Below are 72,089 nucleotides of genomic sequence, written 5' to 3'. Positions count from 1 at the left end.
ATATGTTTGTATGTATCTGTCTCGTAAATAATATTGGGTGATTTTCATGATACAAATTTGTGATTTGTGTGATATAAATCAGTGACTGTCGTCATACAAATTTAAACTCACATTCTTATTTTTATGCGGCTTTATTTAAAAATGTACAATTCACACTATTGTTTTAAAACTTAATACATATTTTAATATATAAAATACATAGTTTATACAATGTGACACTTTCTTAACAACCATACATTTTAAACATATTATATTTTCTATAATAAGTAAAATCATACAAATAAATTATAATTTATTTATTAAATAATGTTTTAAGTCAAAATTTTAACATACTCTAATACAGTATCTACTATTTATTTTTAGAATTCAGATCTAATTTTATGTTTTTTTTACAAAATTCCATTTTTACAAAACCAAATTAATTTTAATATGATACATGTACACAGTTGTCAAAAAACTTTATTATGTCAAATTTCATACACCTTTTTTGGCATTTTATATTTAATGTACAAGATAATATAAATATTATATTATTCAAAAGCCTTCAAAAGTTAAATTAAAAGGAAATAATAAAACAAGTATAACTACTCGCTATTTAATATTTTCAGTTTTTTGTTAAGTAAATAATATTACTTTATAAGGTATGAGTTTGTATTTGGTAAAAAGTCATGCATGCCAAGTTTCTATGACTTACATTTTTGGAATAATTTAAACGGCATATTTTTATATTTTCCTATTTTTGTTATCATAAATTAAGCAAATTAATATTTATTTTACCATGAATACACATCATGTTATACATATACGCATATGAGTCGGTGTCATACTTGTAACAATTTAAGATACACTAAAAGTTATGTATATTATATACTAATATTTTATATAAAACTAAGCAATGTAAAGTAAAAAACATTATTGTGAAACTTGAGTACGGTAAATATGCATGCATTAAAATTAACATTATTTGTGAAATATTGAAATTACATGGAAAAGTACTTTATTCAGGAACTCGATTACAATAAACAAGCATGCATGATATTGCCATTTTTATTCTTCTCACTCACTTACATCCCCTTTCCCTTTTGCCATCATCGTCTTATTTTTCAGATTGAAACTCAACCGATTGATCATCACGAATCTTATAGACGCTATTTCCAGCTTCATCAACTGTCATCTCAACATCTGAATTCCTGATTATACCTATATCCCTCATCAAAAGATGATAATGAAGTACAATGGCTTTCATGGTTTTCCAAGGCATCACACGAGCAACTTGTTGGAAGAATGCAGGAGGTGGAGGTGTTCCAGAATCAAATTCACTCCAAAGTGTTTCAAATTTCTTAACCTCTTCGAAGGTCCAACCATCTTCGGTGGTCCAACCATCTTCTATGTATGAAGTTTTCTTACTTTTAGATGATGCCATTGTGAAATGTGTATGAATGTATTTCTCATAAGTTTGATTGCTTATTTATAGTTGGTGTGGTGCAGATAAAGATACATGTCCATAAAGACTAAGTTTGTGCCAACTAAAAATAATATCTAGTCTGATGTAACAGATTAAATGTATCCAACATCTATATCTCGAAGGTACTTTAGTAGTTAGACTTATCCATAAAATTGACTATTACTCCACACGATTCGATCTATAAATATCTTTATCTAGATGTATATGACGATACGTATGTTCATATAAAGATCCAAACTATAGATAACGTAATCTAGAAGTTGTGGTGATAAATAGATACATATATAATACCAATAATTAATGTCAAATATGCTAAGGAATAATATAATTCCCGAACTTTAATATAATATCATTTTTCTGTATCACTAAAAAATAATTTCAAAATTACGAATTTCAATTATAATAATTTTCCTCCTACCGACTGATAGGATATAAATAATCTAAACCCGCCAAATAAACCAGTCCTGCTAGGGTTTAATCCTAACTCAGGCCAGTGGACCAGTCCCCACGTGGAGCACAAGTCATTACCAAGGTCCCCACGTGACAGTGAAAACTCTGGATTACTCTCTCATACGCTCTTATATACACACTAACAGCCTCCTTATAATTTTATCTTCATCATACAAAAGCGAGTTCTTACTCTCATGCAGGAAGCACCGCGGGGATCAAACGCCATTTCAGTGTTATTTTGCAGACATCCAATGATAGCCAAACCGCAAGACAAGTCCAGGTACGGTGTCGGAAGAAACATATTACGGATAAGAGTTATCATTGAACACAACCAATATGCATTAATTATTGATATTTTTGTTGGCCCTATGTATTGGTTTTACCTCTAAAAAAATATAGGTACGAATTTCATAGCACTACTTATGAAAAATGCATATGAATTAGAAAATATAAACTTGTGGTAGCCTGATTCAAATCCCGAGTTTTTCAAAAATTGTGTCTATCCCTAAATAGAAAACTTGGGTTATCTATAAGCTCGTCAAAAATCATAAATAAATCATGTCTTGCCCAGTAAAGTAATTGTTTAAGGGGGTTGGATATAATTACTAAAAAAATCGATGTATTATGAAAGTAAAGTAAAAACATATGAATCAAATAACAGTTTATATTGATCTTTAGTAAACTATTACAAAACTCTCTCAAGAACAATATTCTTAAGAGCTTCTAGGTTATACGAATACTCGAGTTGTGTTCAGCACATATTATGATAACCTATTATGTGTTTATATACTACATAACTACGAATCAGTCCTCTATCAATTATAAGATATGTTACAATATAATTCTAACACTTTACATATCTAAATCAACTACAATCCTATAAATCAGCACCTTCTGATTTATCTCACAGTCTTGACTTATCATCCAGGTCATTCTCAACGGATAGGTTTGAACAATGGATAAATGCTTAAGCTTCAATGGATATTCATTTTTATATATCAACGGATGACTAACGTTCGTCAATGGATGATATCAAAGCTCTCAATGGATAATCATATCACAGCAGTTGATCATATCCTGATTGTTAGACGTATCCTGATCTTTGACTTAGCCAATTCTCAACAATCTCCCCAATTTATGCTTTGCAGAATAAGCATGAATTCTAATAGAATTATCTAGTACAAAAAATAGATAGATAAAATAAGTAGTGTAAAGCTTACTTTGTTTCAGACTTTGTTCATCATATTTCTTGATAAATTCTGCAATATCTCCGAACAAAAGCTTTAACTCTGTCATCAATCTTTTTTAATAGAATATCTTCTAACTTAATCTTCAAATTCTTCTCATACTCTGTTTTTTCAGATATTTGATAGATAGAATCTCTCAAATTTCTGATTTGAGCTCTTTCTGTCATCATGTCTTCCAATGAAACACAACAAGTTTTTCTTCCATCAGGATTCATAGTTATATGTATCTGAGTAAGAACATTTTCAATGACAGCTTCACCTTTCTTCATGTTGACTTATTTCCCTCTCAAATTTATGTACTTAGGAACATATGATCTAAAATAATATAGACCATCATCCAGTATCCTTCTCCCGATATTGGCAAGAATCATGTTCGACCATATCCTAGAAATTTCATCTTAAACTCTTAGAAAATAGTGAATGTACTTCAATTCCTTTATAGACATGATCATCAGTTCATCAAGTGAAAGAACTTGAACTTGATCATTTTGCAATAAGAGTAAGATCTTCTGTTTAGATTCAGAATCATCATTTTTGTCAAGAATGATCTTCACAGCTTCAAGTCTATCCAGATGATCAGCAGTTATTTCTTGATCAGGATTATCAGCAAGTGTGAAGTTTAACAACTTTAAGTTGACAAGTTTAGCTTCATGATATCATATTCCAGCTCTTGTGAATGGTTCAATCAACTTAAGATTCTTAGCTTGTACTAACCAAGACTTCTTATCTCCCATAGTATAAGAACCAAGTAAACCATCCATCCTTATTCCTCTAGGAATAAAACTCAATTTATCAATACAATTAAGATCATCAACCTTTCTCCACTTGTAATTGTTCTTGATCTTTGGAAATACTTGAGCTCTCCTTTATGCTCTTTTCTGCACCATCTTCACATTTGTACTCCTCCATCTATTCCTCTCAGATCTTTTTAGCATATTCTTGTATTCTTGATCTGCTTTATCAATAGTTATTCTGATTTTTCCTTCATGTGCCTTTTCTTCTCTGTCAAATACCATTTCTTCTTCCTCAAAGTATTCAGTATAATATCCGGGATATATCGTGTAATTATTTTTGCTATTAAATAATTATTATATGTGTTCAGTATCTATTCTGTGAATTAATTGTTAAGTGTTATCTGTGTTTGGATATTTAAAAATAATATTAATTGAGTATTTTAATTTTTATATGTCTAAAATAAAATATAGATAATTGTCATATCTTCCTAATCATTTTTATTTTGATTTATGGATTTATAAGGATCATATGAAATTTATAAAATCTTTTTCCGAGTATTTAAAATCTATTTTATAAAAACGGGAACCAACCGACGTCATCTGTTGTTACGTTTTTGGAACCCGAAACTCTTCCGAGAACTCCTTCCTAACCTAATTGTAATATTCCGAGCATATTCCATGTTTCGACTTTTTCGATCCGGCGCGGTATGTTCTGCGTGGGTCCCGGCGCAACATTTTCGATACAATATTCGTTTCGATAAATCAATAAAACTCGTATTTTCGATAAACGGGAGCTTTTTATTAAACTATCCCAATTATCACCTCGTAGTACGTGTAACTAGGCGCTGAGACCAAGACCGCAGTACAAATTGTACTGGTTTGGATAATTATCCCGAAAACCGATACCGTTTGGATCAGTTTTTATAAATAAACGTACCGTTTTATATCCGGAATGATCCAACGGGACACTAATTTTCCGTAATTATAAATAGCCTTTTCCCGTATTTTATTTCGTATCAAAATCATTTGCAGATAGTTAATTTTATAATTTTCAGAGAAAAACCCTAATTTTATAAACTGTTCTAAGAATCAAACAGCAAAACGAAGGCGTTACCGATCTCTGTTTTCAAAGCTTGAGTAACCAAAACGAAGGATTTGAAGTGTTCTACCAGATTCTGAGCTTCGTTTTACTGCAGAAATCAAGGTTATTTTTCTATATTTTTATTTATTTTCGAATTAATTTTATTAAAAATATGATTTTTTGTTCGGATGATTGTTTGTATGATTTGATGATTGCATGTTGTAGAGCTTGTTTTCCTGATGATTTTCATATGTCATACATCTGATTTGGAGTTCAATAACATGTTCAAATTTGAGTTTGATTTTCAAATTTTAAAATTAGGGTTTATAACCCGTATGAATGTTCTTAATTGAAATTTGGGGGTTTTTGTTTAGGGGTTATTAGCTGTTGATTTATAGTGGGTTGTGTTCCTTATGAAATTTGCAATCGATTGGTATATAGCTCGTTAACAGAGGATGTTTGAATCGTAGGGAGTTGTCTTTTTAAGTTTTCGTCGTTTCACCGGAATCCGGCGATGTTCTTGGCCATTTTCCGGCCAGGACAGGGGTTATTGTTGTGTTTTGATTGCATAAACAGATTCCTGATGTTGTGTAGAGTGTATCTGGAGAAGATGGAGGTGTGACGGTGCCGGAGACGAATTCTCCGGCGAGCCCGTCGTTTTCCGGCGACTGAACTGCAAAATTGCAGTTTAGTCCCTGTACTTTTGAAGATGGTGAAGTTCAGTCCCTGAACTTTCCAGAATTTGCAAAAATAGGATTCCTGTTTTAAAAGTATTCAAAAATCATATTTCCTATTTATTTTTATTATAAAAATTCGTTTTTAATTTCTGAAAATTCTAAAAATTATTATTTTAATTCCGAAAATTATTTTTAATTCAAAAATAAATCTGAATTAATTAGTTAATTAATTTTAGTTAATTTTTAATTGATTAATTGGTCAATTAATTCAAAAATTAATTTATTAATTGATTTAATTAATTATTAATTGATTTTAATTAATTATTTAATTAGATTTAATTATTTAAAAATGATTTAAAAATTTCGAAAAATAGTTTCGAGCTTTAAAATATTATTCTAAATTATTTCCAAGGCTCGATAATTATTATAAAATTGTTTCGGAGCTAGAATTGGCCAACCGAACCCTGTTTATTACCCCGAAATTGATCCAACGACCCGTTTTAATTCCGAAAAATGTTTTAAAAAATCATTTTAAATAGCTAAAAGCCTGTCTATGACCCGAGACTCATTTATAAATGATATATCATTGATTATGTGACGTGTTATGTGTTATATATGACTTGTTGGTTGACTGTCGGTCTGTATATTCGATGTTTACTGGTTTATTGCGTAACTTTCAATCCGTTAATCGGATCTGGGTAAAACGAAGGGTAGATAAAAGTATGTGTTGAATAGAATCCTATGAGTTAAATATTGATAGATGCTTATAATATGTGAGCAGACGCGGCAAGGCGTAGGAAAGGGAAACAGGTAGTTGAGGGGTAAGACGGTTGAGATTGGAAGCGAGTGCAGTGTAGTAAGCTAATACCAGGCAAGTGTTCTGAACTTTCTCGAGATATTGTCGTGATTGATATTCTTGTTTTATATTGCAAGTGCTTTGAAGCACTGAACCCTAAACCTTGATTCCAGTTATTGATCTTGAGCCGTAACCTGATTCTTTCTAGACCATTGATTGTTGTATACCCAAACACGAACCTCAAATATATGATACTACTCCACAAAGATATACAAACTAAATATTAAACACAGAACCAGATTGCTTACATATTCAAACCTTTGTATTTTACGCTTTTAAATACCAAATCCTTGAAACCCTGAAACATTGATTCATTGTTAGCCAATTCTTTCATTACCTAGCATCCAACCTTTGAAAAGGTTCTTTTGATCCTTATGCAGATTAAAACCATTTCATTATTGAACGTCAAATGTTGTTAATGATTCTGGTTATTGTTTATTATTGCTTATTCTGTTATTATGTTAGAATTGGATTGTTTTTATAAAATTGTGGGCCAGATTCATGGTCAGGCCATATAATGGTCAAGTTAGGCAAATGTGTGCCTTGGATCCAGTTGTTAGAGCAGTGCTGTGTGCTTTGCTCGGGGTTAGTGCGTGACTGATCAGCAGCCTAACCTTGGTTTTTAACATGAAAATATAATATCCAATTCTAAATCATAATCCATTGTTCACTTGATATCATTATCATATTTACCTGATGATCATTATTCTCAGTTTTGTCATTGTGACTTGCTGAGCTAGTTAGCTCATTTATGCGATATTGTTTATGTTCTTTTCCAGTTAAGAAGGAACCGGTTGGTACCAAAGATCCCCAGTCCAGCGCGAGAGCTAGGGGTTCAGGTTGATCGAGTTAAGCTAGTAGGCTTCTTTTCGGATAATTTGAGTTTGTAAAAGTTTGTAATAATGTTTAATACTCGTTTCTGAATTTGGAATAGTTGGGATTTGAACGGTTCGTAATATAAGTAGATGTGTTTGGCTTGTGTGCATACTTTAACCTGTTGCGGTCCGTGGTAGTTGGTAAGTAGGGTCACTGCATATTATTATTATCTTTATTATTGTTATAAGCAGGTTATAAATAAGGTGTGTGTGGACCCCAAACTTCTGACCCGGGTTTGGAGTGCGCCACATTCAGCATTAACAACTTCAACATAAGCAGATAGAATCTGTAAGTCTATTCGAAATAGAATTTCTTCTTCTTCAGTCTTCACAAAATCAGGAATGACTATCACTCTTTCAATGTCAGGAAAATCATCAGAACTTGTAACTTTCATTAGGAATTAAACTAGGAGTAATAAGAGCAGCTTCCATATTAGATATATGTGATCTATCCTTAGAGACTTGAGTTGATTGTGTCTTCTTTTGACTTTGAATTTTAGTTCCAGTTTGAACTTTTACAGTATCAACTTTCACAGCATCAGAGGTCTCCTTTTCTTGTTCATCACCATCATCATCATTAGAATAGGTATTTCTCCTCAAAACTGATTCAGGTTGACATTTTGTCTTTGATATTATCTCCCCTTTTTTGGCATCTAGACTCTATAGAAGAGAGAAAATAACATCCAACTTGGGATTTGTAGCATTATGACCAGCCTCCAAAGCTGTCAGCTTTTCAGATATATGATCTTGTTTTGCTTCCAAGCTAAACATTCTCTTTAGCAAACCACTTTGTTTGTTTGTAACTTTAATAGTCACAGAAAGATCAGCAAACTCTTCACTGATTTTAACAGTATCTTCTTTGAGTGCAAAGAAAGAAGAATGTTGTTGTGTATATATTGTGTACTTGATGATTTCATGAACAAAATACCTTGGTAGATTTTACTTAGTGAAATTATGTAGCACTCGACAGATAAGGTTTATAGTCCCGACGTATGACTCAATATAGTCCCGACGGATGATGACTTATTATCCATCTAGTGAGTAGCTTATGTAATAATAAGTCTGTAACACATTTCTGCATACATATTGTTTAGAATCTGTAGTAGTACTTAAGTCATGTTGACTTTAATTAGATATGCTAAATAGGTCAATTAATTGTATATAGATGATGTCTAGTAATTCTGCATAAGTGAAATGAAGTCATGTGCCTGATTGCTACCCGACGGATAAACAACAATGAATTCGACGGATGATCAGCAACCCGACGGATGATCAATAACTCGATGGATGAACATGAACCCGACAGATAAAGAATTCAAATATCTGTTAACAGTGACAACACAGTCACATGCGTCGAGTGGATGCAAATGGAATGTGGTAGCTTATTCAACTGGGTTTTCGAGAACAAAGAAGCATTTCCATTTCCATGCTATTATGAAGATATTCAAAGATACTGGAATAGAGTAATGAAGTAGCATTGTAATAGACTAGATAATTTTTATTTTATTATCCTGTCTCATTACTTTGTAATCTTGGTGATATATAAACCAAGAAGTAGAATCTAAGAAAATATCTAAGAAAAACAAGCAGAGAAACATTTTTAAGCAGAATTCTTAGCATTTCTCTGTATTCTTAGTTGTTCAATATTTGTAAGCAGCTGTGAGCATTTTGCACACAGGGTTCTCTTGATTTATATTATTTATCTCTGGTGGAATCATTCAAATCCACCAGAAAGTTTTTAAAGACTCTTGTTTTTAATTACTTGTATTTTGATTTATTTAAGTAACTATTCCGCATTGTGCTAATCAATTCACACTTATATATATATTCGAGTTAGAATATTTTTTATCAAGAAAAAGGTTCAAGAATTCCATTCAACCCCCCTTCTGTAATTCTTGTCATATTGTTAAGGGACTAACAATTGGTATCAGAGCAAGCTCTTAACAAACAAAGAGTTTAAAGATCAAAACAATACAACAAGATGAACAAGAAGGATGTTGGAGTCAAGTTCCCATTTCTGGATAAAAATAATTACCATCATTGGAAGGTAAAGATGCATCTTCATTTGCTTTCTCAAGATGAGGCCTATGTGGACTGTATAGAAAGAGGCCCTCATATTGCAGTGAGAGCTGCAACTGGAAATGAGCCATCTATCCCCAAGCCAAGGCATGAATGGTCTGATCCTGACATTAAACAAGTCAGGAAGGATAAAAAGACCATGAATATCTTGTTTAATGGAGTTGATGGTGATATGTTTGACAACATTATCAACTGCAAAACTGCCAAGGATGTTTGGGATACAATACAGATCATCTGTGATGGCACTGAGCAAGTTAGAGAAAACAAGATGCAGCTACTGATTCAGCAATATGAGCATTTTCATAGTGAAGAAAGTGAGTCTCTCACTGACATTTTTAGTAGGTTTCAAAAACTGCTAAATGCTCTAAAGCTGCATGGAAGGGTCTATCAGACAAAAGACTCAAATCTGAAATTCCTTAGATCTCTTCCAAAGGAATGGAAACCAAAGACAGTCTCATTAAGAAACTCACAAGATTATAAGGAGTTTACTTTGGAGAGACTGTTTGGAATCCTGAAAACATATGAGCTTGAAATAGAGCAAGATGAGAGGATGGAGAGAGGAAAGAAGAAAGGAGGATCCATTGCACTAGTTGCTGAGTTGGAAAAAGAGAAGGAAGTGAAAATGGAAGCTGTTGAGTCAACTTCAAGGGTCTGTGAAAGTAAGGGCAAGGGGCTTGCAGTAGAAAGTGAAGATTCTTTGAGCCAAGATGACATGGAAGACATTGATGAACATTTAGCATTTCTTTCCAGAAGATTTACCAAGCTCAAGTTCAAAAAGAACTTTGGAGCAGCCAAGCCAAATAGAAACATGGTGGATAAATCAAAATTCAAATGTTTCAAATGTGGCTTGGCAGGGCACTTTGCCAGTGAGTATGGGAAGTCAGATTCCAGCAAGAAAAAGTTTGAGCCTGTGGATTAGAAGAAAAAATACTTTGAACTGCTCAAACAAAAGGAAAGGGCTTTCATAACACAAGAAAATGACTGGGCAGCAGATGGTCTGGATGAAGATGAAGATGTTAGCTATGTTAATCTAGCCCTAATGGCCAAGTCTGATGAGACACAAACAAGTTCTTCAAGTAATCAGGTAATTACTACAAACCTTGCACATTTACCTAAAGCTGAGTTTAATGATGCCATAAATGACATGTCTACAGAGTTATATCATTTGCGTGTTACACTTAAGTCTCTTACTAAAGAAAATGCTAAAATCAAAGAAAATAATTTTTTTTTGAGTGAGAGAAATAATGTGCTTGAATCTCAGTTCATTGATTTTGAAAAGTTAAGAATTGAGGGTAAAATTGCCAAGGAGGAATTAACTGAGTCCTTGAAGAAAGAAGAAATTTTGAAGAAGCAACTCGAGCGTGAAGAGGAGGTGATTAAGGCATGGAAAACATCTAGGGATGTCCATGCTCAAATCACCAAAGTTCAAGGAATTGAGTCTTTCTGTGATGCAGCCTGGAAAAAGAACAAAGAGAAACTAGAACCAAATTTGGTAGATGGAGTGCTAACAGATGTAGACTTGACGGATGATGAGGATCATCCGTCGGATAACAAAAAAGGTTATCCGTCGAATGATGAAAATCCTCATCCATTGGTTGTTAGCAAGCCTATCAGTAAAGCTAAACTTGTTAAGCTGAATGAAAAGTATGGATCTGTTTCCAAGAACTTTGTTTTAGGAGAATCGAGTCAGGTTAAGAAAGGGAAAAAAGGCTAATGTTGGTCACATGACTGTCAAACAGTTAAGTGACATACTTGAAAAGATTGAGGTAAAAACAGAGGCTAGAAAGAAAAATAATAAAAATGGTAAAGTAGGGATTAACAAACACAATAACTACACAACTGATAAATATGCTCCTACAAAAATCTGTATCAAGTGTGGTAGTGTAAATGATTTGTCTGTTAATTGCAAATCTTCCATGCCTACTTCCATGTCTGTGCCACCTCACTTTCCTAACATGAATGCTATGCCTCCTATGCCTATGAATGTTATGTCTACACAGAATATGGATGCATAGTTTACTAATATGCCATTTTCACCTAATCCTTATTATGCTGCATTTAGTATGCCACAAATGCCATTTAGCATACCTTACTGGAATAACATGTTTACTAATAGCATGCCATTCCCTGTTGATTATAATATGCATGATAATTATGTTACAATGAATGGTTTCAAAGGCCCAACTCAAATGACCAAGGATGAATCTGATATTCCCAAGTCAAATGAGATAAAGTCAAATGACAGCAAGGGTTATACTGTGGGATATGGCTTGATTTCAAATGACAATGTTATCATTGAGGAGGTTGCCTTAGTGGATGGTCTCAAACATAATCTGTTGAGTATCAGCCAGCTTTGTGATAAAGGCAACTCAGTAACCTTCAACTCAGAAGCCTGTGTTGTGACTAATAAAAGAAGAAACAAAGTGGTTCTCACTGGTGTGAGAAAAGGAAATGTGTACCTAGCTAATTTCAACTCATCTAATGCAGAATCTATTACTTGTCTTCTCAGTAAAGCAAGTCAGGATGAAAGTTGGCTATGGCACAAGAAGCTATCCCATTTAAACTTCAAGACCATGAATGAGCTAGTAAAGAAAGAACTGGTTAAAGGCATTCCTCTAGTGGAGTTTTCTAAGGATGGACTGTGTGATGCCTGCCAAAAAGGGAAGCGGATTAAAGCATCATTCAGGAAGAAACTTGATTCAACAATTGAAGAACCTTTGCAACTGCTACACATGGATTTGTTTGGACCAGTCAATGTGTTGTCTATCTCAAGGAAAAGATTTTGCCTAGTAATTGTAGATGATTTCTCAAAGTTCTCTTGGACATATTTCCTAAAGTCTAAAGATGAGGCTAGTGAAATCATCATCAATCACATAAGGCAAGTCAATAATCATCCTGATTTCAAGGTTAGAAGAATCAGGAGTGACAATGGAACTGAGTTGAAGAATTCTGTCATGAGAGCATTTTGTGAGGAAAATGGGATTCTGCATGAATTTTCAGCAGCAAGAACTCCACAACATAATGGAGTAGTGGAAAGGAAGAACAAATCACTTATTGAAGCTGCAAGGACAATGCTTGAAGAATCCAAACTGCTAACATATTTCTTGGCTGAAGCAGTTAATACTGCATGCTACACTCAAAATATTTCTCTGATTAATCAAGCAAGATGCATGACTCCCTATCAATTGTTCAAGAATAAGAAACCAACTCTAAATTTTCTTCATGTCTTTGGCTGCAAATGCTATATTATGAGAAATCAAACTGATCAAAATGGGAAGTTTGATGCTAAAGCAGATGAAGGAATTTTTGTTGGATATGCTGTTGGTAAAGCATATAGAGTCTACAATCTAAGAACCAACATTGTTTTGGAATCAATACATGTTGTGTTTGATGATAAAAAGATTGAAGGACTACAAGATGGAGATAACCATGAGAGCCTCAAATTTGACAACGTGGAGATGGTTAGTGATGATAGTGATGATGAAAGTGATCAAGAAACAGTATCTAAGGATAATGCAGAAAAATATGCTACCAATAAAGCATAAAACTCAACATCTGTCGAGTTGCATAATGCTTCATCCGTCGGGAGGAAATCTGCGTTATCCGTCGGGAGACAACCAGCTTCATCCATCGGTACTCAAAATTCACCATCCGTTGGGTTATCAAAAGGAGCAGGAAGTCAAGATAGATCACTTACAAAAAGATCCCCTTTCTCAAATCAAAGATCCACAAACTCAGGGGGAGTTTCTAACAATCAAAACTCAATCACACATCAAGACAACAATGAGGCCTCTTCATCTAGAGCTAATCTACCTCAACAAAGGAAATGGAAAAGGATCACCCCTTTGAGCTAATAATTGGTGATGTTTCTTCCAGAGTTCAAACAAGGAGAGCAACTCAAGAAGAATGTCTGTACATCAACTTTCTTTCCATGGAAGAACCAAAAAAGGTAGAAGAAGCTTTGTTGGATCCTGATTTGATTTTAGCTATGCAGGAGGAGCTAAACCAATTTGAAAGGAATAATGTATGGAAGTTGGTGCCCAAGCCTAAAGGAAAGAATCCAATAGACACCGAATGGGTATTCAGAAACAAGATGGATGAAAATGGCATAGTAGTCAGGAACAAAGCTAGATTGGTTGCTTAGGGCTATTGTCAACAAGAAGGAATAGATTTTGATGAAACATTTGCTCCCGTTGCAAGACTTGAAGCCATCAGAATTTTCTTAGCCTATGCAGCTCATGCCAATTTCAAGGTCTATCAAATGGATGTCAAAAGTGCCTTTCTGAATGGAGATTTGGAGGAGGAATTCTATGTCAGTCAACCTCCTGGTTTTGAAGATCCAAATTTTCCAGAACATGTCTATTATCTTTTGAAAGCACTCTATGGACTGAAACAAGCACCTAGAGCCTGATATGACACTTTATCAAAGTTCCTTTTGGAAAATCACTTCACAAAAGGTATTGTAGATAAAACTTTATTTTTCAGAAATGTTAATGGCTCTAGTATACTTATTTAAATTTATGTAGATGATATTATTTTTGGCTCTACAGATGAGAAACTTTGCAAAAAGTTTTCCAAATTGATGCAAAGTAAGTATGAAATGAGTATGATGGGAGAAATGACTTACTTTATTGGTTTACAAGTTAAGCAAGTTAGTGATGGAATATTCATTAGTCAAACTAAATACATTTTTGATCTTTTAAAGAAGTTTGATCTAGTGAATTGCACATCTGCAAAAACTCCCATGGCCACTGCAACTAAGCTTGAATTAAACACTACTGAAAAGTCTGTGGATATTTCAAGTTATAGGGGTATGGTTGGCTCACTTCTGTACTTAACAGCTAGTAGGCCAGATATAATGTTTGCTACATGTTTATATGCTAGATTTCAGGCTGATCCTAGAGAATCTCACTTAATAGCTATTAAGAGAATTTTTAAGTATCTCAAGGGAACACCAAAACTTGGCATTTGGTACCCTAGAGATTCTGGTTTTGATCTAACTGGTTATTCAGATGCATATTATGCAGGTTGAAGAATTGACAAAAAAAGTACAATAGGAACCTGTCAATTTCTAGAAAACAAGCTTGTGTCCTGGTTCAGTAAAAAGTAAAATTCAGTTTCTACCTCTACAGTTGAAGCTGAATATATTGCTGCTGGTAGTTGCTGTGCACAGATATTATCGATGAAAAATCAATTGCTAGACAATGGTTTGCAAGTTGAGAGGATTCCTAGTTTCTGTGATAACACAAGTGTAATTGCCATCACTAAAAATCCAGTACAACATTCAAGGACAAACACATAGATATCAAGTACCACTTCATAAGGGAACATGTAATGAATGGTACTATAGAACTACATTTTGTTCCAAGTGAGAAGCAGCTTGCAGATATCTTTACCAAGCCACTGGATGAATCCACCTTTTCAAGGTTGGTAAATGAGTTAGGTATGCTCAATTATTCCTAAATCCTTATGAGATTGTTTGCAAGTTGAAATGCAGCCAGAAATTTAATTGATTTTTCAGTCTGGGATGAAATTTTGGCTAAGTCAAAATTTACATCTCGACGGATGATCTTTATCCATCGAGTTTGATCATCCGTCGGAATACTATTCGCTAATAAAAGTCAATTATTTTTCTGGAATATTTTATGACTCGACGGATAACAGCTTATCCTCATCCGTCGAATTGTCTTAATCTTAGCCGTTAATTTCCTGAACATTATCCATCGAGTATACTTACAGTTTGTAAGCATAACAAGACGGATAATGGGTGGAATTTTTACAGTTTATCTTTAAACGGCTATTTTAGGCAATTTTTATTGGTTACTTTATTTTACTTTATTATTTTTAACAGTTTTTTTTGAGATAGTATAAAAGCTTATTTCATTTCAGTCGCTTTTCTTTTATCATTCTCAAATCAACTGCTCAAATTTCATTCTCTCTCAAAGCACTTATACCCTTTCTCTTCAAGCTCTTATTCTCTAACAATGGCACATGTTGTAAAGATTATTTCTGAAACTGGGTTCATTTATGAGAAGAACAATTTTACTGCATTAGTAAACAAGGGTATTCAGCATTCTTGTGACAATCACAAGATGATGGACTTTGTGAAGAATTGCAAGCTCAACTATGCCATGCTGGAATCACCCACAATCTTCTGTGAAGTTGTTGAAGAGATGTGGACCACTGCTAGATACAACTCAACAGATAAGACAATCACACTCACCATTAAAGGTAAAGAGTTCTGTATCAATAGTGATGTTATTAAAGCATGTTTCAAGATTCCTGATAACTCTGTGACCTCACCACACACTGACACTGATATAATCAATATGCTTAATTTCATGAACTATGCTCTTTCTACTTCTAAGTTAAGTGACATTAGGAGAATGGGTCTTAGGAAAGAATGGAGTTTTATGTGTGATGTTGTGACAAAGGTCTATTCAGGTAAAGTCAGTAATTTTGATTCAGTCAGTATCTCCATGCTTAACATGCTCTACATGCTATTTACAGATAAATTCTATAATTTCAGTGACCTTGTCTTGTTTGAGTTAGGCTTTAAATTATGAGAGTTAAATAAAAAAGGTAAAAATGTGTATTATGCTAGATTCTTTATGATGTTAGCTAACCACCTCTGTGAAGAGATTGGGCTTGAGAAGCCTAACAACAAACTAGATTGTTGGGTTCAAGAGAGAAGGCTCAATGTAGATTTGTACAGGGCCAATCATCACAAGGATATGCCATTGTTCTATTTTCCTGTAATGCAAGCACCTCAGGTAAGTGAGGTAAGTTTATCTATCCCTACCACTATTCCAACCTCACTAATTTCTTTGAGTTCTAGTGTGGCTATGGAAACTGTGTCAATGACCAAACAGTTGCCTACCCAAGCCACCAAACCTGCAATTATTTCAAAATTCAAATCCAAGAAAGCCCCCTCTGGTATCTCTCAAAAGATGCCAGTTGCAAAATCCACTAAAACCAAAGAGGGGAGTGTGAAGGAGGGAAAGATAGGTGAGGGAATGGGTGAACATAAAAGAAACCATAAGGATAAGGATGGAGAGTTAAGTGGATCCCAGCCTAGCCACACTGCAGTTTTCCAACAAACTACAGTGCTTAAAAAGGATAAAAGCTCATTTCTAGATGATCCTCCCAAAAGGACGTAGTTATTGAACAAAGCTCTCGACCAAGAGCACAGGTCAAGAGGGTTAGGGACACAAGCTCACCCCAAACTTATTCCTGAAAGAAGAATTCTAAAACAATTGGGGATGCACAGGGTACACACACTGTGCAAACTGGTGCTAAAGACACAGTCACTGCACCTTCACAAATTCAGTTTGATGTGGCTCCAATAAATGTGGAGTCACAGCCAAAATCTCTAGTCATAGAAGCACCTCAAACACCAAACTCACCAACAAATTCTCTGGATGTGGATATGATAAACACATCAACTCCTGATTCCCCTTCTTTAACTCTGTTGGGGAAGCCAAAATCTAGTACAAGTGAGCATCATCTTTTAGATGATTTGTTGGCTCACTTGCCAATTCTTTCAGGAACTGTTGTATAATCTGTGCCCAAAATATCTTCAATCAGCACAGAGTCAACAATAATTTCTTTTCCCAGTTCATTCATTTCTACTCTCTAGATGGATATTGATCATCCTTCGAGTAGTGATTGTATCCTGACGGATAAGCTTAACAGCAGTTATCCGTCGGATAGCAAAACCACTCACTCGATGGATATCACTCATCCGTCGAGTATCTCTGCACAGCTTCAAACTTCATTTATTTCAAGTGCAGAAGATTTAGTGGTTGTACAGTCACTATTAGGATTGAGAGAGAAGAGTGTTTTGAGTGAGAGTCTGGGTTGCTCCCAAGAAAAAGGAGAGGAAATGAGTGAAACTATGCAATCCATTTCTTCAAGATTGGAAAAAGAAAGTGAGAGGAGTCCCACCTTAGTAGGTGAAGGTGAGGGTGTGAGGGTGGGGAGCCAGGGTGAGACCCTGATGCAACAAAAGAGAGAAAATGAGAGAAATGCAGGTACTAGAGCTATAAGGATGGATGTCATTTCTAGTGAGTCAATGAATGTCCAGTATGCAGACAGGGAGGGACTATCTCAGCATCCTGAAGCTGTTATAGATTCCACCTCCCTTGATGTTGAGGCATTTACTCACCCTGTTCCAGCTTATCAACTTCTAGCTGAACAGGGCAATGACAATGCAGAAAGAATGCTGAATTTGGTGCATACCACACAGTCTATGATGAGAGCTAAGGATGCCATCACAGCTTTGCCTTCTACAGCTGGTGATGTGGACTATGAGACTGGTGGCTCAGCTGATTTCTTTGGTGATGAAAGTGGGAATAGTGAAGATGAGGAAATGGATATAGGGGGAGAAGTAGGTTCAAGTTCAAGATCAGGTATACCATCATGGGCATTTTCAAAGCACTGTGATGAGCACTACTTCAAGACAACCCTGATCCAACTAATCAATCAGAAAAATAATGCTCTTCAAACCACTACTAATGCCAGCACCAAGAAGCTCCTTCAGGCACATCTAGCCTCCCTGCAACTTCAATAAATCCAGGGCTTCCAACATGCTAGGGATATCAACACCATGAAGAATGATATTGAGGTGATGAAGAAGGCCATTTCAGACAAGATGGATTCTAAACTTCCAGAAGCTACAATGCTTGACATCAAGAGGCAATTAAGAAAAAATTCTGATCTGTCAACCAAGATAGATGCCTTGGACACAAGAATGTCAGCCATGGAAGCATCTTTAACAGGCATTCATCTTCATGAAGCTCAACAGACAGATTTACTTCAAAAATTGGTGGCTGCTCAAACCTCCTCCTCTACTCAACTTAATCATAACAAAAAGGGGGAGAAAGGACCAATTGAGGGGGAGAGGCTTCAGATTCAAATCAGTAAAGTAATTGTGCCTTCAATTACTATCTCAAAGCCACCAGTTACAGATAATATAGATCTGATCAATGCAGCAGCAGCCAACATAAGAGCAGCTGATAAGGAGAAGTTGAGTTTAGTTAACTAGGAGAAGATTGATGAGGAAATATAAAAGAAGTTTGAACTTGTCAAGGAGCCAGTTAAGTCAGCCATCCATCACTCTCAAGTCAAGCAAATTAGTGTGGATGAGATGAGCATGAACTATCTGGAAAGGGGACAGTCATCCTGCATCAAATCTCCAAAGGCTGAAACAATTCTAAAACCATGGGTAAACTACTCAAAGTCTTCATTGAAGAACCCCTTGGATACTGTGTATGAGACACTTAAGCCTGATGAAAAGAAGCTTCTGTCAAGATCAATTGCTTTCTACAAAGATCCAGCTGATTTAACTTCAAAAAGGAGAATTGCTAAAATTTTCAGGAATGGGAAAGAAATTTGTGTGGTGGCTGGACATCCTCAATTTGCTCAAGCAAAGAGAGAAGAAAAGGCTAGATTGAAGCAGGAAAAGAAGCAAGCTGCTCTAGATGCTAAAAAGACTAAACAAAAGAAAGAGTAAATTGCTATCTTGGTCAAGCTACATGCTGTAAATTCATCACAACAAATTCCTTCTCAGCCATCTGAAGTTATTGAATCAAAGAAGCAAGTTGAACAACAGAAGAAATCTCCAAGAATCAAGGAATTGGCTAAAAGAACTAAAATGAAACTGTACATTGTTGATAAGGAATTGGAGAATCAGTTTCCCAAGGAATCCACTCCAACTACAACTCAAACATCAAAACCCTATGTGGTATTTGAAGATATCAAGGCGGTGGATCCTTACAGGAACATCCATGGTGAACCTATTGTGCCTAAGGATGAACCAGTAGAATAGGAGAACATACCGATTCCTGACTTTTATTTTCCAATCCTTAACAAGCCAAAGAGAACAAAGTCAAGAGCAGTCAAGAAAGTGAAGCTGTCACCTCTCAAATCCAAATCAGTAGTCAAAGAGAGTATAGCTTATGTAATAATAAGACTTGTAGCACATGTCTGCAAATAACAAGGTATTAGTTGAGCAGGGTCTGTAGGATTTTTTAAGTCATGTTGACTACTAGATTGATATACATAATAGGATGGCTCCCGACGGATGATCTACAAAGGCTCCCGACAGATAATCAACAAGGAATCCGATGTATGACCATTATAGTCCCGACGAATGATCATATTCAAAAGAGCAGTTGAAAGTGACAACACAGTCACATGCGTCGGGTGTTTGCAAATGGAATGTGGCAGCCTAATTGCAGGATTTAGAGAACAAAGAAGTATTACCATTTCCATGCAATTATGAAGATATTCAAATATACTGGACATTATAATGAAGTAGCATGAAATTAGACTTGAAACAACTTTTGTTTTGCTTGTTTGTCTTTTTATCATGTAACTTGGTAGTATATAAACCAAGTGTAACAAGTAGAAAAAAGAACTAAGTAAGCAAGCATTATTTTAATAGAGACAGAAAAGGCTGTATATGTTAAGAATCTCTTTGTAATTCTACAAGTTCACTTGTAAGCAACTGTGTGTTATTCAAGCATCACAGAGTTCTCATCTTAATATATATATACATCTCTGGTGGCTAAGTTCAAATCCACCAGAAAGTTTTAAAGCCTTGTGTTTTATTTCTTTGTGTTTGATTTTTATATCTTTATCATTATGCAACATAGAAAAATCTGCACAGTTATATTATTAAGTAAAAACATTTTCAAATCAGAAAAAGAAACTAGAATTACATTCAACCCCCCCTTCTGTAATTCTTGTTTGATTGTTTGGGAATAACAATTGGTATAAGAGCAAGATCTTGAAGTACAAAGAGTGTAAAGATCACCACAATCAACAAGCTGAACAGAAAAGATGTTGGAGTAAAGATTCCATTTCTGGACAAAGACAATTATCACCATTGGAAGGTGAAGATGCACCTGCATCTCCTATCTCAAGATGAAGCATATGTGGACTGCATTGAGAAAGGTCCACATGTCCCTATGAGAGCTGCTACAGGAAATGAAGCATCGGTCCCAAAGCCACAAGCCGAATGGTCAGATCTAGATAAAGAACAAGTTCAAAAGGATAAAAAGGCCATTAACATTCTGTTCAATGGTGTTGACAGTGACATGTTTGACAACATCATAAACTGCAAGACTGCTAAGGATGTTTGGGATACAATTCAAGTTATATGTGGAACTGAGCAAGTAAGGGAGAACAAGATGCAACTCTTGATTCAGCAATATGAGCATTTTCATAGTGAAGAATGTGAGTCACTCACTGACATTTTCAGTAGATTCCAAAATTGAATGCTCTAAAACTGCATGGAAGGGTCTATGAAACAAAAGACTCAAACCTCAAATTCCTTAGATCTCTACCAAAGGAATGGAAGCCTATGACAGTCTCATTGATAAATTCTCAAAATTATAAGGAGTTCACCTTGGATAGACTTTATGGTATCTTAAAAACCTATGAGCCTGAAATAGAGAAAGATGAGAAGATGGAGAAAGGAAGAAAGAAGGGAGGGTCCATTGCACTAGTTTCTGAGCAAGAAAAGGAGAAGGAGATAAAGGTTGAAGCTGTTGAATCTGCACCAAACTTAAGAGTTTGTGAAGGCAAAGGAAAAGGACTAGTAGCTGAGCATGAAGACCAGCTTAGTCAAGATGACATGGATGACATAGATGAGCATCTTGCTGTCCAGGAGATTTGCTAAGCTTAAATTTAAGAAGAACTTTGGAGCATTCAAGTCAAACAGAAACATGGTTGATAAGTCTAAATTCAAATATTTCAAGTGTGGCTTGGCAGGTCATTTTTCTAGTAAGTGTAGAAAGCCTGATTCTGGTAAAAAGAAGTTTGAGGCTGTTGATTATAAGCAGAAATACTTTAAGTTGCTCAAGCAAAAGGAAAGGGCTTTCATTATACAAGAAAATGACCGGGCTACAGATGGATTGGAAGAGGATGAAGATACAAGCTATGTCAATCTAGCACTTATGGCCAAATTAGATGAAACACAGACCAGTTTATCAAGAAATCAGGTATTCATAACAAACCTAGCACATTTATCTAAAGCTGAGTGTAATGATATCATAAATGACATATCTACTGAACTATATCACCTGCGTGTTACACTCAAGTCTCTCACTAAAGAAAACAATAAAATTAAAGAGAACAATATATTTTTAAGTGAAAAAAACAATGTGCTAGAGACTCAATTTGTTGAGTTTGAAGAATTGAAAATAGAATGCAAGATTGCTAAGGATGAACTAACTGAATCCTTAAAGAAAGAGGAGATTTTAAGAAAGCAACTTGAACGAGAACAGGAAGTAATTAAGGCAAGGAAATCATCTAGAGATGTTCATGCTTAAATTACTAAAGTTCAAGGTATAGAATCTTTTTGTGATGCATCCTGGAAAAAGAATAAGGAGAAGCTTGATTCCAATCTGGTTGAAGGACTTTCAACAGATAGGGATTCGACGGATGATGAAAATCATCCATCGAATAATCAAAAGGATTACATGTCGAAAGACAATGAGCCACATCCCTTGAGTGTAAGCAATCCAGTTAGCAAAGCTAAGCTAGCTAAGTTGAATGAAAAATATGGATCAGTATCTAAGAACTTTATTCCAGGAGAAACAAGTCAAGTGAAACAGAACAAAAGAGTCAATGCAGGTCATCGGTCTATCAAGCAATTGAATGACAGATTGGAGAAATTGAAGTGAAAACAGAGTTAAAAAGGAAAAACAATAGAAATGGGAAAGCACGAATTAACAAACATAACAACTACACACCTGATAAATATGCACCAAGAAAAATCTGTGTTAAGTGTGGTGGTGTTAATCATTTTTCTGTTAATTGCAAACTTGTTATGCCTACTCCTATGGCTGCACCACTTTCATTTCCCAACATGCCTACAGTGCCTATCAATGTTATGCCTGCACACAATTTGAATGCACAGTATGCTAACATGCTATTTGCGCAAAATCCATATTATGCTGTATTTAGTATGCCACAAATTCCATTTAACATGCCTTACTGGAATAACATGTTTGCACAAAGTATGCCTTTTTCATGTTAACCAACCTATGCATGATAATTTTACAATGATGAATGGTTTCAAAGGTCCAACTCAAATGACAAAGGATGAATTTGAAATACCGAAGTCAAATGAGGTCAAACATAAGAAACCAAAGAAAAAGGCTAACAAGGCAGGACCCAAGGAAACTTGGGTACCAAAATTAACTTGAATTGATTTTGATGTGTGTAGGGAAACATAAAGAATCTTTAGTATCTGGATAGTGGTTGCTCAAGGCACATGACTGGAGATTCTACCCTGCTCACTGGTTTTAGAGAAAGAGCTGGCCCAAGTATTACTTTTGGAGATGACAGAAAGGGTTATACTGTGGGATATGGATTGATTTCAAAGGATAATGTCATCATTGAGGAAGTTGCCCTAGTGGATGGTCTCAAGCACAATCTGTTGAGTATCATCCAGCTTTGTGATAGGGGCAACTCATTTACTTTTAATGCAGAAGCATGTGTTGTGACTAACAAAAAGAACAACAAAGTGGTTCTCACTGGTGTGAGAAAAGGCAATTTCTATCTAGCTGACTTCAACTCAACAAATGCAGAATCTGTAACTTATCTTCTCAATAAAGCAAGTCAAGATGAAAGTTAGTATAGCACAAGAAGCTGTCCCATCTAAACTTCAAGACCATGAATGAGCTAGTCAAGAAAGAATTGGTTAGAGGTATTCCTTAAGTGGAGTTTTCAAAGGATGGATTGTGTGATGCCTGCTAGAAAGGAAAGAAGATTAAAGCATCATTCAAAAAGAAGCTTAATTCAACAATTGAAGAACCTTTGCAACTATTGCACATGGAATTGTTTGGACCAGTCAATGTGTTGTCCATCTCAAGAAAAAGATATTGCCTAGTAATTGTAGATGATTTCTCAAAGTTCTCTTGGACATATTTTCTAAAATCAAAAGATGAAGCTAGTAAAATCATCATCAATCACATAAGGCAAGTCAACAATCATCCTGACCTCAAAGTAAGAAGAATCAGGAGTGATAATGGAACTGAGTTCAAGAATTCTGTGATGAGATTATTTTGTGAAGAGAATGGGATTATGCATGAGTTTTCTGCAGCTAGAACTCCGCAACAAAATGGTGTGGTGGAAAGAAAAACATATCTCTTATTGAAGTTGGAAGGACAATGCTAGAAGAATCAAAGTTACCAACATATTTTTGGGCTGAAGCTGTGAATACTGCATGCTACACTCAAAATATTTCTTTGGTCAATCAAGAAAAATACATGACACCCTACCAATTTCTCAAGAATAGGAAGCCAACTCTAAATTTTCTTCATGTCCTTGGATGCAAATGCTACATTCTAAGGAATCAAACTGATCAGCATGAAAAGTTTGACGCTAAAGCAGATGAATGAATTTTTTTTGGATATGTTGTTGGAAAAGCATATAGAGTCTACAATCTTAGAACAAACATTGTTATGGAATCTGTGAAAGAGATGTGTCCTAAGTCCAATCATATATGATGATTTAGGAATAACTTTTATGTAATCTGTTTTGATTTCATTGATATTAATAAAAGACTTATTTTGGTTTTATTGCGGGCTTTATTTATTTAAGTGTTTAAATAAGATATACCATAGTTTAGAGTAAAGCTTTTTATGGATTATGATGAGATTATAATAATGAGACCTAAAAGATGATAACTCTAAACTTAAATATTTCCTGGTTGTAGGATTACTAACTGGTAATTAGTAATCCGTAAAGATCGGTACATACTATGCTTGCTTCATTATTATAATAACCCCAAAAATTTTGAACTTTTTGTAACCCATATGAATAGTGTTTTTGCTGAATGAGAAAACTTTTCATGCCACACTATGTAGGGGTTCTGTTATGGATATTCTGAGATTTTATTAGTACTCTATATGGTATATAAGTGTATGTAAAGATCGTCAGAATCCAATTCCGAACACTTTGATTTTTCCCGGAAATCCACTAGATACGGAAAGAATTGAGTATAAGGTAACAGGATAAAAATGATTTAAATTAAAGGATTATAAGAGAGGATCATAAAAGGAATATAATGTATTGAGAAAGGTTAAGGAAACCCAAGTAATAAGATCCCGGGTATGATCCCTCAAACGAGAAACGAGAACGAAAGTTAAGCGAACCGTATAACAGATCAGCGGTCATTAGGCAAACAATTAGGAAGTTAATCAAGGAGGTTAGGGATGATGAGGTCATCCAACCAATAAGAAGAGGGCAAGTAAGGGATGATGACATCACAAAGTGACATAAGCATGACATAAGGGGAAGGAGGTGTGGTTGATTTAAAACCACACAAAGTTCAAGGTTAGAAAGGTAATTAACCAAAAACAAAACAAAAACAACCAAGCTAGGCAAAACAAATAAAAAACACAAAATCATTTCATTCTTCAACATTGCTCTCGGCTTTTCCTCATTTCAAGAAGAAGAATTTTCAAAATTCAAGTTCCAAGCTTCCTTAATTGGTAAGATAATTATCTAGTACTCCTTATGCATAGATATGGCTATCCTATAAGTTTAAGCCTCCAATTCATTCTCAATCTCTTCCAAGAAATCAATGAAGAAGATAATGAATAGTGATTTCAAGATTTTTAACTTGATTTTTCTTGTTTTTCCTTTAAGATCCAAGCATCCCTAAGACATCTCAAGGCTTCTTAAGGCTTCCTAGCTACTCCAATCACTTCAAGGAAGGTATAACATCTCCAAACCCTAGCTTTACTTTTATATTAGGATGATTTTGATTGTTATGGTAAAAGAGTAGCTTGATGCTTGTTGGTTTAGAGTTTGGGATGGAATGGTAGTGAATTGAATGTTGAAATCTTATTGATTGGTTAAAGGACTTAAGTATAGTTTAAATTCAAGTTTAAGAATAAGTATAAATTGTTAATGTTGAGTTGATTGGGGCTGTTATGATGTAGTGTGGATGGATGTTGGTTGTATGAATGAATTGGGATTGATTGGTGGTTGAATTGGAATGGTATAAAATTGGGAAATCGCGTAAACATAGCCGTCGTAATGTCCGATTTACTTTAGACTGCTTTTGTTCATAACATTAGGACCCGAGAACTCCCTGCTAGGTTTTGACCATTGCGATGTTTAGATAGTTCATGTTACGAGCTTTGTTTTGATATGTGGTTCGTTTGATTCCGATGTACGGTTTAGGAGAAACGGTCGTTTTAAGTAACGACATTTCGCGAACGAATCATTACCCCTCGCCTTACTTTGAAACATATGTTAAAGACCAAAAAGGGCTAATTGGAGTATGAAACATTTATCTAAAGTGTGTTAGGAAGTTGGTAAGACACTCGCGAAAGAATCACCTTAAAACTCGTAATGGTTAATTTATTAAAAATGGTGGAGCCGAGGGTACTCGAGCGACTTAAGAGAATCATTAAGCGCAAAACGAGCGTTAGAGTCTAAATTGGTTAAAGTATAGATTTACAAGTGACTTTGGTTTAATTCCAACTTATATGTTGTTTATAGGTTACCAGACTCATCCCAAGCCATTTATAACCCCCAGTCGCTCAGGCAAGTTTTCTACCCGTATAACTGTTGTTGTGATGTATATGTGTATATGCATGATCTTGTGATAAATGCATATTTGTTATTAGCAAATTTTTGCGATATATTGGAGCATGTGATATGGTATATATGCATGCCTGTTTCGTATTCTTGATTTATATATCTGTTGGTTCAAATGCTTATTAGTTGCATAATACCTATGCTAGAGATAAGCGGTATTTGAGTTTACCCTTAGTATAGGGGATCAAAAGGTGAACATATTTCTAAACCGGGAGTCGATTTCCCGAGTATATTATATATATATATATTTATATATATATATGGATGTAGTTTTCAAAACTATTGATCGAATAAGGTTTATTCAATAACTTTATTTTATTTAATGAATATTATTTGAATATTCATTCGAGGACTTTTGACTCTGTTTATTCTATTTAATGATTATTAATTGGATATTCATTTGAGGATGTATGACTCCGTTTATTTTATTTAATGAATATTATTTATAATATTCATTCGAGGTATTATGACTCCGCTTATATTTAATAATATTCTTTATTTTATTAAAGAATAATGTTTCGATAACCAAACTTATTTTCGATTATTCAAATAAAGATAGTACTTTCATATAAGTATATCTTTGGTTATTTAATATCCATTTCAAGTATGAGTTTTAAAACTTCTACTTCGAATATTTTTATAAGGATTATCTTTATGAGAATATTATTTAAATAATAATATTCAGATATTTCTAATATATCGGGACTGATTTATTTAAATAAATCAGCAGTATTCCAAACATTCTTAAAAATGTTTTCGAGTCTTCAAAATGATTTTTAAAGTTAGAGTGGACCCCAAAACTCATTTTTATATTTAAGATCTTCCTTTCAAAGGGGATTTAAATACTCGCTCAAAACCTGGGGGATCCGGCTCGGTGGTGTATTTTACATTCGCAACGTGGTTGCTGTTTTGAGAAAACAATTTGATTACTTGCCCAACGTTCGGGAAGTAAGTCCATCTAATTGAGTCGGCATAAGCGACAAGCCGGGGTACGGTCTATCAAAGTGTAAGTGGCTGGGTGGCAGTCCATCAACGCGTAAGAGGCCGGGTGGCGGTCCAGCACAAGGTCCTTAGGTGGCCAGGGTGATGACCGGTGGGGGATTCATCCATCTACTAGTAGAAAAGGTTACTTATTGGTATCTTTGCCTGATCAGCAATATATCGGGTTTATGCCAAAATTCTTTTCCTTTCCAAAATTCATTGGATGTTACAAACTCTGTTCATACTTTACATAACAGAGGTTCCAGGAAATGTTTAAGAGATATATATGTGGATATATATATCGGGACTAAATAAAGTATCTCGTAACTTTATTTCATTCAATAATATTTCAAAGATTGAATCTATTCAAGTCTTAACTTGTGGTCTTATCTATGGGATGACCTTTTGAAACCAATAATACTTTGAACAGTGGTAGTTCAAGTAGCTTTATAAATCATATAAGTATAGTGAAGTATTTGATAACTTCATCCCTTATTTTTGCTTATATCCAGTAAGTAATTATCTTTCACATGATAAAGGTTTCCAGCAAGTTATCCATTTAGATGCTTGCGTTATTGTTTACACTATATATTATCTTGCGAGCTGTAATGCTCACTCTTACTTTATTTCTTCATCACACAACAACAGTTAGGAAAGATGGCCAGACTCAAGCAGACCCAGCGCAAGAGCGTGGGAAGCGCCCCGTGCCTTCCCGTTGAGATCATAGCTGTTATAGCTGCAGAGGTAGATCTATTTGTAGATCAGACCTTCTACTTTTGGGAATCAATTATGTATAATTATAACTTGTGGCAGATAATGGCAATTAATTGTAAACTTATCAAGTAATCATTTTTGGGTTGTAATAACTTTTAAATTGTGGATTCAAAGACTTGTACTTATTTCAATTTCATCTCTGAGACTATAATGGGTTGTGGTGTGTGTTAGTGTGGGGTCACAGCATGAGGTTATTTATTGTTAATTAAGTGAAGTGATATTGTGGAAAGAAAGACCGTGATGACCCGGATCCCTGACCCCGGATCTGGGGGTGTTACAGAAATGGTATCAGAGCTAAGCGTTATAAACCTTAGAGATGATGCGACAATATAATAATAAACTCACAAAGATAATAAGAACTCTTGCCAAGTTCATGGTCGGACTACTTAAAGTAGCACTGACAGTTAAAACCCTTACGGGAACCCTTATAAGTATCATGATAGTAACTTAGCTTGTTTAATGTGTAGGCTCATGAGATAGAGGACTTTGAGATGTTCGAGCGTGAGCATGATGAGACACTGCTAGATGTCGAGGATCAGGAGGAGCCTGAGATGGAGGAGGATGAGGAGGACCCCTCAGAGGAGTCAGAGACAGAGGTCATTGCTATTTCAGATGAGGAGGACCCGGATGAGGTCCCAGTAGCTGAGGAGCGTGTCGGACCTATGGTAGTATACACTGGTACTCCTTTACCCACACTCCCAGTGGTCAGAGCTCCTACCCCTCCACCACTATCTTGGATCCCCTATGATGACAGCTCAGAGACCCATACTTCCGAGCCTAGGCAGACCGAGGAGGCACCCCCAGCGGCTCCGGATTCACCACCTCTCGACCCTGCCCATAGGCAGTCTTTGTTAGCCCACGGCTATGTTCAGGATGTGCTGAGGACCCGAGTGGTTGTTGCTGAGGCCCGGCTGGATGAGGCCAGGAGGGAGTTGGATGCGGAGAGGGCGGGTAGGCGTATCCGAGCTTATGAGACTAGGGCTGCTATACTGATCCTTGAGGAGGGAGCTGACAGGGATAGAGCTCACATCCCGAGCGAGACTCAGATCGCTCCAGGGGGATAGGCATGGTAGGATCTCCAGGCGGCAGGCCGACTATATCTTCCATCTTACGATGGAAAGGGTATGGGAGCTGACCCGCTCCGGTGTGTGATTCAGGACTGACGATGGGATAGTCTAGTTGTCTAGTTAGTCGAGGCCTTAGTACAAGCCAATTTTCCGGGATAGTTGACTTGTATATAGCATCCCTTTTCTGACTAGACAGATAGACTCTTGTGTATCACTTTTGGGACAGATGGCTGTAGCACTGTTGTACTTTTGACCAGATCAAACTATGTATTTCTCGCATTATGTATATATTTGTTTCCTTTCAGTTCAGTTCCTTAGTGACGAGATCACTGTTTTTTTTATCATTATTATTACTGCACTTCTTATTAGAACTGTCATAAAACATTAGAATTGCGAGATACATTCTCCCCATTATAGAGCTGTGCAAGGCACAATGTTGAGTATGATTGTGACCTAACGTTGAATTTCCCAATAATTTTTTTTTATCAGTATCATGCTGCCAAGAAAGATTGGAACTAGGGCGAACCCTGGATCTAAGGACCAGGGAAGCCATAACCAGGACGATAGGAACCAGAAACACAGTGAAGAGGAAGACGAGGATTATGTTGAACAGGATGACTCCCTGTATGAAGAGGAGGAGGAGACATATGATGTTGATGGATTTGAGATAGAGGCTGAGGAAGGAGAAACCGAGGTTGAGCAACCAATACCAAACCCAGGCATGGATCCCATGGGCCAGTTCATGCAACTACTAAGGCAGAACTTGGAACGTCAACCCAACCCACCCCCTCAAGGAAATAACAATGTTGTGGCAAACTTTTTCAGGGCTTTTAAGTCCCTTAAGCCCCCTGAGTTCCACGAATCAGCCGACCCAGTTGAGGCAAGGGCATGGTTAAAGGAAATGGAGAAATCCTTTGAGATTCTGAGTATCGATGAGGCACAGAAGACTGTATTTGCTACCTACCTTCTGAAAGGAGAGGCCAACTACTGGTGGGAGGCCAAGAAAAACATGAAGACAGATGCTATTATAACCTGGGAAAGATTCAGTCAGTTGTTTCTGGGAAAATATTTCCCGAGGTTTATGGAAAACCAGATGGAGCTCAAGTACTTGGAGCTAAAAAAGAATAACTTATCTGTAGCAGAGTACGAAGCGAAATTTACTGAGTTATCAAGGTTCGTGCCGGAATTCGTAAGCACCGAGGAAAAGAAATCTAGGAGGTTTCAGCAAGGACTGAAACCGTGGATTCAGAATAGGGTGGCAATCCTTGAGCTTACGGATTATGCCACTCTGGTGCAAAAGGCAACAATTGTAGAAGACGGAAGTGAACAGATGTAGAAGGAAAGAGAGAAGAAGGGAATAAAGAGGAAAAGTATGAGCATGGGTGGGGGTTCCGCAGAAAGGAGCTTCCCAACTAGATTTAATCGAGGAGCAGTGTCCCTACCGGGAAAGAACACTGGGTTTAAGAGGCCAATGAGCGTGAATGTGAGCCAGAGCGGCCAGAAGTCAAGAATGTCCTATTCCAACCAGTCTCAACCCCCATTGCCAGCCTGTAACACTTGTGGAAGGATGCACACTGGGGAGTGTAAAGGAAAGCCAGTAATCTGCTTCAAGTGTGGTCGAGAGGGTCACTATTCGGACAAGTGCACTTCGCCAACCCCCATTACCCGCCCAACCACCACTTGTCATCAGTGTGGACTCCCGGGTCATTGGAAGAGGGAATGCCCAATGAACAAACCAGCAGCTTCGGGAGCAAGCAGGGCTGCCTCTAATAAGCCACCTACTGCAAGGACTTTCAACATGACAGTCCACGATGCTATGAAAGATTCAGATGTGATAGCAGGTACCCTTTCTCTAAATTCAGTCAGTGCAAACATTTTATTTGATTCAGGAGCAACTAAATCTTTTATATTAAGGGACTTTGCGCGTAAATTAAGACTTAAAGTTGAACCCTTGATAGAGCCCTTACAAGTAGAAATAGCCAACCATGAAGTTATTCTTGTTAATCTGATTCACCCCGCCAGTGAGTTAGGCATAGGGGAACAATCTTTCAGTGTTGATCTGATTCCTTTTAAGTTAGGGGAATTTGATATAATTTTGGGAATGGACTGGCTATCTAGCAATGATGCTCAGATAGACTGTAAGGGGAAGAAAGTTAAGTTAAATATCCCAGGAAAGAAAGAAGTCATATTTAGGGGAAAGAGGCAGACACATAAATTTTTGACTATGGCCCATGCCAGAAGGATGCTACGAAACGGAAATGAGGCTTACCTAGCCTATGTGGTAGACACGCAAAAGGAGGTGCCAACTTACAAGATATTCCAGTAGTCAACGAATTTGAAGATGTATTCCCACAAGACCTTCCGGGATTACCACCCGATAGAGTGATTGAATTTGCTATTGAGTTCGCCCCAGGGACGGCGCCAGTTTCAAAAGCACCTTACCGGTTAGCCCCGTTAGAAATGAAGGAATTAGCTACCCAATTACAGGAACTCTTGGATAAGGGTATGATAAGACCCAGTGTGTCTCCGTGGGGAGCACCAGTTTTATTTTTTAAGAAGAAAGATGGGAGCATGAGGCTGTGCATCGACTATCGAAAGTTGAACAAGCTAACCATAAAGAACAGGTACCCGTTACCTAGAATAGACGATCTGTTCGACCAGCTAAATGATGCTGTTTATTTTTCCAAGATTGACCTGAGAACTGGATATCACCAATTAAAGATTAAACCCGAAGATATTCCCAAGACAGCGTTCCGTACCAGGTATGGGCATTATGAGTTCTTGGTAATGTCCTTTGGATTAACCAACGCCCCAGCGACTTTCATGGATTTAATGAATAGAGTATTTAAGAAGTACTTGGACAAGTGTGTGATAGTTTTTATCGATGATATTTTGATCTACTCAAGGACTGAGGCAGAACATGCAGAGCATTTGAGGATAGCTCTAGGAATACTCAGAGAGGAACAGTTATATGCCAAATTCTCGAAGTGTGAATTCTGGCGGAATGAAGTACAGTTTTTAGGACATGTGATCAATAAAGAAGGAGTATTGGTCGACCCCTCCAAGATAGAGGCGGTCTCAAATTGGGAAAGGCCAACCACACCCACAGAGGTAAGGAGTTTCATAGGATTGGCTGGCTACTATCATAGATTTGTGCAGGACTTTGCGAAGATCGCAGCCCCTTTGACACGACTTACTCATAAGACAAAGAAGTTTGAATGGACGGAGAAATGCGAGAACATTTTTCAGGAATTAAAGAAAAGGTTGGTAACGGCCCCGGTGTTGGCATTGCCAGACGGAAAAGGAGATTGTGTGATATATAGTGACGCGTCGCAAAAAGGATTAGGGTGTGTGCTTATGCAGCACGGTAAAGTGATATGCAGCACGGTAAAGTGATTGCGTATGCATCGAGACAAATGAAGGAATACGAGATTAGATATCCTACCCATGATCTTGAGCTAGAGGCAATAGTTTTTGCCTTAAAAATTTGGAGGCACTACTTGTATGGAGAGAAGTGCGAGATTTTCACAGACCATAAGAGCCTCAAGTACATATTTACGCAGAAAGAGCTCAATATGCGCCAGAGGAGATGGTTAGAACTAATCAAGGACTATGATTGTGAGATTCTCTATCATCCGGGGAAAGCCAATGTGGTGGATGACGCCCTCAGTAGGAAGGAAAGGCTCAGAATGATAATGACTTCGGAGGAATTAATCAGGGATTTCGAAAGAATGGAAATAGAAGTAAAGGTAACCGGAACCGGAACTGAAAAGTTGTTTGAGATATCAATGTAACCAGAGTTATTAGAAAAGATTAGATTGTGCCAAGAAAGAATGATGAATGAGGGCAGAGAGTCAATGACTGGAGAAGAGATCCATACTGAGAGAGACAATAAGGGGATAATAAGGTATTCCTACAGGATTTGGGTTCTGAATGTTCAAGAACTTAAAGACGAGGTTTTGGATGAAAGTCATAGTTCAAGGTATTCCATTCACCCGGGAAGCACCAAGATGTATAGGGATTTGAAGGAATATTACTGGTGGCCCAACATGAAGAGGGACGTAGCAGAATGGGTAAGCAAATGTTTGACTTGCCAAAGAGTAAAGGCAGAGCACCAGAGACCCAGTGGACTTTTACGACCCCTGGAGATTCCCGAGTGGAAATGGGAACAGATAGCGATGGATTTTGTTGTAGGCTTGCCAAGGACGAAAGCCAATCATGACGCCATATGGGTAATTATAGACCGACTGACAAAGTCAGCTCATTTCATTCCTATCAATGAGAGATACACAGTCGATAGACTGGTGGACATTTACCTTAAGGAAATAGTGACGCGACATGGAGTCCCAGCGTCCATTGTCTCAGACCGAGACCCTAGATTTAACTCCAGATTTTGGAAGAGCTTTCAAGAATGTGCGGGGACCAAGTTAAATATGAGTACCGCGTACCATCCCCAGATGGATGGGCACAGTGAAAGGACCATCCAGACACTAGAGGATATGTTGAGAGTCTGTGCAATAGACTTTAAAGGAAGTTGGGATGATCACTTGCCGTTGATCGAGTTTTCTTATAACAATAGCTTTCATGCTAGCATCGGAATGCCGCCTTATGAGGCCCTGTACGGAAGAAGGTGTCGATCTCCCTTATACTGGGATGAAGTAGGGGAGCGGAAGATGCTCGGACCCGAAATGGTCCAAAGGACCAAAGACATAGTGGATCTTATCAGAGGGCGGCTTGTAGCAGCCCAAGACAGACAGAAGAAATATGCAGACCTAGCCCGAAAGGACAAGGAATATGAAGTAGGGGACTTAGTACTGCTGAAGGTATCCCCTTGGAAGGGGTTAATGAGATTTGGAAAGAAAGGAAAACTAAGCCCAAGATATATTGGACCTTTTGAGATACTAAGACGGATTGGGAAGTTGGCTTACGAGCTAGCCTTACCCCCGAACCTACAACAAGTTCATAATGTGTTCCATGTGTCAATGCTAAGGAAGTATCACCGGGATGCCAGACACATAGTGGAGTACGAGCATGTGGATATGCAACCAGATCTGACTTACGTGGAGAAGCCAGTAAGGATTATAGATAAGAAGGAGCAGGTGCTTCGGAACAAAGTGATCAAGCTAGTCAGAGTGCTATGGCAGAATCATAATATGGAAGAATCAACTTGGGAACTAGAGGGCGCAATGCTAGAAAAGTACCCCCATTTGTTTTCTATTTGATTCCGGGATGGAATCCTTTTAAGGAGGGTAGACTGTAATAACCCCCAAAATTTTGAACTTTTTGTAACCCTTATGAATAGTGTTTTTGCTGAATGAGAAAACTTTTCATGCCACACTATGTAGGGATTCTGTTATGGATATTCTGAGATTTTATTAGTACTCTATATGGTATATAAGTGTATGTAAAGATCGTCAGAATCCAATTCTGAACACTTTGATTTTTCCCGGAAATCCACTAGATACGGAAAGAATTGAGTATAAGGTAACAGGATAAAAAGGATTTAAATTAAAGGATTATAAGATAGGATCATAAAAGTTATATAATGTATTGAGAAAGGTTAAGGAAACCCAAGTAATAAGATCCCGGGTATGATCCCTCAAACGAGAAACGAGAACGAAAGTTAAGCGAACCGTATAACAGATCAGCGGTCATTAGGCAAACAATTAGGAAGTTAATCAAGGAGGTTAGGGATGATGAGGTCATCCAACCAATAAGAAGAGGGAAAGTAAGGGATGATGACATCACAAAGTGACATAAGCATGACATAAGGGGAAGGAGGTGTTGTTGATTTAAAACCACACAAAGTTCAAGGTTAGAAAGGTAATTAACCAAAAACAAAACAAAAACAACCAAGCTAGGCAAAACAAATCAAAAACACAAAATTATTTCATTCTTCAACATTGCTCTCGGCTTTTCTTCATTTCAAGAAGAAGAATTTTCAAAATTCAAGTTCCAAGCTTCCTTAATTGGTAAGATAATTATCTGGTACTCCTTATGCATAGATATGGCTATCCTATAAGTTTAAGCCTCCAATTCATTCTCAATCTCTTCCGAGAAATCAATGAAGAAGATAATGAATAGTGATTTCAAGATTTTTAACTTGATTTTTCTTGTTTTTCCTTTAAGATCCAAGCATCACTAAGACATCTCAAGGCTTCTTAAGGCTTCCTAGCTACTCCAATCACTTCAAGGAAGGTATAACATCTCCAAACCCTAGATTTACTTATATATTAGGATGATTTTGATTGTTATGGTAAAAGAGTAGCTTGATGCTTGTTGGTTTAGAGTTTGGGATGGAATGGTAGTGAATTGAATGTTGAAATCTTATTGATTGGTTAAAGGACTTAAGTATAGTTTAAATTCAAGTTTAAGAATAAGTATAAATTGTTAATGTTGAGTTGATTGGGGCTGTTATGATGTAGTGTGGATGGATGTTGGTTGTATGAATGAATTAGGATTGATTGGTGGTTGAATTGGAATGGTATAAAATTGGGAAATCGCGTAAATATAGCCGTCGTAATGTCCGATTTACTTTAGACTGCTTTTGTTCATAACATTAGGACCCTAGAACTACCTGCTATGTTATGGATTAAAAACTAATATATATAATTGCTGTATTTAATATTAAGGAACGTGAGCCTTGAGGCTCGATTTGACTGCTCTTGTGTTTCGTGACTCAATCTGCCTTAACAAGATGCCTACGTACCTTGCTGATTGCCAAGGATCAAGTCAAAAAACGTAGTTCTGATTTGTGGGGTGAGGCCCCTTATATATATGTTGGGAGTCCTTGAATTGGACTTGGTGTAGGAGACTTGGTGGACAAGCCTCTGAATTAGGATAGACTTAGGAGTCCTAGGAAGTAGGAAGCTGATTCCTTATCCTTTTAGGTCCCCTTGAGGCTATTCTATAAGGATTTATATCCTTATCGGGACTCTTCTCAATAGCTGATTTTTCCCTTATTAATTAATTACGAAATTAATTAATAATCAGGGCTTTTGGGCCTTTTTTATTCCACCAGGCCTGATCTGGTCCATCAGGCTTAACCTTTCTGGTCTGAATATTATACATCTTATTATTGGGCCTAGCAGCCCATTAATTATAAAATCAGGACTTATTTATCCCTATCATTTGCCCCCCAACTTTTGGGAAACATTGATTAGGTTTCGCGGAAGTTAAATCTATTCGTTCCCTTATAGGGTTTCGTTTTACGTAAAGTGTGGAGCGACCTACACATTTACAATGAATCTTCCTTTTATTCAGAAATTATCTTAATTTCCAGGAATTTTTCCCCAATTTTCTGGGATTTTCCCTAATTTTCTGGGATTTTTCCCTAATTTTCTGGGATTTATCCTTAATTTCTGGATTTTTCCCTTAATTTTCTGGGATTTTTCCCTAATTTCTGGATTTTTCCCTAATTTTCTGGGATTTATCCTTAATTTCTGGATTTTTTCCCTAATTTCTGGGATTTTTCCCTAATTTTCTGGGATTTATCCTTAATTTCTGGATTTTTTCCCTAATTTCTGGGATTTTTCCCTAATTTTCTAGGATTTATCCTTAATTTCTGGATTTTTTTCCTAATTTCTGGGATTTTTTTTTATGCAATTTTCGACCAGGAATCCATTTGACCAGGATCCTGGTCGAATTAACCTTCTATCAGCCCTGGTCGAAGGATTTTCGAGCAGGAATATTCGAGCAGAGGTCCTGGTCGAATTTCGGCCAGGATTTTCACCCTTTTTTTTTCGAATAGGATTTTCTCCCCTTTCGGTCAGGATTCTTGTTTTCTGACCGAATTAACCCTCCTTCTAAGCCCTGATCGAAGCAATTTCGATCTCAAGAGTTTCGATCTGGATTTCTGTACACTTCCTGGTCGAATAGGTCCAAATCCTGATCGAAATAAACCTTTTCTTCAGCCCTGATCGACAGAATTTCAATCTCAACTCATTCGACTAGGAATGTAATGCAAGTCCTGATCGAATTGGGTCAGGATATCAACCTTTTATTCCTATTTTCCTGGGCCTTTATTTGGGTTTTGTTTTTGGGCTCTTATTCCCCAATTAATTAGGCCCTTTTCTGGGCTTACCTTTTATTGGGATGACCCCTGCCCTAAACCTGGGTTGGATTTGTTGGGCTGATTTTTGGACCTATTTTTTCAACAGGGCTTTGGCTTCATGGGCCTGATTTAACCCCTTCTTCTTCTTTTTCTTTTTTTTAAATATAGTGGGCCTTATCCTGGGCCTCCCACTTTTAATTATATAGGCCCTTTTCTGGGCTCGTTTCCTATTGACCATCTTTTCCACAGGCCTTTTAATTGGGCCCTAGTTCTGGGCTTTTCAATTTAATTTGGGCTGACATTTTGGGCTCAAACTCAGGCCCATTGCTTTTAGCCGGGTTTTGGCTCAAATTTCTGACTTTCCAGAACTTCTATGGCTCTCTTTGGATTCTTCCAGAAATTTCCGTAAATATCTATTTAATTTAAATTTCGTTTCTGGATCCTTCCAGAACATTCTTTTCTTGGACCCAAATGGGCTTTTCTAGGCCCAACTAGCCTTCTTTGTGACTATATAAGAGTGGGATGGGAGAGTGGAATCCTCACACCTTCTCATCTCATTTCTTCAATCATCCTAGAAATTTCTAAACTCCTCCTCTCTCAAATCCCCTCCTTTAGCCTTCCAAGTCTTTTCCAGTCTTTACTAAAATGGCTGACAAGAGTTCCGAGAGGGCGGCCAAGATAGCCTCGGCTTCAAAACGAGGTAAGGATATCGAGATCCGCTCTTCATATATGTCTTTAATTGATATGATTAACACTAGGGGGGATGAATATCCCTCCACTGCACATCTCGACTCTTTTAATCATTGTAATACTTGGCACAACATAGACTTCAATAAACTAAATGCTCGTTATAACGTCCTTCCTCCTCTTAGATTAGTTCCAGTCTCTGGTGGTGATCGTACTTGCCACTGGAGACCCGATACTCTTTTTATTTACACAGATGCCCTTAATGCTGGGCTTAGGTTTCCTTTTCACCCCTTTATTCCTCATCTTTTGGATGATTTACAAATCAACCCGTGTCAGCTTCCTCCAAACGCCTGGAGGAACATTCTATGTTTTATGGTCTGCTGTCTTAGGGAGGGCTTTCCTCTTTCTGTAGCTGTTTTTAGGAAAGTCTTTCAGTGTTACAATAGTTCTTCCAGTATCTGCGGCTGGGTCTATGTCAAGCAAAGGCCCAAAAGCAAACATATCTTTAACAGTGCCTCTATTCCTGATAATAATCAAAATTGGAGGAATAGTTTCGTCGGGTTACGTTGGGAGAATGGTGACTGGGGCACACTTTTTCGATCTTCCTTTGGGAAGGTCAGTGATGGTAGCCTCAAATCCATTCACTTAACTCCTGAAGAAACTATTATTTATAATGGGCTTACTCAGGATAATGGCACGACTACCAGCTGGACTCTCTTAGAGGAGTTTTCCCTGATTCATGTGGGACTATCCTCTGTTTCTCAACAGGGTATTTTTCTTCCCTTCTCAATTTTACTTCATTTCATGCATTATTAACTTCACTTATTTTGTCCTTTGCTTTGTTTCAGCTGCTAAGGAGATTAACGAGGACAATGTTCCTTTGGTTGAGGAAACAGCTAGGATGAAGAAAGCTCGGCTCGCAGGCCTAGACACCCGGGGAAAGGCCACGGAGCCTATCTTTTTGAAGAAGCACAAAGAGCCTATAGGGGAGGCCTCAACTGAAAGAGCTGGAGGCCATGGTACTCCTATCACTGCTGCTGCCCCTACTGCTGCTGCCACAGGCGCCTTTCAGCCTCTCTGGGGATTCCGCCGAGGGGACACCGTAGTTGGTTCCACGAAACATGCTTGGGATTGGTCCTACCATAGCGTGACCCCCAAGGATTTTACTGATGTGGTGGCCACCCCTGATCTTGAGAGGATCAAGCTCATGGGAGCTCAGTCTCTGGCTTCGGTATGCCTTCTCTTTTTTGAACTTATTTTTCGCTCTTGTAGCATTTTCTTGCCTTATACTTTGTTAATTGCTTTGTTTCAGTCTAACGCCTATTTTCAAGGCGCTGTGAGGCAAGCCGAATCATGGAAGCGGGCTTCTGATAAGGCCGATAATGCCCTCAGGAGGCAACAGAAGAAGTACGCTACCCTGGAGAAGAAGCTCAAGCGCAAGGAGGAAGAACTCGGAGAGTCTAACGCCGAGCTGGTGGTACTTCGGGCGGAGAAGGATAAAGCTATAGACAACTATCTGGACTCGGAGGAGTTTGCCCAATCCATGAGGATTAGGGATGATTCAGTCTTTCCTGGGTTTTTTAGGACTGGTTGGGACACGGCCCTTGGGACCGTGAACGAGGCTTGTCCTGATATTAACCCGGCGGACTATATCTGCCCTGATGACGAGGCTTTGCTACAGAGGTTTCGTACCCGAGTAGTTGTCTCGGACCATGTTCCTCAGGATCCACTCCTTCCTCCTCCCGAGTCTTCTTCCAGACCTGCTGAGGACGACAGCTCTTCCTCCTCCTCCGAGACGACAGAGACATCCAGCGAGAGTGGAGAGGACGATGATATGGATGCCGAGGGTACTTCAGCTCCTTAGAGCTTTTTCAGCCCTGCGTGGCTTGTTTTTTTTTATTTTCGAGACTTTATTTATCGAACTTTTGTAACATCTATCAGATCTATTTCATTTATCACCTTTTATGCTTGCATCCATGCATTTGATTTTTTTTTGTTAGGCCACAAACATACTTTGAAGAACTCATGAATTTCATAAAATTGTCTGGGATTCGTCCCTTACACAAGTCTTAATAAACTTCGTAATAAAACTAAAACATATAAATCCTAAGCAAGCAAAGCTTCAAGGTGCTTTTCAACCTACTCGCCATCCTGACGAGTGAGAATCGTATCCGGCTTCCCTACACATAGTAAACCTTCAGGTTTTGTGCATGCCAAGTTCTCGGGACTTCAAAACCATCCATAGTCTCTAGCTTGTAGGTTCCTCTACCTTGAACACTCTTGACTCTGTACGGCCCTTCCCAATTCGGGGCAAGCTTCCCTTTTTGTCCTACACCAGATGCTTCTATCTTCCTCAAGATTAGATCGCCCTGTTTAAAAAACCTTTCTTTAACCCTTAGGTTGTAGTAGAATGAAGCTTTTTTCTGATATTCTACTATCTTTGCATGTGCTTTATCTCGCACTTCATCAATTAAATCCAGGGCTAATCTCTGCCCTTCCTCATTTTCTTTCTCATCGAAAGCCTGAATCCTTGGAGAGGAATGTGATATCTCCACGGGAACTACTGCTTCCGCCCCATATGCCAACATGAAAGGAGTTGCATCTGTCGTGTCTCTACAAGTAGTCCTGTAGGCCCATAATATTGGAAGTATCTCATCTACCCAATTATTTCTAGACTTCTCGATCCTCTTCTTTAGTCCATCCAGGATTATCCGATTTGCTACCTCTGCTTGTCCATTGGCTTGCGGGTGAGCCACAGAGGTGAATCGTAACTCAATTTCATTTTCTTCACAATACTTCTTGAATTCCTCATTGTTGAATTGTGTTCCATTGTCAGTGACAAGGATACGGGGAATTCCATATCGGCACATAATATTTTCCCACAGGAATTGTGCAACCTGCTTAGTAGTGATTTTGGCCAAGGGTTTGGCTTCGATCCACTTGGTGAAATAATCAATGGCTACAATCAGAAATTTCCTTTATGCCGTGGCCATAGGAAAAGGCCCTAGAATATCCATCCCCCACATGGCAAAGGGAATAGGCGAGTTGATAGAGGTCAGCATCTCAGGGGGTTGTCTAACAATTGGTGCATGCTTCTGACAGCGGTCACACTTCTTTACATATTCTTTGGCATCAGCCATCATTTCTGGCCAATAGAAGCCTAAACGAGTTATCTTATGAGCCAAGGCCCTGCCCCCCAAGTGTTGTCCACAAATACCTTCATGCACTTCTTCAAGAGCCAAGCGTGCCTCATCGGGCCTGAGACACCTCAAGTAGGGAACCACGAAAGATCTTTTGTAAAGAATCCCATCTATCAAAGAGTATCTTAGTGCCCGAACAGTTAACTTCCGTGCTTCAGTTGCATCACTTGGCAACCAACCGGTCTGAATGTGAGCCTTGATGGGATCAATCCATGACGTCCCCAAGCCTATGGGAGCCACTAGCTTAACATCTATGCTCCGTGTCTTCAAAACACGGAAGTACACACTTCCTGAACTTTCTTCAATCTCAGACGAAGCGAACTTTGATAGCGCATCTGCCTTAACATTTTCTTCCCTTGGAATGTGTTCAACATGGCATTCATTAAATTGGGTCATCACAGCCCTTACTAGGCGGACATACTTAGCCATCGTATCATCCCTTGCCTCAAATTCTCCCTTTACCTGGGATATGATCAGCTTCGAGTCTCCACGGACCTTTAAGTTTTTGACTCTAAGTGTCCCAGCTAGACCAAGGCCAGCTATCAGGGCTTCATACTCTGCCTCATTGTTTGTGGTTGGAAAATCTAACTTCATAGCATACTCAATTAAGAACCCATCAGGGCTTTGCAAAACCAACCCTGCTCCACTGGAATTTGTTTTTGATGCTCCATCAAAATAGAGAACCCAATATTCTTTCTCCTTGTCATTCTTCTCCCTGTCCCCATTGTCGACTCTCTTGTCTTGAGGTATGGTATCTTCCTACCCCCCGACTTCTTGGTTGGGTATGGTACATTCCACCACGAAGTCAGCTAGTGCCTGGGCTTTTATGGCCGTACGTGGCTTATACTTGAGATCGAACTCTCCCAACTCTATTGCCCACTTAATCAGTCTCCCACTTGCCTTGGGACTGTGAATGATATTTCTCAGTGGCTGATTTGTTAGCACTTCAATTTGGTGAGCTTGAAAATAAGGACGCAGCTTTCTTGAAGCCATTACCAAGGCTAAAGCAAATTTCTCAATGGCTGAATAATTCAACTCAGCACCATGCAAAATTTTGCTGACATAGTATACGGGTTTCTGGACTTTCAGTTCCTCCTTAACCAACACCGCGCTCAAGGCGCTCTCTGAAACAGCCAAGTACAAGAATAAAACTTCATTCAGAACTGGCTTGGCCAACAACGGGGCCTGGCCCATATACTTCTTTAACTCTTCAAATGCCTTCTGATTTTCCTCACTCCATACGAAGTCTTTGATGTTCTTTAGTGACTTGAAAAATGACAAGCACTTGTCTCCTGACTTGGAGATGAATCGTCCTAACGCAGCAACCCTTCCTGTAAGCTTCTGAACATCCTTAACAGTTTTTGGTGGTTCCATGTCCAGGATTGCCTTTATCTTATCCGGGTTAGCCTCAATTCCCCTCTTTGAGACCATCAGTCCCAAGAATTTTCCAGATCCTACTCCGAAAGCACACTTCGTAGGATTCAACATCATCTTGTGGTACCTCAGGACCTCAAAAGCTTCCCTTAAATGGGCTATATGATCAGTCTTTACTAGACTCTTGACTAACATGTCATCAACATAGACTTCCATAGTCTTACCAATAAGATCCTTAAAAATTCTATTCACCAACCTTTGATAGGTGGCTCCTGCATTCTTGAGACCAAACGCCATAACAAGATAACAATAAACACCAAAGTCAGTGATAAATGATACCTTTGGAATGTCATCCTTATGCATTTTGATCTGGTTGTATCCGCTAAACCCATCCATGAAACTCAGCATCTCATGTCCAGCGGTGGCATCAATCAAGGTATCAATTCTAGGCAGCGGAAAACAGTCTTTGGGGCATGCATCATTCAGATCGGTGAAGTCTATACACATCCTCCACTTTCCATTAGCCTTCTTCACCATTACAGGGTTTGCTAACCACTCCGGAAATTGAATCTCCTCAATGAAACCAGCCTCTAAGAGCTTTTCCACTTCCTGCCTTATAGCCTCTTGTCTTTCCGGGGCAAAATTTCTTTTCTTTTGTTTCACTGTCTTCCGGCTTGGATCCACGTTTAGCTTGTGAGTAATTAACTCCGGGTCTATGCCCGGCATATCAGCTGCTGACCATGCAAACACATCACTATTTTCTTGCAAAAATTTTACTAACTTCCCTCTAAGGGGCTCCTCTAATGTGGCTCCAATGAAAGTCATCCTCTCAGGATTCTTGGGATCTAAAGGAACCGAAACCAATTCTTCTGCTGGCCTTCCTCTATTCTCATCATTTTCTCGAACATCCATATCTTCAATAGGAAGAACCTGCCCCCCGACTCCATCTGCCCTCAAAGAGGCCACATAACAGCTTCTAGCCATTTTTTGATCTCCTCTCTCTTCTCCAATCCCGTTTCGGGTGGGAAACTTCATGACTGAATGGTAGGAAGAGGGGACTGCCTTGAAGGCATGTATCCCTGTTCTCCCCATGATAGCATTATAAGTTGAACTAGCCTTTACCACCACAAAATCCAGCATCTGCGTTGCTTGCCTTGGCTCCGTACCTATGGTGGTTGGCAATTTAATTATCCCTTCCACAGGACATTCTACTCCAGCAAATCCATATATTGGCATGTCGGTTGGTGTCAACTGGGAGTCGTTATACCCCATCCTTAGAAAGGTGTCGTGGAGCAAGATATCCACAGAAGCACCATTATCCACAAGGACCCTCTTAACCGGGCTATTTCCTATTATCGGCGTTATGACCAGCGGGTCGTCATGGGGAAACTTCACACCCTCTAGGTCGGAATCATCAAAAGCCAATGTTACTTCTGTCCTGGCCCTCTTCGGGGCTTCTCCAACAATATGCATAACCTCTCTAGTATATGCCTTTCTGGAATTTTTGGACAATCCAGCAGCAGTTGGACCTCCAAAGATCGTGTTTATCACAGGCCCTCGAGGTCTCGGCCCTCCATAAATGGTGTTTATAACTGGTCCTCTAGGTTGGGGATTCCGCCCCTGATCATCTTGGTCCCTCCTACGATCTTCAAAGTTCTTCCTTCCATTATTATTTCTGTCTCCTCCATCTCCAGTATACTTGTTCAATCTTCCTTTTCGAATCAAAAACTCAATTTCATCTTTCAACTGCCTACACTCATCGGTGTCATGGCCAACATCTTTGTGAAACCTGCAATACTTGCCCTTATCTAGCTTGGCGGGATCAGCCTTCAAGGGCTTAGGCCAGCGAATATCTCTGTCTTTCTCAATCTCCATCAAAATCTGACTTCTGGGAGCATTCAGCTTAGCGTATTCAGTGAACTTTTGCCCAGGTCCTCCCTTCTTGGGGGTTGAATCAGGGTTTTGTTCGGTTCTAGGATATTTGTCCTTAGCGATATACTCCAAATCAGTTTTTCGTTTCTTGCCTCCAGTGGGCTCATTACTTACTACGGTCTTCCTCATACTTTCTTCAACCTTGATATACTTCCCTGCCCTCTCTTGGAGCTGCAACATGCTCTCAGGGGGTCGTTTGGCCAAAGACATCTTGAAAAACTCATCCCTAGTTCCTTGTTGCAGTGCTATCATGGCTACCTTATCATCAAGGTCTGGGACTTTTAAAGCCTCCTTTGTAAAATGATTCAGGTAATCTCTTAAGGATTCCTTAGCTCCCTGCACAAGACTCATAAGAGATGCTGAACTTTTCTCATGGACTCTTCCACTGATGAATTGCTTAATAAAAGCCTGACTTAATTCTCTGAACGATCCAATAGAATTTGGAGGCAGGCGACTGTACCATCTTTGAGCCATACCCGACAGGGTTTGAGGGAAGGCCCGACACTTTATAGCATCATTAACGGGTTGCAGCAGCAGTGCATTAGAGAATGTCCTAACATGATTAGCGGGATCTCCCGTGCCATCATAGGCTTTGATAGTGGGCATCTTAAATTTCCTCGAGATATGGGCATTTATTATCTCTTCTGTGAAGGGTGGAGTTGGATCATCAGGATCTCCAAGGGGAAGGAGATTGCTTGGATCAGTTCTTGGGACAACAGCCCTTCTTCTTACCGGACCATCCAGGTCTATGACAGGAGGAGGATTTCTCCCCCTAGGAGGTATCTGGGGTCTGGTGGCTTGGTGAGCCTCCAAATCACGCCTCAGCCTTTGGATTTCAGCCTCATGAGCCCTGATCCTTTCCTGCACTTCTTGGGGATTCGCCCCTGGGGTGCTTTGGGGGCGTTGCCTTCCATCGGCCATTGGCTCTTTTCCAGGACGCCTCCTTCTCGGGGCCACTTCATCATCCGAAGATTCGGAGTCTCTCTCAGTGTAAGGACCAGAAAATTCCCGATCCTCAGGAATAGGACCCAAACCTCGTATATAGGGGGGCGACCGCCCTCGTGCTTCGCTTCGCCCAGCATATCCGCTTCCTCCAACCTCAGGGTGAAGGGGCATCCCATAAGGGGGGTTAGTAGTAATAACAGTTGAATATTCATACCCGACGGGTCGAGAATTCACAGGTATATATACTTGTTGAACTTGAGGATTCGTACCTTGAATAGTCGGGGGAGTTGTCCCTTGTGGCTGAGGTTGAGTTGCCCCTGTCTGGGCTTCCCCCTGAGTAGATGCATAAGTTGAATGGGGAGGAACCTCCACGGTTGATGAAATCACCTGGGTTGTCTCTGATGGTGTTCCTTCCTCTAGAGCTCCAATTGTTCTCCGTGTTCTCGCCATGGTTGTTGTTGCTTCCCACAGACGGCGCCAAATGTTATGGATTAAAAACTAATATATATAATTGCTGTATTTAATATTAAGGAACGTGAGCCTTGAGGCTCGATTTGACTGCTCTTGTGTTTCGTGACTCAATCTGCCTTAACAAGATGCCTACGTACCTTGCTGATTGCCAAGGATCAAGTCAAAAAACGTAGTTCTGATTTGTGGGGTGAGGCCCCTTATATAGATGTTGGGAGTCCTTGAATTGGACTTGGTGTAGGAGACTTGGTGGACAAGCCTCTGAATTAGGATAGTCTTAGGAGTCCTAGGAAGTAGGAAGCTGATTCCTTATCCTTTTAGGTCCCCTTGAGGCTAATCTATAAGGATTTATATCCTTATCGGGACTCTTCTCAATAGCTGATTTTTCCCTTATTAATTAATTATGAAATTAATTAATAATCAGGGCTTTTGGGCCTTTTTTATTCCACCAGGCCTGATCTGGTCCATCAGGCTTAACCTTTCTGGTCTGAATATTATACATCTTATTATTGGGCCTAGCAGCCCATTAATTATAAAATCAGGACTTATTTATCCCTATCATGCTAGGTTTTGACCATTGCAATTTTTAGATAGTTCATGTTACGAGCTTCGTTTTGATATGTGGTTCGTTTGATTCCGATGTACGGTTTAGGAGAAACGGCCGTTTTAAGTAACGACATTTCGCGAATGAATCATTACCCCTCGCCTTACTTTGAAACATATGTTAAAGACCAAAAAGGGATAATTGGAGTATGAAACATTTATGTAAAGTGTGTTAGGAAGTTGGTAAGACACTCGCGAAAGAATCACCTTAAAACTCGTAATGGTTAATTTATTAAAAATGGTGGAGCCGAGGGTACTCGAGCGACTTAAGAGAATCATTAAGCGCAAAATGAGTGTTAGAGTCTAAATTGGTTAAAGTATAGATTTACAAGTGACTTTGGTTTAATTCCAACTTATATGTTGTTTATAGGTTACCAGACTCGTCCCAAGCCATTTATAACCCTCAGTCGCTCAGGCAAGTTTTCTACCCGTATAAATGTTGTTGTGATGTATATGTGTATATGCATGATCTTGTGATAAATGCATATTTGTTATTAGCAAATTCTTGCGATATATTGGAGCATGTGATATGGTATATATGCATTCCTGTTTCGTATTCTTGATTTATATATCTGTTGGTTCAAATGCTTATTAGTTGCATAATACCTATGCTAGAGATAAACGGTATTTGAGTTTACCCTTAGTATAGGGGATCAAAAGGTGAACATATTTCTAAACCGGGAGTCGATGTTCCCGAATATATTATATATATATATATATATATTTATATATATATATATATGGATGTAGTTTTCAAAACTATTGATCGAATAAGGTTTATTCGATAACTTTATTTTATTTAATGAATGTTATTTGAATATTTATTCGAGGACTTATGACTCTGTTTATTCAATTTAATGATTATTAATTGGATATTCATTTGAGGATGTATGACTCCGTTTATTTTATTTAATGAATATTATTTATAATATTCATTCGAGGTATTATGACTCCGCTTATATTTAATAATATTCTTTATTTTATTAAAGAATAATGTTTCGATAACCAAACTTATTTTCGATTATTCAAATCAAGATAGTACTTTCATATAAGTATATCTTTGGTTATTTAATATCCATTTCAAGTATGAGTTTTAAAACTTTTACTTCGAATATTTTTATAAGGATTATCTTTATGAGAATATTATTTAAATAATAATATTCAGATATTTCTAATATATCGGGACTGATTTATTTTAATAAATTAGCAGTACTCCAAACATTCTTAAAAATGTTTTCGAGTCTTAAAAATAATTTTTAAAGTTAGAGTGGACCCCAAAACTCATTTTTATATTTAAGATCTTCCTTTCAAAGGGGATTTAAATACTCGCTCAAAACCTGGGGGATCCGGCTCGGTGGTGTATTTTACATTCGCAACGTGGTTGCTGTTTTGAGAAAACAATTTGATTACTTGCCCAACATTCGGGAAGTAAATCCATCTAATTGAGTCGGCATAAGCGACAGGTCGGGGTACGGTCTATCAAAGTGTAAGTGGCTGGGTGGTAGTCCATCAACCCGTAAGAGTCTTAACTTGTGGTCTCATCTATGGGATGACCTTTTGAAACCAATAATACTTTGAACAGTGGTAGTTCAAGTAGCTTTATAAATCATATAAGTATAGTGAAGTATTTGATAACTTCATCCCTTTTTTTGCTTATATCCAGTAAGTAATTATCTTTCACCTGATAAAGGTTTCCAACAAGTTATCCATTTAGATGCTTGCGTTATTGTTTACACTATATATTATATTGCGAGCTGTAATGCTCACTCTTGCTTTATTTCTTCATCACACAACAACAATTAGGAAAGATGGCCAGACTCAAGCAGACCCAGCGCAAGAGCGTGGGAAGCGCCCCGCGCCTTCCCGTTGAGATCATAGCTGTTATAGCTGCAGAGGTAGATCTATTTGTAGATCAGACCTTCTACTTTTGGGAATCAATTATGTATAATTATAACTTGTGGCAGATAATGGCAATTAATTGTAAACTTATCAAGTAATCATTTTTGGGTTGTAATAACTTTTAAATTGTGGATTTAAAGACTTGTACTTATTTCAATTTCATCTCTAAGACTATAACGGGTTGTGGTGTGTGTTAGTGTGGGGTCACAGCATGAGGTTATTTATTGTTAATTAAGTGAAGTGATATTGTGGAAAGAAAGACCGTGACGACCCGGATCCCTGACCCCGGATTTGGGGGTGTTACAATTATGAAGGATGTTTGTTTTCATAGACATTTGTATGGTGACACTATAGCTAGTATGTAGGTGCTTATTATAGAATACGTTCACTAAACATGACTCACACAGCTGAACAACTGATGGAGTTCACTCACGTGTCAGCAGTTGTTCACATAGTGATAGTTGTACAAGTATCCTTAGACTTGAGGTCATCATAGTCATCTTGTGTACACTGAACTATGCATTGGTTTAGTTCTTAGTTTTCAGGGATAATCATAAGGGTTCTACTGGGTATAGGAATTTGTACATGAAGATAGTGTATGATCAATAAAGGATCTACCCCTTCTAGTGAAGGAAGAGAATGTTCAATGTTGATCCACTTATGCTAGTTCAGGAATCTCTGGCCAGAGTGAATGAAATTAGAAAGGAGTTTCTAATTTACATTAAATAGAACTAAACATAGTGAATGGTAAAGCAAATGATTAAATAAGATAGTCTTGACACAAGTTCCATGCCTTGTATTTAATCATGACATTGCAGGGTAGAAGGAATTGATTGTACGGTAACTACTCACTGAATAGGTTCTTGGTATTCTAAGCAGTGAATTCGTATTATCCGGATAGTCGCGATATGCTGAGAAGTATCCCTCACGATGTAGAATAAATATGATTAATTTATTAATTAATCATATTTAATAAATTAGAGAATTTATATAAATAATGATAAAATAGTTTTATTATTATTTATTTCTACTACCGGCTTAATATTGAACCTACAGGGTCACACCTTAAAAGAGAATGATTTAATGGTGGAGGAATTAATTAATAATGGCTGGTAATTATTTATCTGTGAAATAAATAAATAATTAGCAGATTTAATAATTGATTAAATGAGATTTAATTAATTCTTAATATTATTAATTAAGAATTTAATTTTGGAAATAAACAAGTGAGAGAATTATTTTTCTAAAGTGTTTAGAAAAGGGATTAATGATTAAAAGGTGTTTTAATTATTAGTTAATTTGTTAATAAGAATAATCAATTAAAGGGTTAATAATAATAATATTTTATGGAAAATTTTCAGCTGAAAATTTTGCCTATAAATATACTATTATAAACTCTATTTGCCTCAACCCAAATAATTAACCCTAATTCTAAAGTAGAACAAGAGGGAGGCAACTAATTCTCTCAACCTCTTCCTCCTCCATCACATTGTACTCTTGGTGGATACCGGTGGAGTGCTTCACACTTGAGGAGCAGCTGCTAGGGATTTCTGTTCATCGTTCTTGGATCGCTATTAAAGACCTCCATCTTTCCATTAACGTAAAGCTTCTTAAGATAAACATACTGAACTATGAATTAAATATTATTTTTCGCATGGATCATTCGGAGGGTTTCAGTTTTATTTTTAAGATTTAAATTTACGTTTTCATTGCGTTTATGTGCTAAAAACCCTTCAATGGTATCAGAGCTACTTGCGAAAAGTTTTTAATTCGTTTATGTGTTTAACTGTTTTCGATATATGAGCATGTACGTGATTCGCCATGATTTGATGTTGATATAATATGCTTATATATGTATGGTTTTGAATATATGATATTCATGTGAGTTGTATAATCATAAGATGATTATGTATTCTGTATATATACTGATATACATGATTTATGTTTGTTCTAATTATGAGAATCATATTAGATACGGATTCTGAATTGGCCGCTGCAGATTTGCTGAAATCTGGGTCTGGTGTCCGATTTACGCAAACGAATACCCTATTCCATAGGTAAACGAGCGTCTCAACAAAACTGATAGCTAAAGCTATCAACGACTCGTCTGTAAGGCGTTTGACGTCGTTTACTGCACATAAACAGTGATTCTTGTTTTTCTGATTTGATTCTGATTTTTTTGATTTTTGTCATATTTTTTTTTATGATTAGATCATGGATAATATGATATGTTAAGATCAGATTATGTGTTTTAACATGCTTTTATTTGTTGTATGAGCATGGTGGATGGTTATGGCCTTTCGACCTTAGTGTAATGGTTTTGGTTTTGGTTTTAAATACGACTTGCATGTCGTCAATCTTTGTAATCATAAATCTCGAATGTAACTCGAGTTATTCTTGTAAGTTCATTAGATTAGTTTTACTTTCAATCTATGTAATGTAATTGAAGACTCAAGAAGGCTATCCAATGGAGGTGATACAAAGAAGAAGACGAGCCATACATGAAGTCTAAACAAAGAAGAAGACTTATGTAATAAGTAGTTGTATTTATTTCCGTCACCATATTAGATTGACCTTGATCTTTATCAAGAGCTTGATAAAGATCACATAAGATGGGGCCATAACCAAACACATTTACTTTATTGCACTTTACGTTTACTTGTTTATTTAATTTTATATATGAGATATATGCCTATGTTTACCATGCGATGATAGATTTAGGTGAACTTAAATCAATATAGGGCGTGCTCTAGAAAATCTAGAATAGGAATCATTTCTTGCCTTAACAATAATATTATGAATACAATCATGAGATTCTTGTGTTTATAAAACACGTAATTAAATATGAATTTTCAATATTGAGAGAAAGGATGATTCTGTCAAAAGCAGATTTCTATCTGTAAGAAAGGGGTATTAAGTGACGCCTCTTGACAATGCTCCCCCCGATCTGGGAATCATCTGATTATCGATTATTGATTTGAAATATTTAATTTAAAAGGAAGAATCTCTTTATAATATGATTATGATTGTAACATAATATAATCCCTCTAAAATTAAATAATATCAAGTAGTAATTGGCCAATGACACAACGGGCTTGTGTCGGTCATAGCCTTCCAACATGGTAGAAAGTGGTTCTTATTTTTAAATCATTGTCATTTCGTGCTACAGCCGAGGGCTTTGATTTCGAAATGAAATACTTGTCTATTACATAGAGATGTGTACATTGAATTAGAATCTAAAGGTCGTTACGTGCTACAGCCGTGGGCCATTGGAGACTGATTCAATTGTACGAAATGTTGGGTTAGACTTGACTTAGAATATTGAGTTTGTCGTGCTACAACCGTGACTCAATTATTCAAGAGGCTAAAGTTTTATTAGAGAATAACATAAGATGTAATTGACAAGAGTTGTCTTCCTATTGAACATCACATGACGTTTCGTGCTACAACCGAGGTTGTGTGATGGAATGTAGGATCCCTATTCCCACTAGCATTATGAATGCTTAATTTTCACTTAGGGGTTGTATAAATTAGATAAACTAGTGGGAGCCACTTATGAATAAAGACCCGATTCATATAGTGTCTTGAAATGAAATTGAATATTTGCTAAGTGTTGTTATGTGTTCATCATTTACAGATTTACTATATTCGTTATGTCTTCTGCACTATCACTCCGGAGTATACTAGATGCTCACAAGTTGATTGGTCCTAATTTTGTTGACTAGCTTCGAAACTTGAGAATTGTTCTCAGGGTTGAGAAGCTGGAATATGTGCTTGACTCACCTAAGCCTACTGAACCTGCTAGCGATGCACATAATGATGAACATGTTGTCTATCGTAAGTGGATAGATGATGCAAATGTTGCTCAATGCATCATGCTAGCTTCCATGAACATTGAGCTACATAAGCAACATGAGCATATGAATTCTCAGGGTTGAGAAGCTGGAATATGTGCTTGACTCACCTAAGCCTACTAAACCTGCTAGCGATGCACATAATGATGAACATGTTGTCTATCGTAAGTGGATAGATGATGCAAATGTTGCTCAATGCATCATGCTAGCTTCCATGAACATTGAGCTACATAAGCAACATGAGCATATGGATGCTCACACTATCCTTATACATCTACAAGAGTTGTATGATGTGGCCGGGAGAACAGCTCGATATGAGATATCGAAGGAGCTGTTCCGTTGTAGGATGTCTGAGGGATCATCTGTGAATGACCATGTACTTAAGATGATCAATTTGATTAAACATCCTGGACAACTTTGTTTTGCCATGGATGGGGAGCTGAGCCAAGACTTGGTCTTGCTATCACTTCCGAGTTCGTTCTCGCAGTTTGTTGTGAACTTTCACATGAATAAGCTGGATGTCAGCCTGCCTGAACTCCACAACATGTTGAAGACTGCGGAATCGAATTTTCCCCCTAAGAAGAGTTCTGTTCTTCTAATTGGTGAAGGTTCCAATCCTAAGAAAAGGAAGAAGAACCCTTCCAAGAAGAAGAAAGAAGGTGAGAAAAAGCCGGTTCCACCAAAAGCTGAAGACCCCAAGAGCAAAGCTGTTTGTTTTCACTGTAACAAGGTGAGGCACTGGAAGAGGAACTGCAAGGTTTACCTTACAGAATTGAAAAAGAAGAAGGGTAGTGAGACTACCGCTTCTGATTCAGGTATGTTTATGATCGAAGTTAATATGTCACTAAGTCAAATTTCTACTTGGGTATTAGATACCGCCTGTGGTTCTCATATTTGCAATTCGTTGCAGGGACTAAAGAGAAGTAGGACTCTTGAAGAAGAGGAGGTGATTATACGGATGGGAAATGGAGCAAGAGTTGCTGCTGAAGCTGTAGGATCATTTCATTTACATATGCCTACGGGCAAGACTATTGTTTTAAATAATTGTTATTTTGTTCCCTCGATTGTGAGGAATATTATTTCTATTCCATGTTAGACTTGGATGGATTTTTGTTTGTTATTCAGAATAATAAATGTTCAATTCTTAGAGATAGCGTTCTTTATGGAAGTGGTATTTTAAACAATGGTCTGTATGTATGTGACATAGAGCATAATTTACTACAAATTGAACATACTAATAAAAGAAAAAGGGATGATGAAAATCTCACTTTCTTGTGGCACTGCGGACTTGGTCATATTAGTGAAAATAGACTACGGACATTGCATAAGGAAGGGTTACTTGACCCCTTTGATTTTGAATCATATCCTACATGCGAGTCTTGTCTATTGGGTAAAATGACCAAATCTCCATTTAGTGGACATGGAGAGAGGGCTGTAGATATGCTAGGATTCGTATACACAGATATATGTGGACCAATGTCTATGCAAGCCATGGGTGGATTTTCATACTTCATTGCTTTCATAGATGATCGATCTAGATTCAGATATGTGTATTCGATGAAACACAAGTCTGAAGCCTTTGAAAAGTTCAAAGAATATAAGTATGAAGTGGAGAAACAAACCAAACATAGTATTATAACTCTTCGATCAGATCGAGGTGGTGAATACTTGAATGCAGAGTTTCTAGCTTATCTCAAAGAAAATGGTATAGTCTCCCAGTGGACTCCTCCATATACTCCACAGTTGAATGGGGTATCCGAAAGGAGAAATCGAACTTTGTTAGACATGGTTTGGTCCATGATGAGCTATGTGAATCTTCCAGTATTCCTATGGGGTTATGCATTGGAAACCTCATCATATTTACTAAATAAGGTGCCTTCCAAATCTGTTCCTCAAACTCCATATGAGATATGGAAATAAAGGAAACCGAGTCTTAAACACGTTAAGATTTGGGGATGTCCGGCTTATGTCAAGAAAGTTGACCCAGATAAGCTGGAATCTCGATCCGTAAAATGTAATCTTGTGGGTGATCCTAAAGAGACTTTAGGGTATTACTTTTATACCGATCATCGGGTGTTTGTCTCCAGACATGCTACCTTCTAGGAAAAGCAGTTTATCCTTGAAGGAAACAGTGGGAGCAAAATTGAATTTGATGAAGTTCAAGAAGCACAAACTACTACGGATCAAGTGGAAACACCTGTTCAGACTAAACAACCTTTTATGGAACAACCCATTCGTAGGTTAGGGAGAATGTCTCGCCAACCTGAGAGGTATTATGGCCTTGTCATTGAGAATGATAATGAGTTGTCAATCATTGATGATGACGACCTTGTGACCTATAATGAGGCTATGAGTAGTGTTGACTCAGAGAAATGGCATAGTGCCATGAAATCCGAAATGGAATCTATCTATACCAACCACGTATGGACTCTGGTTGAGGCGCCTGAAGGTGTTAAGCCTGTTGGGTGCAAGTGGGTATACAAAAGAAAGATTGGAACAGATGGCCATGTGGAGACCTATAAGGCCAGGCTCGTGGCAAAAGGATTCAAACAAAGGCAAGGGATCGACTTTGTTGAAACTTTTTCGCCTGTAGCCCTGTTAAAATTAATTCAGATTTTGCTTGCGATTGCTACTTACTGCGACTATGAGATCTGGCAAATGGACGTGAAAACGGCCTTCCTCAATGGGGAACTTGAAGAGGAAGTGTATATGACACAGCCAGAGGGTTTTCTTTCCAAGGGAAATGAATACATAGTGTGTAAGCTGCTGCGAACCATATATGGTTTAAGGCAAGCTTCTCATAGATGGAACATCCGTTTTGATGAGACAATCAAAGAATTTGGTTTTATCAAAAACATAGATGAACCATGTGTCTACAAAAAGGTTAGTGGGAGCGCGGTAACATTTCTTGTATTGTATTGAAAGAGGAGACGTCAAGAGAGTTGATACACATAACAATGTAGCAGACCCACTCACAAAGCCACTTTCTCAAAGTCACTTTCATCATCATAAAGACAAGATGGGTATTAGATACCAAAGTGATTGGCTTTAGTTCAAGTGGGAGATTGAAAGAGATGTATCCTAAGTCCAATCATGTATGATGATTTAGGAATAACTTTTATATAATCTATTTTGATTTCATTAATATTAATAAAAGACTTGTTTTGGTTTTACTGCGGGCTTTATGTAACGCCCTCCAGACCCGGGGTATAAGTCTAGGGGTTACGAGCTAATCACCAAACTTGTACAAGCTTATTAATAAATAATAAGAAATGAAACTAAGCCCCTTAAAAACTACCAGGACCTTTTTAGGTTGAAGTATGAAAACAACAACCACTAACTACTTTTATTACAAACCAACATTCAAAATCTCACAAACTTTCTTTATTACAAACCATTGTCTAACTCATTTTAAACTAAGTTCAGATTTTATTCAAACACACATACTATCTATCAACATTCCACCTGCTCGGGCAACTCAAAGCTTTCTTCCTCGATTGGGATCAATACCTTGGGTATAAGAGGATCCCGAGGCTTGACCCACTTCTTTACCACTCGTGTTCTGACGGGTTTCATATTTCTTCTTAACTGAAACAATAAGGTGAATAACAGCAAAAAGGGGTGAGCCAAAATTACTCAACAAGTCTACAAAATATACGCAATGTTAAAGCAATATAACTGAATCCGTATCCCAGGTATATCTGCAAAGATATAACCTCATAAGAATCAAAAGAAGGCCATTGCTAGAGAATACAAATGAACTACACTGGACTCAAGTTCGCAGCTATACCCTGCTGATCAGCCAGGATACAGTGCAGATCTATATCTCACTATATAGATCCCGTCGGGCACCCAGGCACTACGGCCCATCTCAAGGATCTGGTTATGTCCCGGTCCTTAGGATTAAGTAACCTTAATCCCCAAAAGTAATGTTATCCAGTCCCTAGAATAGCAACCCGAATAATCGGTATAGTTTGATATATTCTAATCACCATAATATATTAATAATTGTGAGTAATAATTAGAATATGAATAATAAATTCAAATGAAAAGAATAATTCAAGAATCGAACTGAGATATGAATAAAGGAGTTAAAGTAATGCAAATGTAATAAGAATCTGAAGAGAATATCACAATTCTGGAAAATAGAATAGAGGAGAAACTTGCCTTCTGTGCGAATTACTGCAATTAAATCACTTCCGTCTATCCCCTACTTGACCTGCCTTGCTGGCTTAGTTTCTGTTAGCACAATAGACTGGTTAATTCATTTTGTACTTCGGTTGCACCCTAAATCGACTTCATTTTGTTCCTACTATTTACCCATACGTTTATAACCAACTCGAATATTACATATAAACAAGTAAGACTCGATTAACCACATAATACACATAAGCACATAAGCGCATAATCGTTTTTATAGTTAAAATAATTTTTAGAATCGAAATCGATTCGCTGATTGCTCCGTTGATCACCTTCTGCTTCATTTCCCATTTTTCCGGAATTTTTCGAACTCGTCTCGGCACGCATTTCGACTGATAATCAAGCAATCAATAAAATCAACTAATTTCGAGAAGAAATTAGGTCTTCATATTATTTTTAATGAAAAGAATTCATTTTTCTGAGTTAACAGGCTTTCATTTCGCTCAATTCGGACTAACGGTTGAATTATTATCAATTAAACACTGATAATTCAACTTATTATTCAATATAAATAATTATTGCTATTTTTTTTAAATCCCAAAATAATTTTTAAATAATTATTTAAGAAAAATCAAAGTCAAAAATAATTTTTTTATAATTTTTGGAGTTAAAGTGAAGAAGTTATGATTTATTGAAAATTATGTGACTAATTATCAAAATAATTAATCACTTTTAAATATTTAATAAATAAATAACTAATAGATAATTATTTAATAATTAATCCCTAAATATTAGGATTAATCACAATTTATTACAAATATTTACAACTCATCGTTATTTATTTGATTAGATCGATTATTTATAAATAAATAATCGATATCATTAACTGGTACGTTAATTATTAAACAATTGAGTCATTATTCGAATCATAATCCAACTCAACAATTAATCACTCGTATAAATACGAGCTATGCACTATTCTCGAAGACTACCGAATTAATATATTATTATTGGAATTTAAACGGTTCGTTAATCAATTAATTATCGGTATTTAATTATACGATACGAATAATTATTACTGTATTCTTCGAATAATTATCACTCGAATAATAATTCTCATTATCGAATCACTACTCGTATAGATACGAGTTACTCAAAATATTTACTAATTATCGGATCATTAATCGTATTATTTAATCTTTAATTAATTACCTAATTACTAATTAATTACCTAATTACTAATTAATTAGATAACTAATAAATAATTAGATAAATAATTAAATAATTAAATTCGAATTTATAAATTAATAAAATAATTCAGAAATTAATAATATTATTTTTCAGAATTCAAAACAGATTTTTAATTGATTTATAGAATTAATCATAACTAATTTTTTTAATTTCACAAAATATAAATAAATAATTAATATTTCAGAAACAGGAAATAGAAATTGGTTTTGGGTTTTGGGGGATCAAACCCTAATTCCTCTTCTGAATTTTCTTTTTTTTTTATTTTTCTGATTTTTAATTATAATTAATTGAAAAATTAACAGTAAATCAGGTATTTATATTTATGAAAATAATACCCCTAAATAAAATTAAGGGGCTAATTACACTCTTAATAAAAATATTTGGCCCCAATTTTTATAATTTTTGGGTATTAATATTGAATTTTTAAATATCCAATAAATATAAAATTAATGCTAAAAATTCCCAAAAATTGTGAATATTACAAAAATGCAAAGAAAAATGATATATGATAATTTCATGATCATATAAAAATAAAAATGTGATTTTTGTGGGGTTTTTGGTACCCGAAGGGGCCCGGAAAAGTCGTTTTTCGCGAAAAAGGTCAATTTGTAAAACGTCTAGGGGTTCAGAATAGCGATATCGTATAGGGCATTTTTGGCAAAATAGGGCCAATGATTTTGTTTGAAATACGGGCTTTTAAAACATGGTTTTGAGCTGTACGGGTTTTGATATAAGATATCTAACTTATAATAAAACACTCAATAAATATCCAAAACACGTTTGGATCAAAACATATATCACGTAACACATAGCAGTTAGGGTTTAATGACTCAACATATTTAATCACATATAAATGACATATTAATACACATATTTTATTATAAATATGATATAATACAACGTAAATTTCCCGGTCGTTACATTCTCCCCCCTTAATAGGATTCTGTCCTCAGAATCTTCTACGAAAACAAATGAGGTTATTTCTCTAACATTTCACTTTCGAGCTCCTAGGTTGATTCTTCAACCACTGGGTTTCTCCACAACACTCGCACTAAATATACAGACTTATTTCTCAACACTTTCTCTCGCCGATCTAAAATTCTTACCGGCTGCTCTATAAAAGACAAATCTGGCTGGATATCTATCGGTTCATACTCTATTACATGCCTAGAATCAGGATTATATCGTTTAAGCATTGACACATGAAACACATTGTGAATGTGTTGCATATAAGGCGGTAACGCTAATTCGTATGCAAGCTTTCCTACTTTCTTCAAAATCTCAAATGGCCCGACGTATCGTGGCTTCAATTTACCCTTATTGCCAAATCTAGTCAATCCTTTCCATGGCGATATTTTGAGTAGTACGTGTTCTCCTTCCTAATAGCCCATATCCTTCCTTGCTTGGTCTGCATATTTGCGTTGCCATGTTTTACGCTGCATCGAGTCGTTTCCGAATAAGTTCAATCTTTTCTTTCGTTTGCTGAATTAATTCTGGACCCAAAATTCTGTGTTCTCCAACTTCATCCCAGTGCACTGGTGATCTGCATTTTCTCCCATATAGTGCTTCATACTGTGGCATTCCAATGCTGGCATGATAGCTGTTATTATAAGAAAATTCCACTAGGGGTAGATGCTCATCCCAACTGCCTTCAAAATCGATTGCACAAACTCATAACATGTCTTCAATCGTTTGAATAGTTCTTTCACTTTGCCCGTCAGTTTGCGGATGATAAGCGATACTCATGTTTAATTTTGTTCCAAGGCATTCTTGAAATAGTCTCCAAAATCTTGAGTTGAAACGAGGATCTCGATCCGATACAATAGATATTGGAACTCCATGTCGCATCACAATTTCCTTGAGATACATGTGCACTAATTTGTCGAGCGAAAATCTTTCATTAATTGGTAGAAAATGTGCCGACTTCGTAAGTCTGTCAATGATTACCCATATTGCATCATGATTTGCCCTAGTCCTCGGTAGTCCTACCACAAAATCCATGGCTAGATGTTCCCATTTCCATTCGGGAATGTCTAACGGTTGCAATAACCCGCTCGGACGTTGATGTTCCGCTTTAACTCGCTGGCATGTGCAGCATTTACTCACCCATTCTGCTATTTCCTTCTTCATATTCGGACACCAAAAGTTTTCCTTCAAATCGCGATACATTTTTGTGCTTCCTGGATGAATGGAATACTTCGAATTGTGCGCATCTCGCATTATTTCTTCTTTTAATTCTGCCACGTTAGGGATCCAGATTCTCGATGCAAAGCGTAAAATTCCTTCATTATCTTTCTGAGTTGTGATCTCTTCTCCTGTTAAGTCGTCATCTTGACTCATCACTTCATCTTGACAACGGCGAATCTTTTCTAACAACTCCGGTTGGAAAGTCATAGCGTAGATAGTTCCTGCAGATTCATTGGGAATGCGAATCTCAATTTCTAATTTGTCGAATTCCTTGGCCAATTCTTCGCATGAAGTTAACCGATTCAATCTTTCTTTTCTGCTTAGCGCATCCGCTACAACATTTGCTTTTCCTGGATGATAACTGATTGTGACATCGTAATCTTTAATCAATTCTAGCCATCGATGTTGTCGCATGTTCAGTTCTTTTTGCGTAAAGATATACTTCAGACTTTTATGATCCGTGTAGATTTCGCATTTTTCACCGTTGAGATAATGTCTCCAAAGCTTCAATGCAAATACGATTGCTGCCAATTCCAGATCATGCGTAGGATATTTCTGCTCATGGGGTTTAAGTTGTCTCGAAGCATATGCAATGAAGTTACTGTGTTACATCAATACACATCCTAGCCCGCGATACGAAGCGTCACTGTAAATGACGAAATTTCCTTGCTCGTCTGGCAGTACCAATACTGGTGTGGTCACCAACCGATTCTTCAACTCTTGAAAACTTTCTTCACATTTATCATTCCATTCAAACCTTTCACTTTTTCGGGTTAACTTGGTCAGCGGCGTTGCTATTTTCGCAAAATCTTTGACAAATCTTCGATAATACCCTGCCAATCCCAAGAAACTTCGAACTTCTGTCGGCGTCTTTGGTCTTTCCCAATTCAGCACAGCTTCAATCTTTGCTGGATCAACTTGGATGCCTTCTCTACTGATGATATGCCCTAAAAATTGTACTTCCCTTAACCAGAATTCACATTTTGAGAATTTTGCGTATAATTACTCTTTCCTCAGAATTTCCAAAACTATCCTCAAGTGTTCTGCATGCTCTTCTTCTGTCTTGGAGTAAATCAAGATGTCATCAATGAATACAATCACGAATTTGTCCAAATATTTCTTGAATATCCTGTTCATCAAATCCATGAATGCAGCTGGCGTGTTTGTTAATCCGAATGCCATTACAAGAAACTCGTAATGCCCATATCTCGTACGAAATGCAGTCTTTGGAATATCTTCAGCTTTAATCTTCAATTGATGATAACCTGAGCGTAAATCTATCTTCGAAAACCATGCAGCTCCTTTTAGCTGGTCGAACAAATCATCGATTGTCGGTAAAGGATACTTGTTCTTGATAGTGAGCTTATTCAATTCCCTATATTCGATGCACAATCGCATGCTGCCATCCTTCTTCTTCACAAATAGCACTGGTGCACCCCATGGGGATACACTAGGTCATATAATGCCTCGGTCTAGAAGATCTTGCAGTTGTGTTGACAATTCCTTCATTTCGACTTGAGCCATTCGATACGGAGCTTTCGAAACTGGTTCTGTACCTGGTGCTAGATCAATCGTGAACTCGATTTCTCGATCTAGCGGTAACCCTGGAAGCTCGTTTGGAAAGACGTCCGGAAATTCACATACAACTGGAATGTCTTCTTTTCTAGGACTTCCTTTTTCAGTATCTAACACGTAAGCTATGTACGCCTCACATCCTTGTCGAAGCAATCGTTTGGTCTGCACTACAGTGAGAAATTTATTCTGCTACTTTTCGCCCTTGAATATTACCGTTGCATTTTCCGTAGTTCGCAATTCAACTTTCTTATTCGCGCAATCTATCTGAGCCTTATGACATGCTAACCAATCCATTCCAAAAATGATATCGAATTTTCCTAGCTTAAAAGGAATTAAATCTACAGAAAAATGATGTCCGGCTACTTCTACATCACACGCAGGACATACTCTAATTTTATAATTAACGTCTCGCCCGGTAGAAAAATGATCTACCGGAACTTGGTCGTCATTCGCTAATTTTATAATTAACGTCTCGCCCAACCATTCAATTTCACAATGTAACTTATCAAGAAATTCTTCAGAAATAAAGGAACGGGTAGCTCCAGAATCAATTAATACTCTTGAATCTACGGAGTTCACCAAAAGCGTACCTGCAATCACACTTGGATTTTGTACTGCTTCTTTCATGGTCATGTTAAAAGTCCTTGCTCTAGGTTGATTTGGCGGCGGTGGCGGAGGTAATGCCAATATTTTCGGAATACTGGCTGCCATTGTTGTTCCTTTACAATTCCTAGCGATATGCCCTCAACTTCCGTATTGATAGCAAGTGATTTCTGCTGTTTTTCCTGTCGGACATTCGTTAGAGTAGTGCCCTTTCTGCTTGCATTTGAAACATGTCACCTCTGCTTTAATACATACGCTGGTATGCTTGCGTCCACAAGTTTTACAATACGGCACTGAAACCTTAAGAATTCCCTGCTGGTTGGAGACATGGAAACGATTACCTGCTTTTTGTATACCCTGTCCTATCCTTTTGAAATTCAGATTTGGCCGGGCTTGAAATCCCGGCTTTCTGTTGAAACGGTCTTGGAAACTTCCCTGTCATCTGTCTCATTGAGACCTTTCACTTTCCCCTTCGATGATCAAAGCTTTCTGGACTACAGTAATATATGTTGCTAAAATCAAAAACTGCAACTTGTCCGCGTATCCATGGTCGTAATCCCTCTTGAAATCTCTACACTCGTTTCCCTTCAGTGTCCACCTGTTCCGGAACAAACCTAGCCAATTCATTGAATTTGGCTTCATACTCTGTTACAGACATACTTCCCTGCTTCAGCTCTAAAAACTTTATCTGCATCTGATTCCTTACATAGCGAGGAAAATGCTTCTCTAAAAATAACTCTTTAAACTTATCCCAAGAAATAACATCTTCACCTTCTAAAGCCTTTTTAGATTCCTACCAATAATTTGCCTCTCCTTTCAACAAGTAACTAGCAAAATCAGTCTTCTGGTCCTCACCTACCTTCACTAGTATAAAAGCTTTCTCTATTTCCTTTAACCAGGTGGTAGCTTTAATAGGATCAGTAGACCCATCAAATTCTGGAGGTTTAACTGACTAAAACTGCTTAAAAGTAACAACAGGTTGAGGCTTAGGACGAGGTGGTTGTTGTAACATTTGTTGTTGTATCTTCTATTGCTGATGCTGCATCTGCTGCTGCATCATTACCATCTATTGTTGCATCAGATGGAACATTTGGTTCATGGTTTCATTAGTCTGGCCTTCGGAATTGTTGTTAGAGGTCTCAGCCCTAGTCTTTCTTTTTGGTGCCATCTTCTTCTGATAATAAAACAGGTGATATTTATTTAACAGTTTAATAAATAATTGACAATATGTAAGAAAACAATTTATCCGGTATTAATAACATGATTTATATAAAGAAAATAGTTGCTGAATATAAAAATTAGAAATGTAAGCAGTTAAATAAAATGGTTATCCTTTTCTGTTTTTTTTTCAACAGGAATTATAGTAGAAAAGACTGTAAAGCAGTAAAATGAAAGTAAATACTGTAAAACTGGAAAGACTAAAATTTAAATAAAAGAAATTTGAAAAGTTCAGTTTATATATATATAACACCAGCCTCAGGTGTAAATGCTTGATATAAAAAGTCTCGCTTCGCTGGAAGTCATCGGGGCTACAAGTCATACTACTACTACAGGTCAAAACCTACTACAGGTTAAACTACTAGTACACACATACACACTACTCACTAGGTCATACTATGCTGCCTCTATATACATCTATACTCTGAAATCACTGTCTCAACTGTCCCTGACTCGAAACCCTGGTGGCACGTGACTCAACTCCTCTTGCAATGCCTCTAGCACTGTCTCAGTAAGTCCCAATGCTCTACGATATGCTGTCTCTACACTAATATCCTGCTGTCTCAGATCCATAAGCTGCTGAGAACTAACTCGGTGAATCTGACGTAACCTCTCCCTCAGTATGTAATCTGATCGTAATGCTCGGACGGGGCCATCTGTCTGCGCCTCAAACAATCTAAGGATCTCTCTGCACTGGGTCTGCCATCGAACCCTCTCCTCTCTCTCCTCTGCCATCGAACCCTCTCCTCTCTCTCCTCCGTGCTAGAACGTCGAGAAGGTAACGGCCCACCGACTACTATCTCATCCATAAACTCCTGCTGTGGAAACTGATATACTCCAGGAATAGGGGCATAAATAGCTAAATGGGCAGGAAATAAGACTGGATGCTCCATAGGTGCATACACTGGTGGCTCTGCCTCTGGCTCCATCTGTGGAATATCTGGAATCTCAGGCTGCAGTACTGGAATCTGCGGCTCTAAATCATCCCACTGTGGAAGATCAATCATATCAGGAACATCAAACATCGAAAACTCTAAAGGTGGAAAGTCAGGCATCTCTGGCTCAACATAAGGGAAATAATCAACAAAGTCTGGTACCTCTAATGGAGGTGGTATCTCTGGTGCTTGTCCAAATGGTAATGGTGGAGGTGGTGGCAATGGAGGAAAAATCTGCACTGATGTTGGGGCTAGTACTGGTGCTGCTACTCGGTCTGACTCAGTCCGCTCTGACGAAGAAGCCATCTAATAATATACCAAAGAAAAGAAAAGGTCACTAAACAATTCTAAGATTTATACTTTCCTATTTTAATCTGACCTAAATCCTAACACTATTCTTCCTAATCTGACTATCCATATCTTATGTGATCTCTCTATCCTATCTTAATCCTAATGGTCTTGTTTTCAGGGACCAAACCTACAGCTCTGATACCAAACTGTAACGCCCTACAGACCCGGGGTATAAGTCTAGGGGTTACGAGCTAATCACCAAACCTGTACAAGCTTATTAATAAATAATACAGAAATGAAACTAAACCCCTTAACAACTACCAGGACCTTTTTAGGTTGAAGTATGAAAACAAGAACCACTAACTACTTTTATTACAAACCAACATTCAAAATCTCACAAACTTTCTTTATTTCAAACCATTGTCTAACTCATTTTAAACTAAGTTCAGCTTTTATTCAAACACACATACTATCTATCAACACTCCACCTGTTCGGGCAACTCAAAGCTTTCTTCCTGGATTGGGATCAACACCTTGGGTATAAGAGGATCCTGAGGCTTAACCCGCTTCTTTACCACCCGTGTTCTGACGGGTTTCATATTCCTTCTTAACTGAAACAATAAGGTGAATAACAGCAAAAAGGGGTGAGCCAAAATTGCTCAACAAGTCTATAAAATATACACAATGTTAAAGCAATATAACTGAATCCGTATCCCAGGTATATCTGCAAAGATATAACCTCATAAGAATCAAAAGAAGGCCATTGCTGGCGAATACAAACGAACTACACTGGACTCAAGTTCGCAGCTATACCCTGCTGATCAGCCAGGATACAGTGCAGATCTATATCTCACTATATAGATCCCGTCGGGCACCCAGGCACTACGGCCCATCTCAAGGATCCGGTTATGTCCCGATCCTTAGGATTAAGTAACCTTAATCCCCAAAAGTAATGTTATCCAGTCCCTGGAATAGCAACCGGAACAATCGGTATACTTTGATATATTCTAATCACCAGAATATATTAATAATTGTGAGTAATAATTGGAATATGAATAATAAATTCAAATGAAAAGAATAATTCAAGAATTGAATAGAGATATGAATAAAGGAGTTAAAGTAATGCAAATGTAATAAGAATCTGAAGAGAATATCACAATTCTGGAAAATAGAATAGAGGAGAAACTTGCCTTCTGTGCGAATTACTGCAATTAAATCACTTCCGTCTATCCCCTACTTGACCTGCCTTGCTGGCTTAGTTTCTGTTAGCACAATAGACTGGTTAATTCATTTTGTACTTCGGTTGCACCCTAAATCGACTTCATTTTGTTCCTACTATTTACCCATACGTTTATAACCAACTCGAATATTTCATATAAACAAGTAAGACTCGATTAACCATATAATACACATAAGCACATAAGCGCATAATCGTTTTTATAGTTAAAATAATTTTTAGAATCGAAATCGATTCGCTGATTGCTACGTTGATCACCTTCTGCTTCATTTCCCATTTTTCCGGAATTTTTCGAACTCGTCTTGGCACGCATTTCGACTGATAATCAAGCAATCAATAAAATCAACTAATTTCGAGAAGAAATTAGGTCTTCATATTATTTTTAATGAAAAGAATTCATTTTTCTGAGTTAACAGGCTTTCGTTTCGCTCAATTCGGACTAACGGTTGAATTATTATCAATTAAACACTGATAATTCAACTTATTATTCAATATAAATAATTATTGCAATTTTTTTTAAATCCCAAAATAATTTTTAAATAATTATTTAAGAAAAATCAAAGTCAAAAATAATTTTTTTTATAATTTTTGGAGTTAAAATGAAGAAGTTATGATTTATTGAAAATTATGTGACTAATTATCAAAATAATTAATCACTTTTAAATATTTAATAAATAAATAACTAATAAATAATTAATAGATAATTATTTAATAATTAATCCCTAATTATTAGGATTAATCACAATTTATTACAAATATTTACAACTCATCGTTATTTATTTGATTAGATCGATTATTTATAAATAAATAATCGATATCATTAACTGGTACGTTAATTATTAAACAATTGAGTCATTATTTGAATCATAATCCAACTCAACAATTAATCACTCGTATAAATACGAGCTACGCACTATTCTCGAATACTACCGAATTAATATATTATTATTGGAATTTAAACTATTCGTTAATCAATTAATTATCGGTATTTAATTATACGATACGAATAATTATTACTGTATTCTTCGAATAATTATCGTTCGAATAATAATTCTCATTATCGAATCACTACTCGTATAGATACGAGTTACTCAAAATATTTACTAATTATCAGATCATTAATCGTATTATTTAATCTTTAATTAATTACCTAATTAGTAATTAATTACCTAATTACTAATTAATTAGATAACTAATAAATAATTAGATAAATAATTAAATAATTAAATTCGAATTTATAAATTAATAAAATAATTCAGAAATTAATAATATTTTTTTTCAGAATTCAAAACAGATTTTTAATTGATTTATAGAATTACTCAAAACTAATTTTTTTAATTTTACAAAATATAAATAAATAATTAATATTTCAGAAACAGGAAACAGATATTGGTTTTGGGTTTTGGGGGATCAAACCCTAATTCCTCTTCTGAATTTTCTTTTTTTTTCTGATTTTTAATTATAATTAATTGAAAAATTAACAGTAAATCAGGTATTTATATTTATGAAAATAATACCCCTAAATAAAATTAAGGGGCTAATTACACTCCTAATAAAAATATTTGCCCCATTTTTATAATTTTTTGGTATTAATATTGAATTTTTAAATATTCAATAAATATAAAATTAATGCTAAAAATTCCCAAAAATTGTTAATATTACAAAAATGCAAAGAAAAATGATATATGATAATTTCATGATCATATAAAAATAAAAATGTGATTTTTGTGGGGTTTTTGGTACCCGAAAGGGCCCGGAAAAGTCGTTTTTCGCGAAAAATTTCAATTTGTAAAACGTCTAGGGGTTCAGAATAACGATATGGTATAGGGCATTTTTGGCAAAATAGGGCCAATGATCTTGTTTGAAATACGGGCTTTTAAAACATGGTTTTGAGCTGTACGGGTTTTGATACAAGATATCTAACTTATAATAAAACACTCAATGAATATCCAAAACACGTTTGGATCAAAACAGATATCACGTAACACATAGCAGTTAGGGTTTAATGACTCAACATATTTAATCACATATAAATGACATATTAATACACATATTTTATTATAAATATGATATAATACAACCTAAATTTCCCGGTCGTTACACTTTATCTACTTAAGTTTTTAAATAAGATATATCATAGTTTAGAGTAAAGCTTTTTATGGATTATGATGAGATCATAATAATGAGACCAAAAAGATGATAACTCTAAACTTAAATATTTCCTTGTCGTAGGATTACTAACTGGTAATTAGTAATCCGCAAAGATTGGTACATACTATGCTTGCTTCATTATGAAGGATGTCTGTTTTCATAGACATTTGTGTGGTGACACTATAGCTAGTATGTAGGTGCTTATTATAGAATAAGTTCACTGAACATGACTCACACAGCTGAACAACTGATGGAGTTCACTCATGTGTCAGCAGTTGTTCACATAGTGATAGTTGTACAAGTATCCTTAGACTTGAGGTCATCATAGTCATCTTGTGTACACTGAACTATGTTTTGGTTTAGTTCTTAGTCTCCAGGGACAATTATAAGGGCTCTACTGGGCATAGGAATTTGTACACGAAGATAGTGTATGATCAATAAAGGATCTACCCCTTTTAGTGAAGGAAGAGAATGTTCAATGTTGATCCACTTATGCTAGTTCAGGAATCTCTGGCCAGAGTGAATGAAATTAGAAAGGAGTTTCTAATTTACATTAAATAGAACTAATCATAGTGAATGGGAAAGCAAATGATTAAATAAGATAGGCTTGACACAAGTTCCATGCCTTGTATTTAATCGTGACATTGCAGGGTAGAAGGAATTGATTGTACGGTAACTACTCACTGAATAGGTTCTTGGTATTCTAAGCAGTGAATTCGTATTATCCGGATAGTCGCGATATGTTGAGAAGTATCCCTCACGATGTAGAATAAATATGATCAATCTATTAATTAATCATATTTAATGAATTAGAGAATTTATATAAATAATGATAAAATAGTTTTATTATTATTTATTTCTACTACCGGCTTAATATTGAACCTACATGGTCACACCATAAAAGAGAATGATTTAATGGTGGAGAAATTAATTAATAATGGCTGGTAATTATTCATTTGTGAAATAAATAATTAATTAGCAGATTTAATAATTGATTAAATGAGATTTAATTAATTCTTAATATTATTAATTAAGAATTTAATTTTGGAAATTAAATCAAGTGAGAGAATTATTTTTCTAAAGTGTTTAGGAAAGGGATTAATGATTAAAAGGTGTTTTAATTATTAGTTAATTGGTTAATAAGAATAATCAATTAAAGGGTTAATAATAATAATATTTTATGGAAAATTTTCAGCTAAAAATTTTGCCTATAAATATACTATTATAAACCCTATTTGCCTCAACCCAAATAATTAACCTTAATTCTAAAGTAGAACAAGAGGCAGGCAACTAATTCTCTCAACCTCTTCCTCCTCCATCACATTGTACTCTTGGTGGATACCGGTGGAGTGCTTCACACTTGAGGAGCAGCTGCTAGGGATTTCCGTTCATCGTTCTTGGATCGCTATTAAAGACCTCCATCTTTTCATTAACGTAAAGCTTCTTAAGGTAAACATACCGAACTACGAATTAAAAATTATTTTTCGCATGAATCCTGCGGAGGGTTTCGGTTTTTTTAAGATTTAAATTTACGTTTTTGTTGCGTTTATGTGCTAAAAACCCTTCAATCTGTACATGTTGTATTTGACGATAAGAAGATTGAAGGACTAAAAGATGAAGGTTTCCATGATAGCCTCAAATTTGGCAATGTTGAGATAATTTGTGATGACAGTGATGATGATAGTGATCAAGAAATAGTGGCTAAGGATAATGCAGAAAAGTCTATCTCAAATGATGCACAAAATTCAGCATCAGTCGAGGTACAAAATGCTTCATCCATCGGAAGACAATCAGCTTCATCCGTCCGGATATAAAGTGCATCATCCATCAGAACAATCAGAGAAGCTGAGAGTCACAATAGATCACTTATAGAAAAAAATCCTTCTACAAATCAAAGATCTGCAAACTCAGGGGGAGTTTCTTCTTATCAAAACTAAGTCACACATCAAGAAAACAATGAGACCTCTTCATCTAGAGCTAATCTACCTCAATGGAGAAAATGGACTAGAGATCACCCATTTGAACTAATCATTGGTGATGTGTCCTCAAGAGTAAAAACAAGGAAAGCAACTCAAGAGGAATGTCTATCTAGCAGCTTTCTATCTTAGGAAGAGCCTAAAAAGGTAGAAGAAGCTTCGTTGGACCCTGATTGGGTTTTAACTATGCAAGAGGAGATAAACCAATTTGAGAGGAGTAAAATATGGGAAGCTAGTACCCAAGCCTAAAGGAAAGAATCCTATTGAGACCAAGTGGGTATTCAGAAACAAGATGGATAAAAATAGCATAGTTGTTAGGAACAAAGCTAGATTGGTTACTAAGGGCTATTTTCAACAAGAAGGAATAGATTTTGATGAAACTTTTGCTCCTGTTGCAAGACTTGAAGCCATCAGAATTTTCCTAGCCTATGCAGCCCATGCCAATTTCAAAGTCCATCAAATGGATGTCAAAAGTGCCTTTCTGAATGGAGATTTGGAGGAGGAAGTCTATGTCATTCAGCCTCCTAATTTTGAAGATCCAAATTTTCCAGAATATGCCTACTATCTTTTGAAAGCACTTTATGGATTAAAGCAAGCACCTAAAGCCTGGTATGATACTTTGTCAAAGTTTCTCTTAGAAAATCACTTCATAAGAGGTATTGTTGACAAAATTTATTCTTTAGAAATATTAATGGCTCTATCATACTTGTTCAGAATTATGTAGATGATATTATATTTGGCTCTATAGATGAAAAACATTACAAATTTTTTTTGTCAAATTGATGCAAAGTAAGTATGAAATGAGAATGATGGGAGAACTAACCTAATTTCTTGGTTTATAAGTTAAGCAAGTTAGTGATGGAATATTCATTAGTCAAACCAAATATATTTATGATCCTTTAAAGAAGTTTGATCTAATGGAATACACATCTGCAAAAACTCCCATGGCCACTGCAACTAAACTTAAATTAAACACCACTGTAAAGTATGTGGATATTTTAAGCTATAGAGGCATGGTTGGCTCACTTTTGTACTTAACAGCTAGTAGGCCATATATAATGTTTGCTACTTGTCTTTGCGCTAGATTTCAGGCTGATCCTAGAGAATCTCATTTAATAGCTATTAAGAGAATTTTCAGATATCTCAAGGGAACACCAAAACTTGGCATTTGGTACCCTAGAGATTCCGGTTTTGATCTAACTGGTTATTCAGATGCAGATTATGCAGGTTGTAAAATTGATAGAAAAGGTACAACAGAAACCTGTCAATTTCTAGGAAATAAGCTGGTATCCTGGTTCAATAAAAAGCAAAATTTAGTTTCTACTTCTACAGCTGAAGCTGAATATATTGCTGCTGGTAGTTGCTGTGCACAGATTCTATGGATGAAAAATCAATTGTTGGATTATGGTCTGCAAGTGGACAAAATTCCTATTTTCAGTGATATCACAAGTGCAATTGCTATTACTGAAAATCCAGTACAACATTCAAGAACAAAGCACATAGACATCAAGTACCATTTCATTAGAGAACATGTAATGAATGGTACTGTGGAACTTCATTTTATCCTAAGTGAAAAGCAACTTGAAGATATCTTTACCAAGCCAGTTAATGAATCAACCTTCACTAGGTTGGTGAGTGAGTTAGGTATGCTTAATTATTCTTAAATCATTTTTGGTAATTTTGCAAGTTGAAATGCAGCCTGAAACTTAATTGAATCTTCTTTATTGGATGAAAATTTGGCTAAGTCAAAATCTACATCTCGACGGATGTTCATTATCCATCAAGTTTGATCAACCGTTGAAATAGAATAGCCCGGTAAAAATCAATTACTTTTCTGGATTATTTTAAACCCGATGGATAATTACTTTATTCTCATCCGTCGAATTGTCTACATCTTAGCCGTTAAAATTCTGAACATTATCCATCCGATTTACTTACAGTCTGTAAGTATATCACGACGGATAATTGACAGAATTTTGACAGTTTACTTTATTTTTAAACGGCTATTTTGGGAAATTTTCATTGGGTCTTTAATTTTTACATAAGAGGCTAACTTCAAGTCTATTTTAGCTTTTATCTTTCTCTATTGCAATTAACTGCTCTCTTCTTCCTCAAAGTAAAAACCTCTTTCTTTCTGTAACTTTCCTTGCTAAAAATGGCACCAATAGTCAAGATCATGTATCAGTCAGGATTCATTTATGAGAAGAACAACTTTGTGGGTCTTGTGAACAAAGAAATTCCAGCCTCTGAAGATTATCACAAAATGATGGATTTTGTAAAGGGATGCAAACTCAGCTATGCCATGCTGGAATCACCCACAATCTACTGTGAAGTTGTGGATGAGATGTGGACCACTGCTGTATATCAAGCAACTAACAAAACTATAACTTTCTCCATTAAAGGTAAGGAATTTTATATTAACAGTGATACTATCCAAGCATGCTTTAAAATTCCTGAAAACACTACTACTAAACCACACACATATGCTAATTTAGTTAACTTGCTTAATTCTATTGGCTATGCACTTCCTACCACTAAGTTAAGTGAAATTAGGAGGCTGGGTCTTAGGAAAGAGTGGAGCATTTTGTGTGATATAGT

The 72,089-nt window shown here is 36.8% G+C and overlaps 1 protein-coding gene across 1 annotated transcript; it reads left to right on the top strand.

The window, feature by feature from the left end:
• Nucleotides 1-38,802: 38,802 nt before the first annotated feature.
• LOC141716995 (uncharacterized) lies at nucleotides 38,803-39,594 on the top strand. The gene is made up of 2 exons (XM_074519123.1): nucleotides 38,803-38,883; nucleotides 38,965-39,594. Exons 1-2 carry the CDS (start codon nucleotides 38,860-38,862, stop codon nucleotides 39,514-39,516), a joined length of 576 nt encoding a protein of 191 aa, XP_074375224.1. The 5' UTR covers nucleotides 38,803-38,859; the 3' UTR covers nucleotides 39,517-39,594.
• The last annotated feature ends 32,495 nt before the right edge of the window (nucleotides 39,595-72,089 follow it).

Source organism: Apium graveolens, chromosome 4, assembly GCF_009905375.1.
Source record: "Apium graveolens cultivar Ventura chromosome 4, ASM990537v1, whole genome shotgun sequence".
NCBI classification, from domain to species: domain Eukaryota; kingdom Viridiplantae; phylum Streptophyta; class Magnoliopsida; order Apiales; family Apiaceae; genus Apium; species Apium graveolens.
Note: the sequence above shows the minus strand (reverse complement) of the source record. Positions and strands in the feature narration are given on the sequence as shown.

What these genes read in the sequence shown, in the direction of transcription:
- LOC141716995 (XM_074519123.1), top strand. Translation starts at nt 38,860, where the DNA reads ATGGGAGCTCAGTCTCTGGCTTCG. An exon ending in GAGCTCAGTCTCTGGCTTCG is followed by an intron (nt 38,884 to 38,964) that starts GTATGCCTTCTC and finishes GCTTTGTTTCAG; the next exon opens with TCTAACGCCTATTTTCAAGG.